Source organism: Podarcis raffonei, chromosome 6, assembly GCF_027172205.1.
Source record: "Podarcis raffonei isolate rPodRaf1 chromosome 6, rPodRaf1.pri, whole genome shotgun sequence".
NCBI classification, from domain to species: Eukaryota; Metazoa; Chordata; class Lepidosauria; order Squamata; family Lacertidae; genus Podarcis; species Podarcis raffonei.
In genome coordinates this window covers 93,114,577-93,186,665 of record NC_070607.1, presented here as the reverse complement: position 1 = coordinate 93,186,665, position 72,089 = coordinate 93,114,577, and the positions used below count along the sequence as shown (strand labels likewise).

General features: G+C 45.8%; 1 protein-coding gene across 1 annotated transcript; it reads left to right on the top strand.

Annotated features, from left to right (window-relative positions):
* Positions 1-20,375: 20,375 nt before the first annotated feature.
* Positions 20,376-48,194, top strand: OPRL1 (opioid related nociceptin receptor 1). Its single transcript, XM_053394516.1, has 4 exons — positions 20,376-20,876; positions 21,457-21,709; positions 36,685-37,040; positions 42,972-48,194. Exons 2-4 carry the CDS (start codon positions 21,489-21,491, stop codon positions 43,493-43,495), a joined length of 1,101 nt encoding a protein of 366 aa, XP_053250491.1. The 5' UTR covers positions 20,376-20,876; positions 21,457-21,488; the 3' UTR covers positions 43,496-48,194.
* The last annotated feature ends 23,895 nt before the right edge of the window (positions 48,195-72,089 follow it).

Below are 72,089 nucleotides of genomic sequence, written 5' to 3'. Positions count from 1 at the left end.
TCTTTCAACCAGCAGAATGTTGCTGATTCATAGTAAAGTTTAAGATCCGGCAGGGCAAATCCACCTCTTTCCTTTACGTCAGTTAGTATTTTAAATTTTATTCTGGGCTTCTTGCCCTGCCAGACAAATCTAGAAATATCTTTCTGCCACTTCTTGAAACAGTCCATCTTGTCCAAAATTTGCAATGACTGAAACAAAAATAACATTTTTGGCAATACATTCATCTTTATAGCTGCAATTCGACCCAACAAGGAAAGCTTCAAATTTGACCATATTTCCAAATCTTTTTTCACCTCCATCCAACATTTCTCGTAGTTATCTTTAAATAAATTTAAATTCTTAGCAGTCATATTAACCCCCAAATATTTTACTTTCTTAACTAATGTTAAACCTGTCTCCTTCTGAAACCTCTCTTTCTCAATTGGTGTAAAATTTTTCTCAAGCACTTTAGTTTTTGACTTGTTCAGCTTAAATCCTGCCACATGACCAAATTCTTGAATCAATTCTAATACTCTTTTCGTACTAGATTCTGGCTCCTGTAACGTCAAAACTAGGTCATCTGCAAAAAATTTCAATTTGTATTGTTTGGCTCCGACCTGGATACCTTTAATCAGACTGTCCCTTCTAATCATATTCAGCAAAACCTCCAGAACCGAAATAAAAAGCAATGGGGAAATTGGGCAGCCTTGTCGTGTCCCTTTCTCTATCTTGAATTCCTCTGTCATCACATTATTGACTATTAACTTAGCCTTTTGTTTTGAGTAAATTGCACTTATACCATTTTCAAACCCTTGGCCCACCCCCATTCCCTGAAGATTTTTCTTCATAAAATTCCAAGAAATATTATCAAAGGCTTTTTCCGCATCTATAAAAATTAAAACTGCTTTGGTATTAATGTTCACTTGCAGCTTCTCCAAAATTTTAATTATATTCCTCGTATTGTCCGACAAATGTCTACGTGGGAGAAAGCCAGCTTGGTCTTTATGTATCTCTTCAACTAATACCTTTTTTAATCTGTTAGCCAAGATATCAGCAAAAATTTTGTAATCCACATTAAGCAGGGATATGGGGCGGTAGTTCTTGAGTTGTGTCTTTTCAGACTCAGTTTTCGGTATAAGTGTAATGTAAGCTTCCTTCCACGACTCTGGCGCCTTTCCCCCCTCCATAATTTCATTACAGACCTCCTTTAGTGGCTGAATTAACCAATCTTTCAAAGATCTATAGTATTTGGAGGTTAGACCATCCGGTCCTGGAGATATACCTAACTGCATATTCTGAATGGCACCTTCTACCTCCTGTTCTGTAATTTTGTAATTCAACATTATCTTATTTTCTTGAGAGATTTTTTGTAAACCATTTGTTCTTAAAAATTGGTCTAAATCAGTCTCTTTCTGTGGCCCTTGTGTATATAGTTGTTTAAAGTATCTCTGGAAGCACTTTCTAATCTCCAATGGATTCTGTATATTCTTTCCTTCCACCTCCAAATTTGTGATAGTGTTTAATTTTTGTCTTTTTTTCATCTGCCAAGCTAGCAGTTTCCCGCATTTATTAGCCGATTCAAATGTCTTTTGTCTCATCCGCTTAATTTTCCATTCTACTTCCTGATTTATCATTTTCATATATTGTACTTGATATAACTTTATTTCTCTCAGAATCTCTTGCGACTTTGGTTTCGCTCTTAACTTCTTCTCTCCTTCTTTTATTTTTTCCAAGATTTTATCTTTTTTCTCATTTTGAATTCTCTTCTTTATTGCATTCTGTTGTATCAGAAACCCTCTCATGACCGCTTTGCTTGCGTCCCAGATTACTCTTTTTTCAACCTTGGTGTTCAAATTTATCTCAAAGTAGTCTCTCAAGATTTTTTGGGCCTTCTTGGTAACCTCTTGATCTCTAAATAAGGTGTCATTCATCCTCCATCTGAAGGAACCAATTGGTGTTAGTTTCATCTCCATCTTCACTGCATTATGGTCGGAGCAAGTTTTGGGGCAAATTTCCACTTTTCGAGTCTTAGGTGCCAGTCCTCTAGTTATCCATATTTGGTCAATTCTTGTCCATGTCATTTTGGCTTCAGAGAAGAATGTTCCCTCTCTTTCAAGGGGGTTCTTAGTTCTCCAGATGTCAATCATGTCCATTTTGTCAGTCAATTCAAAAAAAGTTTTTGGTAGTCTGCCATCTTTAGTGACAACCTGTCTCTGCGACTTGTCCATATTTGTAAATACCACTCCATTCATATCTCCCATCATAATAATGTTGTAGTCCATATAATCTAATAATGTCTCATGCAATTTCTTGAAGAATTCAGATTTCCCCTCATTTGGTGCATACACTCCTACAATCAGAAATTTTTCTCCTTGTGATTGAATCTCAATTGCCACAAATCTTCCTTGTTCATCTTTAAAAACAAATTTCGGTGATAGGCTCTCTTTGGCATAAATAACAACTCCTCTCTTTTTAACCTTGTGCGATGAAATAAACTCTTGGCCCAATCTTTTATTAATCAGTACTTTCCTATGTAGCCTTATCACATGTGTTTCTTGTAAACAAATTAAGTCCAATTGTTCCTTTTTTAATAAATGAAAGACTTTCTTCCTCTTCTCCGGGGAGTTAAATCCATGGATGTTCCAACTTAATAATTGCAGAGACATGGTGTGGTTATTCTATTCTCCTCCAACTGCTCCCAAAAGTTCTTCTTGTTCTGACGGTGGTATCACTTTCTTTTGTTTGTCCAGTCCCAAAGGTGGTGGTACTATGTCTAGTACTCCTGATCTTAAAGCTCTTAGCTCTTCTAGAGCTTCTTTTTGCAGGTCTTCTTCGTGGTCTCTCAAAAATTTTCCCTTGTCTTCCACTGATTTTATTTTGAACTTTTTCCCTTTAAAGGTAAAAGATAGCCCCTGGGGGAATTCCCACCTAAAAACAATTCTGTTTCTTCTCAGTAGGGCCACCAGATCTCTGTAGTTGGTTCTAAGATCCAATAGATGTTTCGGAATATCCTTAAAAATCTCCACTCTCGAATCGTTGATCTCCAAAGTCTTCTGGAAGTGCGCACTCAATATTTTGTCTCTCTCTTCTTTCTTTCGGACCTCATGAGAAGAGAAGACTCCCTGGAAAAGACCCTGATGTTGGGAAAGATGGAGGGCACGAGGAGAAGGGGACAACAGAGGACGAGATGGTTGGACAGTGTTCTTGAAGCTACCAGCATGAGTCTGGCCAAACTGTGGGAGGCAGTGGAAGACAGGAGTGCCTGGCGTGCTCTGGTCCATGGGGTCACGAAGAGTTGGACACGGCTAAACGACTAAACAACAACAAGGCCTGCCACCAGATTTATTGCAATGTTGGCACCAGGCAGGTCTCTTTGGGGAGGGTGCTTCACAACCGCTGCCACAAAATAATAATAATAATAATAATAATAATAATAATAATAATAAATTTTATTTATATCCCACCCTCCCCAGCCGAAGCCGGGCTCAGGGCAGCTAACAACAATAATAAAAGCTCTTCCCTGCGTTGTTAAGTACTCTGTGGAAGCTCATTTACTAGGAGAAATTGCTCACTGCCCTGCCAAGGAGAACTGCAAGTGAAAAAATTAAAAGTTTTCATAAAAATCTCATGCCCAGAACTAGTGGCTAACATTTTGTTATGGATTGCAACTTTATTGCACTTTGGGGATTGGGGTGGTATACTGCCTCATTACCATTTATGAAAGGTGGTATGGAAATATTTTAATCAATAAAACAGAGCTTGACTATTTTGGAGCCTTAAAAAAAATGGGAGGGACAGATGATGAAATGCTAGTACAGTTGTACCTTGGTTTTCGAACAGCTTAGTTCATGAACAACTCAGAGCTTGAATGTTGCAAACCCGGAAGTAGGTGTTCCGGTTTGTGAACTTTGCCTCAGAAGCTGTGAACGTTTCGGAAGTCGTACGGACTTCAGAACGCATTCTATTTGAAAACCAAGGTACAACTGTATTTTGAATTCTTGATGGGCAGGCAAATGGTTGAATTCTGCCATTTATACATTGTAAGAAATGACAAACAAACCCTGGAGTAGAATTGGCAAGTTTTACTGATGGTCTGAAAAACATTTCACTCTTCCTTCGATTCCAGGTGAAAAATCGCCAGTTTACAAAATTCAAAATGACAACTAGTCCTGTTTAAAAAAAGATGAAAAAGAAAATGCGATTGATATTTTGTTTCCTTACAGTTATTGGGAGCTTGATTTATAGATGAAAACTAATAGCACCAATGAACAGAGGCATGTTGGTCATTAAAACTGAGCAAGATGCCAGCATTTAAATATAATTGGCTCTGGTGTCATAAGCAGCAGACACATTTTATCCATTACCCAAATCTCTCTGGATATTGTTAAGGGCCCAGACATCATAATTAATGTATATTACAAGCTTCCTAAGAAATAAAATCCAAATGATTTCTTACTGAATTATTTTGTTCCCATTTAGGAGGTACAACAAGCAAGGGTTTCTGTCTAGCTTCCGTAGTTCGGATCATTTCAATTAAAACTGAAAACAAACAATCCATAAACAGAATGCTTTCCTTTCCCATAGCAACGTGAGCATACAGTCTGAGGAGCCAAATTTCTGCAGTCAAGAAAAACCCAGATGTGAAGCTACCATTTCCATCAGCTGCAGTCAACATGGCCAATCATCAAGAATGATGGGTGTTGTAGCAACATAGGAAGCTGTCTTCTACTGAGCTGAACCTGCAATCTTCTGCATGGAAGTGGATGTTCTGCCACAGAGCTACAGCCCTTTCCCATAGTTATAATAATAATATAATAATAATTTATTATTTATACCCCACCCATCTGGCTGAGTTTCCCCAGCCACTCTGGGTGGCCTCCAATCGAGTGTTAAAAACAATACAGCGTTAAATATTAAAAACTTCCCTAAACAGGGCTGCCTTCAGATGTCTTTTAAAGAGAAGATAGCTGCTTATTTCCATCACATCTGAAGGGAGGGCGTTCCACTGGGCGGGTGCCACTACCAAGAAGGCCCTCTGTCTGGTTCCCTGTAGCCTCACTTCTCGCAATGAGGGAACTGCCAGAAGGCCCTTGGCGCTGGATCTCAGTGTCCGGGCAGAACGATGGGAGTGGAGACGCTCCTTCAGGTATACAGGACCGAGGCCGTTTAGGGCTTTAAAGGTCAGCACCAACACTTTGAATTGTGCTTGGAAATGTACTGGAACCAGTGCAGATCTCTCAGGACTGGTGTTATGTGGTCCCGGCGGCTACTCCCAGTCACCAGTCTAGCTGCCGCATTCTGGATTAATTGCAGTTTCTGGTTCACCTTCAAAGGTAGCCCCACATAGAGCGCATTGCAGTAGTCCAAGTGGGAGATAACTAAAGCATGCACCACTCTGGCAAGACTGTCCGCAGGCAGGTAGGGTCTCAGCCTGCATACCAGGTGGAGCTGGTAGACAGCCGCCCTGGACACAGAATTGACCTGTGCCTCCATGGACAGCTGTGAGTCCAGAATGACTCCCAGGCTGCGCACCTGGTCCTTCAGGGGCACAGTTACCCCATTCAGGACCAGGGAGTCCCCCACACCTGCCTGCCTCCGTCCCCCCAAAACAGTACTTCTGTCTTGTCAGGATTCAACCTCAATCTGTTAGCCGCCATCCATCCTCCAACCGCCTCCAGGCACTCACACAGGACCTTCACCGCCTTCACTGGTTCACTAGTTGCAGTCTGAAATGTCTTAGGCATACCACTTAGGGGTTTTTGACAGCAACAGTGGCCATACCCCAAGAACAGCTTCAACTGCTGGAAAAACCATGTGAAGGTCACTGATGGGTCTCAAACCCTCAATGAGTTTTGGACTGCATGAAAAAACAGGTTCTGACTGATTAAGCAGATAAGACCAAGGCTGGATCTACACAGATCAAAAAAGCCTTCAGGAAAACATTCTGTAAACCTCATATTGGGAAATCACATTGGCGAAAGAAGGGACTCCACAGCGCCATCTGGTGTCACAGTGTTATAAGGCAAATAAAACACTTTTTCTTTACTAATGTAGCTGAGCCCCAAAAGTGGGTCTAGCAGTCAAGAAAGTGGTTCCTGCACATTCTGTAGAGGGAAGTGAGGGGCAGATGGGGCTCACCCACCTGGGAAGGTAGCCAAACAAGGAGAAGGAAAACTCTGATCCTAAACCTCCACTGCTTTGCAGAGTAAGCCCTACACAAATCTGGAGTGGAGTCCCTAAGTCGGTTGGGTGGAGTCTTGTATGCCTCCTTCTGGTAACTCCTGCAGCCAAGGTGATGCCAGACATATTGCTCTGCTTCCTTTGGACCACATCAGTGAGGTCTAGAGGGGGGGGCTTGTTGTCTGGCGAGCTCAGCAGCTCCATACACACAGCCCAGACTTGAGCCTCGGAGAGGTCACTTCACTGCTGCTAACACAGCAGTTTGGCTTCACCCCCAGAGGCATACTCCATTGTCTCTAGAGACAGATGGATGCTATCAGGTGACAAATTCTCCTGAATAAGAAGTGACAGAAGGGAAGGTAAAACTGCTGAAAGGTGCTTACAATATTTTGTTAGAATGGGAGACTAAAGATGAAGAGGTGAAAGCAGTTATGATTAAATGGGCACAAGATATAGGCCACAATATTATGTTGGAAGATTGGGAAAGGTTATGGAAAATTGACTTAAAATTTACAGCCTGTTCTTTACTGAAAGAAAACTACATGAAAATGATGTACAGATGGTACATAACACCAGTATAATTAGGGGAAATGTTCAAAACAGGTTCAAACTTATGTTGGAAATGCAAGGGAAAAGAAGGGACTTTTTATCATATGTGGTGGGATTGCAGTAAAATTAAAATGTTTTGGGAAATGATATATAATGAGTTAAAGAAAATGTTTTATTTAACATTTGTGAAAAACCCCAAAGTTTTCTTGTTAGGGACTATGGGGAAAGACCTGCCAAAGAAATTTAAAAACATTTTTATCTATGCGAGAACGGCAGCAAGAGTCTTAATAGCACAAGGATGGAAGAACGAAGAAACCCTGACGAAAGAACTGTTGCAAGAAAAACTGATGGACTATGCGGAACTGGCAAAACTGACACACAAACTACATGACAAGGATAACTGTGACTTTAAATATGAATGGGAATCTTTTTTTAAATATTTGAAGAAACAACAAAACGAACTTGACTCTTTGGCAGGTTTTGAAGAAACATTCACAAAATCTTTATTGGTAATATACAGACAGATAAATTGAGGATCTTTACAAATTCTCCCTTATAAAATAAATAAAAGTAAAGTCTGGTTTAGATGAATGTGGGGTGATTTGCATGGGGCCATGATTTAGGGGGCAATCCTAACTCTTACCACCTGCCAGTGGAGCCTTGCAGAGCAATGCAGCCATTGCTGGGGGACAGGATGATCAGGTCTGGATTCGGCCTGTAACAACCACACAATGACTATGAGACGAGCTCGGGTTCAAGCAGGCCAGCTCAGCCTCGGTCCCTCTCTGCCCTCTGAACACCCTATTTTGGGTCTTGTGTAAGGGGAGGTTCGGATTGCTTATATTTTCTTTATTTATTGCCTTATCAGCTCACCTGTCCTCCAAGGGGCTTTGAGGTGGCATGCGGAGCTCTCCCTTCTCTTTTATCCCCACACTAACCCTGTGAGGTAGGTCAGGCTGAGAGCAAGTGGCTGGCCCAAGCTCACCCCATGAGCTTCATAGCTAAGCAGGAATCCAACTCTAACCATTGCACCACACTGCCTTAGCCTTGGTTCAGTGTGCGCTTTGCAAAACCAACACCCAGCTTCCCTAGTTATAGGATTTCAGGCAGTAGGATGGTCTCAGCTGGGCTGCCATTGACAGCGGTGGATCCCAAACTACCCCCAAACTATGCATCGGATCATTTAGCGGGAGTGAGTATTGGAAGTTCTCATTGAATTCCTTGCGACTCTCGCTCTGCTGGTCTAGACATGTTTTTTTCTAGCCTGCATCTGCAGATTTATTTATTTTTTTCCTCAAAGGAGAAGGGAAAAAAAGTAAAGACAAAATTGCAGGCAAGACATGTGCAAATGGCCAGGTTGATTTACTGCCCTGCAAAGGGGGCAGAACCAAGAATCAATTGAGGTTGAGCGCTGCTGTCAAGTCCTGCCTTGCTACCAGCTGGGTCTCTGTAATAAATTGTTTGATTGTCTAATAACCGTGGCTGCTTCTGCAAACCCACAAGATGTTTGCACGAGGGGAGCAAGGAAGCAGGGCGGGTGGAGATGGGCACCCATCTGGCAGGGACATCTGAACATCCATCAGATTATTGCGTTCTCAACCTCAGGAGAGCAGGTGTGAGAAAAAGCTTATGAAGGTGTTGGAGAGGCAGTGGGTTGGAGGGGGAGTGTGGATAATTAATTTAGCCTCTCTCTTTTTTTCCAGGCTCCTTTTCTTACGCTCTTCCCTTTTCCTTCTGGGCAGGTGGCAAGAGCCCCACTTCCCATTTCCAGCCCCAAAAGGCACCCTTTGCCCATAGATTCATTCCCATTCAAGAGAATAACAATAATAATAATGAAAATTATTTATACTCCGCCCTCCCCAGCCAAGACCGGGCTCAGGGCGGCTAACACCAAATATAAAAACAATTGGTTGAAATACAGCTTTAAAAACAAGATTAAAATACAACATTAAAACATTAAAATGCAGCTTCATTTCAGTAGAAACTCAAATCAAAAACTTTTTGGGGGGTGAAAACGTCAAATCTTCACCAAGGCCAACTACCCAGACTGGTCCTAGGTGAGCCAGTAAAAAGCTAGGGAAGTCCCCAAATAGGTGTTCCAACACAGAAGAAGAAAGGAAAAAAGAAAGAGGGGAGGGGATCAAGTAGATTCCAAGCCAAAGGCCAGGTGGAACAACTCTGTCTTACAGGCCCTGCGGAAAGAAATCAGATCCTGCAGGGCCCTGGTCTCATGAGACAGAGCATTCCATCTCTATATGGTTATTTTAGTCAGGGTAAGACTAATGAAATTAGTGGACCTAGCGTCAGGGCCATTCATGGGTCTACAGAAGTAATGTTTTGGGGGGACAAAGAGGGCAGGTGTGGGGGACTCCCTGGTCCTGAATGGGGTAATTGTGCCCCTGAAGGACCAGGTTCGCAGCCTGGGAGTCATTCTGGACTCACAGCTGTCCGTGGAGGCACAGGTCAAATCTGTGTCCAGGGCAGCTGTCTACCGGGATGAGACCCTACGTGTCCGCTGTCTCACCAGAGTAAAAAAAAAAAGCTCACATTGCTACTGCAAGCTCTTGCAGGAGGAAATGGAGTGTGTTGCTGCAAATATTTCTCACCTGCAAAAGCTCTGAATGGGTGATAATAATAATGATGATTAATAACACCCTTTATCAAGAGGCTATTACAGGAGTGCAGGATTCTTTAATTGCAAGCCTGAAAAGGGATTGCGTCTGGCTGTCATCGTACCGGCGCTGCCTTTACATCCTGACCTTTTCCTTGAAATGACTTCGGTGGCTGAGGAGCTGATTGGATTGCTCTTCTGCAAGACCAGCTGGGGGGAAAAATGACCTATTGGAGATTAATTCTCCCCTCATGATCCCCTTGATTAAACATCTCAGCAAAGGATACTAAATATGACGAGGAAGGCTGTGCTCTGGTGACATCTTTGCCTCTGTGGAAGAAAAACCAGACGCAAGCCTGTAAAAAATGCTCGTCAGCTCAACACGGAAATGCGCAATGTGCCCAATTATTAGCCGCGTTCGTCCCACAGGGCAAGTAATGCCTTTCATTTGGAATGAAATATTTATTCCTTATAGGGCGCAAGCAATATCCAGCTGCTAATATGGCTTATTACTTATACCGTGCCATCAAAAGAGAAGAAACCCCACCAGCAAAAATCCAGCCCTGAAGCTTGATGGCGGAGAACAGAGGGATGCCATGGGGGGGGGGCGTGAGGATAAAAAGAGATAAATGTCAATATGAAGCCACATTGAGTTAGGCTGTCCATTTTTATTCTCCTTATTTATTTCTCATCATTTGTAGACCGCTTTCCACGCCAGCTGTCTCCAACGCGACAAACGAAATATGTAGCTCAGCAGTAGAGCATCTGCTTTCATAGAATTATAGAATCGTAGAGTTGGAAAGGTCACAAAATTAAAAGACACCTGCTCCTTGGAAGAAAGGCGATGGCAAACCTAGACAGCATCTTAAAAAGCAGAGACATCACCTTGCCAACAAAGGTCCGTATAGTTAAAGCCATGGTTTTCCCAGTAGTGATGTATGGAAGTGAGAGCTGGACCATAAAGAAGGCTGATCGCCGAAGAATCGATGCTTTTGAATTATGGTGCTGGAGGAGACTCTTGAGAGTCCCATGGACTGCAAGAAGATCAAACCTCTCCATTCTGAAGGAAATCAGCCCTGAGTGCTCACTGGAAGGACAGATCCTGAATCTGAGGCTCCAATACTTTGGCCACCTCATGAGAAGAGAAGACTCCCTGGAAAAGACCCTGATGTTGGGAAAGATGGAGGGCACAAGGAGAAGGGGACGACAGAGGACGAGATGGTTGGACAGTGTTCTCGAAGCTGCCAGCATGAGTCTGACCAAACTGCGGGAGACAGTGGAAGACAGAAGTGCCTGGCGTGCTCTGGTCCATGGGGTCACGAAGAGTCGGACACGACTAAACAACAACAACAGAGTTGGAAGGGACCACCAAAGGTCATCTACTCCAACCCTCTGCAATGCAGGAATCTCAGCAAAAGAATCTGTGACTGATGGCCATCCAAGGAGGGAGAGTCTACCACCTCCCTAGGGAGACGGTTCCACTGTTGAACAGCTCTTACTGCCAGAAAGTTCTTCGTGTTGCTCCATCTAAAAGGTAATGGGCTCTATCTCTCTTTCAAATCAGAACCAGTGAAGGCGGTGAAGGTCCTGTGCAAGTACCTGGAGGCGGCTGGAGGATGGATGGCAGCTAACAGATTGAGGTTGAATCCTGACAAGACAGAAGTACTGTTTTGGGGGGTCAGGAGGCGGGCCAGTGTGGAGGACTGCCTGGTCCTGAATGGGGTAACTGTGCCCTGAAGGACCAGGTGCGCAGCCTAGGAGTCATTCTGGACTCACAGCTGTCCATGGAGGCACAGGTCAAATCTGTATCCAGGGCAGCTGTTTACCAGCTCCATCTGGTACGTAGGCTGAGACCCTACCTGTGTCTCGCCAGAGTGGTGCATGCTCTAGTTATCTCTTGCTTGGACTACTGCAATGCGCTCTATGTGGGGCTACCTTTGAAGGTGACCCAGAAACTACAACTAATCCAGAATGTGGCAGCCAGACTGGTGACTGGGGGCGGCTGCCGAGACCACATAACACTGGTCTTGAAAGACCTACACTGGCTCCCAGTATGTTTCCGAGCACAATTCAAAGTGTTGGTGCTGACCTTTAAAGCCCTAACCGGCCTTGGCCCAGTATACCTGAAGGAGCGTCTCCACCCCCACTGTTCAGCCTGGACACTGAGGTCCAGCGCCAAGGGCCTCCTGGTGCTTCCCTTGCTGTGAGAAGCCAAGTTACAGGGAACCAGGCAGAGGGCCTTCTCGGTCGTGGCACCCGCCCTGTGGAACACCCTCCCACCAGATGTCAAAGAGAAAAACAAATACCAGACTTTTAGAAGACACCTGAAGGCAGCCCTGTTTAGGAAGCTTTTAATGTTTAATAGAGTATTGTATTTTAATATTCTGTTGGAAGCCGCCCAGAGTGGCTGGGGAAACCCAGCCAGATGGGCGTGGTATATATAATAAATTATTATTATTATTGTTGTTGTTGTTGTTGTTGTTGTTTAGTCGTTTAGTCGTGTCCGACTCTTCGTGATCCCATGGACCAGAGCACGCCAGGCACTTCTGTCTTTATTATTATTATTATTATTATTATTATTATTATTATTATTATATCAGTCTCCAGTATCTGCAGGCAGCCCAGGAAGGATTTCTCTCCAGGCCCCTGGAGCTCTGCTGCCAGTCAGTGTCTGCTTTGCTGGGGTTTGGGCCCTCAGCAGATACCCAGTGATGCTGAGCCTTGGCACTTGCTTTGGGCCCCCTACTTGATCATGGGCCTTGGCAGGTCACCACTGACTCTGGACCTGCTCTGAATTAACCTTGAACTTGAGCTGCAGCAATTCTAGTTAAAAGTACATTTTACGTTGGCTTTCTCGGCATGAGAAAGAGAAATCACCTGCTGCAATCTAAGCTGGTTGGACTCCGCAGCAGGCAACGATTCCGCTTCTGCAATCATTGTCCTTGCAGGCAGCTGTTCCTTATGCCTTCATTCTTTCCCAAAGCACCTTGGAAATAGGCAGATCATTAGAAGTGCACTGTTGCGAACAATCCTGTTCTGTTACACAAGTGCTCTCTTTGAGGCCTTTGGTTGTTGGTTGCGGGCCGTGCTATTCATCTAGATTAAAAGAGGAGCCCGAACTCACCACGAATGCCTCCCTCGGTCTCTTAGAATGGCAATGGCGCCAACCTGAGAGGAGCTGGAACTGACTGCCGGCAGGTTCCCGCTGGATAAAAAGCCCTGATTGCGGGGATGGCAGGAATTTGGGACTTTCTGCTGTTCTGAGCACCTGGAGTGTGAAACAAAGGTCCCAGAAATGCTCTTCGCAGTAGCTCAGAGCTGGCCTTTTAGTGTGGCTGCCTCTGTTCTGTGGAATAGCCATTGGGTTGAGATATGACAGGTGCCCAGGAACAATTGAAGACATTTAAAAGTGAAAAAACAATGCACAGTATTATTCAATATTGTCAGAATTAATCCACGTCCAACTAGCAATATTGTACAGTGGTACTCGGGTTAAGAACTTAATTCGTTCCAGAGGTCCATTCTTAACCTGAAACTGTTCTTAACCTAAAGCATCACTTTAGCTAATGGGGCCTCCCGCTGCTGCTACTGCGCCGCCGCTGCACAATTTCTGTTCTCATCCTGAAGCTAAGTTCTTAACCCAAGGTACTATTTCTGGGTTAGCGGAGTCTGTAACCTGAAGCGTCTGTAACCTGAAGCATCTGTAACCTGAGGTACCACTGTATAATGCATCCATCCATCCATCCATATATTTAATAACTACAAAGCATAATGCAATATGCTCCAGCTGACCGAAGAGCTTTATTGCAGGAATGAAAAATATATCTAAACAATTCATATTGTTAGCTGCTTTGATTTCTTTCCTACCTCTTCTGCATCCAGTAAATCAGTCTGACGGATTGACGGCACAATTCAAATCCAAGATCTGCTGAGAAAAGGGAGCTCAGGATGTTCCCGGAATTGCAGAAGCCATCCCGGATTCTGATTTGATCCCGGAATGTCCCGTTTCCTCGCTCCAGTGCTGCAAAGCTCAGGGAAGAAGATGAGCTGGCTCTTGCAGTGCTGCCATGCTCTCTTGTGAGTCAGCTAACTCAAGCAGCAACACAGCACTAAAATACACATGTCCCGATTTTCATCAGAGGAATCTTGGAGGGTATGATTGTGGAACAGGTGAATCTTCAGCTGTTCCAAGCCGAATTTAAGTTGGCAGAATTTATACCGGCCTAATCCCCCCCACAAAAATGGTTGTTTCAGGGGCAGGCCAGGGGCAGGACGGGACAAGGAGTGCTGTACACCTGTTCCAAACCTCTTTCTGCTCAGTCATGTGACCTGGCGACCCAGCAGAATTTACGCTGACCAAAAGGGCTGTGCAAGTCAAAGTCTGCTTTAAAGGTTTTGTTTGCTTCAAGTTTGTGTCTTCCTTTGGGAAAGGTGCATTAGGTAAAGGTAAAGGTAAAGGGAACCCTGACCATTAGGTCCAGTTGTGACCGACTCTGGGGTTGCGGCGCTCACCTCGCTTTACTGGCCGAGAGAGCCGGCATACAGCTTCTGGGTCATGTGGCCAGCATGACTAAGCTACTTCTGGCAAACCAGAGCAGCGCACGGAAATGCCGTTTACCTTCCCGCTGGAGTGGTACCTATTTATCTACTTGCACTTTGATGTGCTTTTGAACTGCTAGGTTGGCAGGAGCAGGGACCGAGCAACGGGAGCTCACCCCATCGTGGGGATTCGAACCGCCGACCTTCTGATCGGCACGTCCTAGGCTCTGTGGTTTAATCCACAGCGCCACCCGCGTCCTGTGCATTAGGTAGTTTTGCATTAAAATGAAGCAAATTTTCATCCATCGTCCCTCTCCTTTGGGTCAGGAGGCTCTTCGAATCTGGGGGAACCTCTTGCAGATCCCAGTTAGTTGCATCTTGCACCCAGCCCTTTCTGTTCCAGGACCCATTTGCAACCTCGTGTATCAGCGCAAGTCAGAACAGACAAGTGCCACAAAACAAATAGCCTCTGCAGCAGCGACTCTGCTGCATAAATTTGCATGCAATGAATATCCAAAAAGCTGGTGGTGTATGTCAGATCAGGAAGTGGCCAAGAAGTACAGAAATAACTATCAGTGAGCATTTTTCATCTTCTCCACTCAGCCTGTCACTATTATTGGTTCCCCCATTCTGCAATGCTCCTTTCTCTGCCCTGCCAATTGCTGTCCACATCCTTCTTGGAGATGCTGCCTGCCGATAAAGAAAGTCTTAGCCGACCTGCTTGTTACTTGACACATCGGCTTACGCAGAGCTTTGTGACACAACTTCAAGCTGAGTGCATTCAAAATAGGGCAGGTGGTGTGTGCTTTAGCATCATGCAGTGGCATAGCATGGGTTGTCAGCACCCGGGGCAAGGCAAGTAATTTGCGCCCCCTAACCCGTGGATTTTAGCACTCGAGTCTCTTCCACTAGATTAGCGCCCCCCCCCAGATGCTGCACCCGGTGCGGCCGGCCCCCCCTGCACCCCCCACGCTACGCCACTGGCATCATGAAACATTTCTTGGCTTTGCATGGTTATTATTTGGTGGGGGGCAATCTCAAGACCGCTTGCTGCAAACTGCAGGTTGGCACTGGGGTGTGTGGACATACTAAAAGGGTCCCCTCTGCTGATCTTAACACCATCCAGACTTAATTTTGAGCTGTGTTTCTAGGCCCAGGAATGCACTTTAAAGCTCCATTTCCAAGAACTGTTTCCCTCGCCCCAGTGCTTTCCCCATGAAAACCTGCTCTTTAGTGCCAAATCGGAGCAGACAGCAATCCACAGAAAACCTGAAGTACCATTTGTTCCGATTCAGGGTGAAAGAGTGAGTTTTCCTACAGAAAGCAATGGAGCAAAAGGTAAGTGTGGATGAGCCCAGAATTTCTCTCTCTGTGTATCCTTCAAGTGTCTGCTCCTTTTTGCAGTGAACTTCTCCTGAAGTATGATGTCATTCATGCATCATGGGTGATGGAGGGAATTCACCCCCGAAAGCACATTCTTCAGTTGACTCCCAAAACCGAGGGATGCCAACCAGATAAGGAAGGAAAAGGAACTTGAGATGGGAGCAGTCTCTCCCCACCCTAAATATAGGGTGTCTACCCCTTATGGGTGCATCTAAGGTCTAGGGGAAAGGTAGAGACATCACCTTGCCAACAAAGGTCCATATAGTTAAAGCCATGGTTTCCCCAGTAATGAGGTATGGAAGTGAGAGCTGGACCATAAAGAAGGCTGATGGCCGAAGAATTGATGCTTTTGAATTATGGTGCTGGAGGAGACTCTTGCATGGACTGCAAGAAGATCCAACCTCTCCATTCTGAAGGAAATCAGCCCTGAGTGCTCACTGGAAGGACAGATCCTGAAGCTGAGGCTCCAATACTTTGGCCACCTCATGAGAAGAGAAGACTCCCTGGAAAAGACCCTGATGCTGGGAAAGATGGAGGGCACAAGGAGAAAGGAATGACAGAGGATGAGATGGTTGGACAGTGTTCTCGAAGCTACCAGCATGAGTTTGACCAAACTGTGGGAGGCAGTGGAAGACAGGAGGGCCAGGCGTGCTCTGGTCCATGGGGTCATGAAGAGTCGGACATGACTAAATGACTAAACAACAACAAGGTCTAGGGCAAAGTGTGTGGGGTCTCCCCATACTTTGGACATCAAAGACAGTGTTTCATTTGTCTTGAAGGCCACAGAAGGTTTATCAGGCCTTGGAAGCTGCTGTACAGGTGCAGAGCACCTGCATGAGTTGAGAATCATGGGAAGCTGATTTCGCTTAACTCGATCCCACTACTCCTGATTATTTCCATAGCAGATTTCTGTTATGTATGTAGGAAGCACACCTGGTCATCCCTGGTCAAAATAACATACACTTAGCCTAGTTAATGAGTTGTAGGGATGCCAACCGACCAGGAAAACCTATTTCATCTGCTCTTGTCCTTTAATGCCAGTTGATGTACAGCCAAAATCTAGTAGGCATTATCTGCTAATGTCTTTGTCTGAAGGCAGTTGAGCAGGGACCAGTAAAAGGGAGAGGAGAGCTCTGGCATTATAAAAAGTGAGTCCATTGCCACTGGATATCAGGGGCAGGCCAGGGAATTCTGATGTTCCAGCTGGGGAAGGGGAAGAGTGGAGTGGAAACAAGCAGTCCACCAGCAAACGTATCAGGTGGGATACAGAATAATAATAACAATACTAATTTATTATTTATACCCCACCCATCTGGCTGGGCTTCCCCAGCCACTCCGGGTGGCGTCCAACAGAATATTAAAAACACGATAAAACATCAAACATTAAAAACTTCCCTAAACAGGGCTGCCTTCAGATATCTTCTAAAAGTCAAATAGTTGTTTATTTCCTGGACATCTAATGGGAGGGTGTTCCACAGTGCGGGCGCCACCACTGAGAAGGCCCTGTGCCTGGTTCACTGTAACCTCACTTCTTGTGCAGTGAGGGAACCACCAGAAGACCCTCGGAGCTGGACCTCAGTGTCTGGGCTGAACGATGGGGGTGGAGACCCTCCTTCAGGTATACTGAAGAGGCATGGAATCAAGAAGGCACTTTCAGAAGCGGCTGGTGGGATGAGTTGAAGATGGAGTGCTAGCCCCTCAACAGGTGGTAAAGGTAAAGGTACTCCTGACCATTAAGTCTAGTCACGGATGATTCTGGGGTTGCGTGCTCATCTCACTCTATCAGCTGAGGGAGCCGGCTTTTGTCTGCAGACAGCTTCTGGGTCATGTGGTCACCATGACTAAGCCACTTCTGGCAAAACCAGAGCAGCCCACGGAAACACTGTTTCCCTTCCCGCCGGAGCAGGGAGGTTGGTACAGTACAAACACATGGGTGGAGCCAGGGTAGGGTTACCTGTAGGGGTCAGATGGGATTACCATGAGGAATTATAAAATATACATCAAGCCATCGTGTCCACGATGAAGACATTGTGTTGACTGGGTTTGATATATTGACGATAATTTCTGATTAAATCCCATAAGATTCTACATTCATGCCCTTTTCATGCCCTTTTGCCCCTGCTGCCCATCTCTCTTGCCTGAAGTCACGTACACAGCCCAGTTGTTGCCAGGCAGGCTCCTGGGTCATCAAAGACAGTGGGCAAGTTTATTTGATGTAAGATCTTAATCTTAGGGCCAGGAAACAGATCTCACATTAAGGGGATAATGGTCACTGTCCTCCTGGCCATCCTCCTTATCATATGTGTATTGCTTGTTTATTACCTCCGGGGTTGCCAGATACTCTTCTTTGTAGTTCTCAACTTATTTACCCCAGAAATATTTGTGCTTAATTAGTTTTAGTGGTTTAACTTTCTCCCCACGTGGGTTTGTGGAAATGCTCAGAAGAAATCTGATTGGTTCTTTCGAACACTCTGTAAAAAGCTATTTTGTGAATAAAAACGGCCTGGGCCAGGGGCTGCACATTCGGACAAGCACAGAGAGACACAATTATACGCACCCCTCCCAGAGTCTTGCTGGTTCAAGTCTCTGTGTGTATTCTTATTAATCAGAGTTCAATCCTTCCTTTACTCCAATAGGCAGACCATGGGTGCCAACTTGTATGAAATATGGTGGGGGCCCAGGTAAGCCCTGCCCCTATAAATCAACCACATGACACAGTGCACGCAAACCATTTGAATGGCAATGCCCGTCAACTTTGCGAGGACATGGCCCCCTCAAATATTTTATTGCAGGGGCTGGAGCTTCCATGGCCCCAAGGTAACTGTTAGATGGATTTGTAGCTGTTTGACTAACGAAGCCTAAAGAGTGCTCACTAATGGTTTCTCATCATCCTGGAGAAATGTAGGGGTGCTGCAGAGTTCTGTCCTGGTTGCTCAATGCCTTTATAAACAACTTGGATGAAGGTACTGAGGGGATGCTCATCATAATTTGCAGATGTCACCAAGTTGGGAGAGGCAGCCAAGGCCACGTGAGACAGAATCAGGATCCGGGTTGACCTTAACAGTTTGGGCCCAAACTAACAGGGTGAATTTCAATGGGGACAAATGTAAGGTTCTTCACCCCTGGGGTCCCTTCTGTAAAATTCTATGGTTCTGTAGAAAGAGCTTACTGAGCCAAGCAGGTAATGTCATTGAAGACAGTGGAGGTTGCGCTCTTGCATCATGGGTTTGGGCCCTGGGAAAAGCCATAGCTCACTGACAGAGCATCTCCAGGTATGGCTGGGAAAGATACCCCAGAGAGCCTGGCAGTGTACAGGCCACACTGAGCTTGCCAGATCCATGGCATGACTCAGTAGGAGGCAGCTACCTATGCGCATAGACAGCTCTCCTTCGTATGTGCATTTCCACCTGGTGGACTGAGGCATGCGCGTACACGCAGAAGACACCCACGCGTAATGATCAGTGTGCGGCTGGTGCATAGCCTCCCGCACGCAGAGTTTTGTTATGCTTAGAGTGACCCTTGCGATAGGGGGGAGGAGAGAGCTCAGTGGGAAGGCGCATGAAGAACATTCCCAGGTTCTCCAGGTAGACCTGAGAAAGATGGACACTCCCTCCCCCCCAAAAAAACCCTGCTTCCAGTCATTCTGTGCTAAATTGGGCAGTGCAGCACCAGGCAACTGCCTCTTTTATTTTGCCGGACTGTATTCAGAAGGCTCAAATTCTGCTGTAGTTCTTCCAAAGTGGTGACTTTACTCTGTTCTGCTTCGGCAGGGCTGCCTTTATGTGTCAAAAGAAAGAAAATATGTTTTTGTTTTTTAGAGGTTCCTAGTTTTCGGTGCATCTTCCTAACACTTCCAATATTGGAATGTGTAGATATTTTCATTTCTTTGCTATGCATTTTCTTGCACCTTTTTGTATCCGCATTTCCTGTCGTCCCATAATGCAGGCGATTGTGTATTTGGAAGAGCCAGTGTGGTGTAGTGGTTAAGAGCGGTAGTCTCGTAATCTGGGGAACCGGGTTCGTGTCTCCGCTCCTCCACATGCAGCTGCTGGGTGACCTTGGGCTAGTCACACTTCTCTGAAGTCTCTCAGCCCCACTCACCTCACAGAGTGTTTGTTGTGGGGGAGGAAGGGAAAGGAGAATGTTAGCCGCTTTGAGACACCTTAAAGGGAGTGAAAGGCGGGATATCAAATCCAAACTCTTCTTCTTCTTCTTGTCTGGTCCAGACAACTGTAGCTTGGAGATCTGTGCCTTCCTGGGACACTCAGCTGAATACTGGGCAGACATGCTTAAGGCTCCAGAAAAGCAGGGGCACCACCAAAAGAGAGAGGGGTTTGGGATTTTTTTGGAAAGAATTTGACATTTGATATTTCAGGGAAAGCATCAAAGTAGTAATCATGGGGGAAATCAGGACTTTGTTAGGCTTCTTACACTCCACTACATACTCTTCCCTGATTCCCCAGGTAATGCGGAGCAGTGGTTAGAGTGTTGGACTACAACCTGGGAGACCAGGGTTCAAATCCTCACTCAGCCATGAAGCTGGCTGGGAGACCTTGGACCAGTCACTGCCTCTCAACCTAACCTACCTCACAGGGGGAGAACAAGGCGACCAACCTGAGCTCCTGGGATAGAAATGTAATAAAATGGCATATTTCTCTTCTCTCTTTATTGCTTAACCCCACCTAAACCAGGGGCTCATCCTGCTGACGCAGATCAAAATAATGCAAGGGAATCAGATCTTGAAATGCGTTGCAATGTATCCATTTTTTATTTCTTATTTTAAAAAACAGTTTGTGGTTTAGTATTGTTCTTTTTTAAAAAAACCACATCATTTTGGGGGGGGGGAGGTGTGTGTGCTTAGGGCCTCTAAAGGTCTCCTTTATCCAGCCCTGCCCTGAGGCACTGCCAAGCAGGTGTGCAGCAGGTTACCTGCACGACTTGGCAAAAGGAGATCACGTCCTCTGCCTCCGCCATCGCTACTCCCCCAACTTTGCTGGGCGATACTGGTCCAGAGATACGACGGGTGATGCCACAGCGGTCGGGAGAGAAGAGGTGAAGGAGAAAGCAGCAGACAAATGCCCCCCCGCCCCGCGCGCCCCGCTCCCCTTCCCCCCACCCCCCCACAGGTGTTCCACGCTTTGATCGAAGCCTCTCTCCTCCGATTCTCCTCTCTCCAACAGCAAGCCAGACAGGTCTGCGTTGGAACGAGCTTCTCGCCCGCCCCAGTGGCTGGACCAACCTTCCCTCCTGATGACTAGCAAAAGCAAGTCTGCTCTCTCCCCGCCTCGCCAGCTCCCTTCCTCCACTCCCACTTAGGTTAGAAACCTCGGAGTGTGTGTGTGTTGCGCTTCTTGGCATAACCCGCTCCCCTTCCCCACCCCCTCTCCAAGTTGGATTTTTCTTCCGCATCACATCCAGATCGCTGCTGAAGCCTCAGCTCCTCAGAGCCGTGGGGGGAAAGGCAGCCTGCGAGAAAGAGAGGAAGGAGAGAGAGGGAGTTCTCTCTTTTAGGTCGGCTTTGTCTCGCTCGACTCCCTTCTCGGGGACGTCATGCCTGGGCCACGGCGCTGCTGAAAAGCAAAGACCACCCATCCCCAAAGACCTGCGTTCCAGGAAAGAAGACGTGTTCCCCAAGGTAAGCGGGAAGGTGTCCTTTGAAGTTAACCTGGTGTTGGGTTCTTTTTTGCTTGGGGTTCGGGGGACCGGAGTTGAGGCAGCTTTCGCAACAAAACCGTGCATGATGCTTTCTCCCAGATAATTGCTTTTAAGAAAAGCCGCCCGCTTTTCAGCCCTCAGCCTTGCATTCTGCGATCATTCACCTGCCAGCGTTGCGAGGTGCACTTTGAAGGGAAGGTCTCTCTGCAGCAGAAAGCAAGTGCAGGCGATGGATTATTCCCTGCATCCACGGAAAAGGGGGCGGGCGGGTATCTTGCCCATCTGCAGCCTCTTTCTTTGTGCAAAGGGCCGTGCGGCGGCGGCAGCGGCTGTCTTAAATCCAGCTGCAAGTCTCTTTCAAAGTCTCCCTGGCAGACCTCCTTCTTCAAGCGGGTTGGAAAGGCGTGATGTGATTAGCACGCATGCAGCGCCTTTGCAGGGATGCTGCATTCCCTCCTCACGCCAAAATAATCTTGCCCCCTGTGCGTAGCTGTGCCAGAAATCTGGGTTATCGTGATTAAGCCTGTGTCGTCTCCTCCCCACCCTCTCTGCACCTCCAGAGCTTCGCTGCTCCCACCTTGCGGCATCCAGCATGGACCCCCTCCTGCACATCCAAGCGGAGGATGTCTACTATATGAGGAAGCTGGTCAACGACTCGTCCCTCTGGAACCTCAGCTTGGGCGAGTGGTTCCACAATGGGACAGCGGATGGCTTCCTGCCCATGGGCATCAAGGTCACAATTGTCATCGTCTACTCCATCGTCTGCATCGTGGGGCTGGTGGGGAACTGCTCCGTCATGTATGTGATCATCAGGTAAGCCAAGCATGCAGGTGGGTTAATCCAGGAATGCGCAGCCTTCTGCGCAGAGAAGGGCTCTCTTTGACGGAGAGCTCATGGCCGCTTACCTCTGAGGATCTCTTCTCTGGCCTTCGAGAAACGGCAATAAAGGCAAGGGTTTCTCTGAGCATGTGCTAGATTCCTTTCTCTCGCTGTCTCCTAGCAGAGAATGGAGGTTTTTCTAGGCCATCAACTTGAAGCAGTCGCTTTTATGAGGTGTGTGCAGACTGTCCAGAACCCACCCATTAGCATTGCCTTCTTCTAATCCTTACAGCAACCCTGCAAAGTAGGCCAGCGTTATTAAATCCATATTGCAAACAGCGGCTGACCACATGGGAGAAGGGTGGCTTGCTGAAGCCCTCCTCATAAGCAAATGGGTTCTTCATTTATTAGGATGCTTGCTATGGATTTGAACTGAGGACTAAGTCACAAGTGGCTTAGATCTGCAAAACAGGGCAGAAGGTCGAGGCAGGTTGGAGTGACTTTCTGGAAGGCAATTTGTCTGCATCGGAATGGCTTGGAATGATCCAATGTGGGGTCCCCAATGGTGTGATCATTGTGGGGAGATGGGGTGCTTTGTCTGAACATGGGAAACTCGGGTACCAATCCCTGCTTATGCATGTGCGTCATAGGCTGGCCCTGGATGAGATAGTGTTATCTCAGGGCTCAACCAGAGCTTGCTCCAGAACCTGCCCCCCAGGAAAACTCCCCGTTTACTGCTGGATCAGAGCAAACATCCACCAGGTTTTCTCTGGATTGATGCTTGCTCTCACTTAATACTAAAGAGTGGGTTTTCTAGGGGGTGGGTGGGGGACACAGTGGGGCAAGGGCAAAACTGCTCAGACTCATGACTAGAAAACCCAAGACAAGTGGAAAACTGCTTGGACCCATGTTTTCACATTGCCATCACTGCTACAGTCATATACAAGAGAATGAACTTGGATTTGCTTTCTTATTCCATGCACACGGCTGCATTTTCAAATACTCTTGTTGCTATTTTCAATTATGTATGTTTAAGTACTATCAACATATGGTCACCCTCATGTAAACAGGTTATTTTTCCCCCTTAGTAATGATATGTTGCCACAATAGTGCACAGCCCATTACAAAAACCTTTAAGAAGAAAATTCTTAACTGGAGTTTGCTGCAGGTGTCCATTCCATCATTTCAATTGCATCAAATTTTCATTACTGATGCATTCATAAAACACTGCAAAAAAGAAAGAAAAGGGACTCTTGATGCAACTATACACACTGTTGCCTCAAAATTCTTGCTGTGGGGTGTTTGATATATATACAATGATGTCCTGTGCATGGGTAAAACACAGAGCGCAAAATGGAACATGATGCAAAGATATATACACAGTCAGTTCAAGACTGGGTTTTCTGTGGGGTGTTGGTGGCCGACAGTGGGTTTTTTTCCATGTTGGGAACGGGGGAAGCATAAATGTACCGAAGGAACTGAAAATGCATTCTTCATTTGAGTTTTTTAATCACTATTTATATGCCACCTGATTAAAAATGGTCTCTGGGCAGCTTGCAAACAATAAAACAATTCTAGACAACCCCAGTACAATAAAATAGTACTCAAATCCAGGGGAAACATTAAATGTAAACATTTTACAGCAAGGTGTAAGACGGTATAGAGAAATGCACAGTATCTTCGAAAGCAGGCACCAGATCTAAACGTCTGCGGATTTAAAGGTTCACAATCTAAAAAGATGCTGAAAAGGCCACAAATAAGGTGCCAGGAGGGACTCTTTGGGGAGGGCATTCCTATAACCGAGGGGCCACCACTTAGGAGCCCTTTCTCCTGTAGACACCTGTTGTACCTCACTTGGTGGGGGGGAGCTTGGAAAAGGGCCTTTGAAGTTAATCTCAGGATCCAGGCAGCTACGTGTGGGAGGAGATGATCCTTCAGGTCACCTGGTCCCAAGTCATTTAGGGCTTTCCTTTGAATTAGGCCCAGAAGTGTGCTGGACATCAGTGTGTATGTAAGCCATAGAATCAAAGAACTGAAGAGTTGGAAGGGACCATGAGGGTCTTTGAGTTTGACCTCCTGCAATGCAGGGATCTTTCGCCCAATGTGGGGCTCGACCCCACAACCCCACGACCCTGAGATTAAGAGTCTCATGGTCTGCTGACTGAGCTTTCTCAACAGAGTTGGGTTAGAGATCGGAGCTGGTTGCTGGTTTGCTACTAAGACAAGTTCAAAGTGTTACTATGAGCAAACGAAGTGCATAACTGCTTCAGACCAGCTTGTTTGAAGGATCTCCTTAGCTACTCGACCACTTTTATCTGTGGAAGTGGCACAGTTTCAGGTGTTACTTTAGAACTCCCTGCTTATTGAATCAGGTGTGTGTGCTCATTATTCACTTTTCGGCACCTGCTGAAAAGATTTTTGTTTAGGTAAGCCCATGGGTAGGCAAACTAAGACCCGGGGGCCAGATCCGGCCCAATCACCTTCTAAATCCAGCTTGCAGACGGTCCAGGAATCAGCGTGTTTTTACATGAGTAGAATGTGTGCTTTTATTTAAAACACATCTCTGGGTTATTTGTGGGGCATAGGAATTTGTTCATGCCCCCCCAATAGTCTGCCCCCCCCAAAGGTCTGAGGGACAGTGGACCAGCCCCCTGCTGAAAAAGTTTGCTGACCCCTAAGCCTATACAGTCATGTAGAAGTTGAGATTAAAACACTTTTAAAAATAATAATCCTGTTGTTGACTTTAATTATCTTTTGGATGATTTAAAAAAACATAATAAAAAATTCCTTCCAGTAGCTCCTTAAAAAGGTAAAGGGACCCCTGACCATTAGGTCCAGTCGCAGACGACTCTGGGGTTGCGGCGCTCATCTCGCTTTATTGGCCGAGGGAGCCGGCGTACAGCTTCCAGGTCATGTGGCCAGCATGACTAAGCCGCTTCTGGCAAACCAGAGCAGTGCACAGAAGCGCCGTTTACCTTCCCGCTGGAGCGGTACCTATTTATCTACTTGCACTTTGACGTGCTTTCGAACTGCTAGGTTGAGACCAACTAAGTTTGTTATTGGTATGAGCTTTTGTGCACACACAAAAGCTCATACCAATAACAAACTTAGTTGGTCTCTAAGGTGCTACTGGAAGGAATTTTTTTATTCTGTTTCGACTACGGCTGACCAACATGGCTACTTACCTGTATTTAAAATACCTGTTTTTAAACTGTGTTTTATTGATCATTTCATTTTTTTTATTTTGGTAAACTGCTTAGGAGTTTCATTACAATCAAGTAGTACATAGTAAAGGTAAAGGTACCCCTGCCCGTTCGGGCCAGTCTTGCCAGACTCTAGGGTTGTGCGCTCATCTCACTCTAGAGGCCGGGGGCCAGCGCTGTCCGCAGACACTTCCGGGTCACGTGGCCAGCGTGACAAGCTGCATCTAGCGAGCCAGCACAGCACACGGAACGCCGTTTACCTTCCCGCTGGTAAGCGGTCCCTATTTATCTACTTGCACCCAGGGGTGCTTTCGAACTGCTAGGTTGGCAGGCGCTGGGACCGAATGACGGGAGCGCACCTCGTTGCGGGGATTCGAACCGCCGACCATGCGATCGGCAAGTCCTAGGCGCTGAGGTTTTACCCACAGTGCCACCCGCGTCCCCTCAAGTAGTATATAAATTATGTTAAATAATAATACAATCATGTCATCCATACCTTATTTACATCTTCCCCCATTCTATTTTAGGCTAACTGGATTTTCCAATTCAGTATTCAGTTTTTCTACACCTTGTGGAATTAGACTTTCATGAGTAGGAAAGGAAGACTCATCTGCCTCACTGCTGCCCATCTGACAGAGAAGAAGCAGGAAATAGAAGCGCAGTCTCTGAGTGGTAGGGCTGCCATACGTCTAGATTTTTTTGGCGTTTTGAGGTATTCCTGCAAAAAAAAAAGCTCATCAACAATTTTTTGAAATATATATGGCAACTCTACTGAGAGGTCCTAGGTCACCTGCAAATGGACTCAACCCTAACTTAAATTCAGTCCACTAGGGCCACAACCATTGGGCAGTGAAGTTAGATGATTAAAATCATAGAATCATAGAATTGTAGAGTTGGAAGGGAACTCAAATGTCATCTGGTCTAACCTTCTGCAATGCGAGAATCGCAGCTGAAGAATCCTTAACAGAAGGCCAGCCAACCTTCAATGAAGGAGAGCCCACCAAGGGAGTCTATTCCATTGGTTCTTACCAGAAAAAACATTATTCCTAATGTTTAGTTGGAATCTCCTTTCTTGCAATTTGAATCCATTAGTTTGGGTCCTCTGGAGCAGCAGAAAACATACTTGCTCCATCTTCTTCATGGTTTGGAACCAGGCGCAATCAACATGCATGGACTCTCCTTAGCTAGAGCAGATCTTCTCCTCAGTTGTGTGGATGCCGGTGGGGCTGGGTAACAGGAAAGTATCACAGGGGCTCATGAGCTGACCAAGCCATCCTAGGGACGGGTATGTCTGTCAACATTGGTTTCCTCTCCGGGATGCGGGTGGCGCTGTGGTCTAAACCACTGAGCCTCTTGGGCTTGCTGATCAGAAGGTCGGCAGTTCGAATCCTCGTGACGGGGTGAGCTCCTGTTGCTCTGTCCCAGCTCCTGCTAACCTAGCAATTTGAAAGCACACCAGTGCAAGTAGATAAATAGGTAACGCTGTGGCGGGAAGGTAAATGGTGTTTCTGTGCGCTCTGGCACTCATCACGGTCCTCCGTGCACCAGTAGTGGTTTAGTCCTGTTGGTCACATGACCCGGAAAACTGTCTGTGGGCAAACGCTGGCTCCTTTGGCCTGAAAGTGAGATGAGCGCCGCAACCCCAGAGTTGCCTTTGACTGGACTTAACCATCCAGGGTTCTTTTACCTTTACCTTTACCTCTCTCAGTTTCTGCTTTTTCCAATTAAATTCGGTTCTCCACATTTCTGCATCAGTTTGTGATCATTATTTTTCAAACCCTTTTCTTGCAAAGGGGCTGATTAGGTTATTGAGAATTTATCATGTATTTATAGTGGTACCTTGGCTTAAGTACTTAATTCGTTCCGGAGGTCCATTCTTAACCTGAAACTGTTCTTAACCTGAAGCACCACTTTAGCTAATGGGGTCTCCTGCTGCTGCTGTGCCGCTGGAGCATGGTTTCTGTTCTCATGCTGAAGCAAAGTTCTTAACCTGAAGCACTATTTCTGGGTTAGTGGAGTCTGTAACTTGAAGCGTATGTAACCTGAAGTGTATGTAACTCGAGGTACCACTGTATTTACTTGTTGAAATTCTCATTGCTGTTTTATGATGGCCAACGAATGGCAGAGTCGTCCTCTGAAGACCCTTTGCTGGAGAGTGCTGCTGGTGAGAAAGCTGCTGCGTTCAGGTCGTTCTCGTGCATTTCCCACAGATACCTGGTTGGCCACTGTGAGAACAGGATGCTGGGCCAGGTGGCCCATTGGCCTGATGTAGCTGGAATTGTCTTCTAAGGCGGGGGGGTTGGGGCTGGTTCTATGGACATTGGAGAGGACAGTTGAGAAGTGATTTATAGAAAGAGGATTAGCACTTAAGACAGTTTTCCACTGTCAAACGGCTCTTACCGTCAGAAAGTTTCTCCAGATGTTTAGTCGGAAACACCTTTCTTGTAACTTGAAGCCATTGGTTTGGGTTCTAACCTTTGGAGCAGGAGAAACGAGCTTGTTCCATCTTCCATGTGACAGCCTTTTACATATTGGAAGGTGGCTATCATATCTCTTCTCCATCTCGTCTTTTCGAAAGCTCTTTTTAAAAAAATTAAAGCTTTAAAAAAATGTAACAAAAAGCAATATACAAGAATTAACATAAAAATTGAAAGAAAGAAAAGAAAGAAAAGAAAAAGAAAATACTTCCAATTGTCTGTCTATCAGCTTTCTGGACTTATGCAAACTCCTTGCTCCTTTTTTCAGTCTTCAAACCCAGATACCACAAGCTCATTATCCTCATTATCAAAAAGTCCCTAAGTGGTTTCCAATCATTAATAAAAGTCAACAATGATTTTTCTCCAATTAAACACATCAATTTTGCTATCTCAGCCAAATCCATTAATTTCAATAACCATTCTTCCACAGTAGCTATCAGATCTCCTCTCAGTCTCCTCTTTTAGCCTAAACATACCCAGCTCCTTCAACCATTCCTCATAAGTCTTGGTTTCCAGACCTTTGATCATTTTGAACTGGACACAGTATTCCAGGTGTGGTCTGACCAAGGCAGAATAGAGTGGTACTGTTACTTCCCTTGATCTTGATACTATACCGCTGTTGATGCAGCATAGAATAGCATTAGCTTCTTTTTGCTGCTGCATCACATTGTTGACTCATGTCCACCAAGACCCCGTTATCCTTTTCACGTGTACTGCTAGTAAGCCTGGCGTCTTATATTTGTGCAGAACCTACTGAAATCAATTTTGTTAGCTTGGGCCCAGTTCTCCAATCTGTCAAACTCGTCTTAAATCCCAATTCTATCTTCTGTGGCATTAGCTACCACACACAGTTTGGTGTCCTGAGGTCACCCAATGAGCTTCATGGCCAAATCGGGTTTTGAACTCTGGTCTCCCATGTTTGGATTTGATATCCTGCTTTATCACTACCCGAAGGAGTCTCAAAGTGGCTAACATTCTCCTTTCCCTTCCTCCCCCACAACAAACACTCTGTGAGGTGAGTGGGGCTGAGAGACTTCAGAGAAGTGTGACTAGCCCAAGGTCACCCAGCAGCTGCATGTGGAAGAGAGGAGACATGAATCCGGTTCACCAGATTATGAGTCTACTGCTCTTAACCACTACACCACACTGGCTCTCCACTGGCTCTCCATGTTGTTGTTCGACGCTCTAACCACTATCTATGCTAAACCAGCTCACTGCAGCGTTGGGTTCCATCAGTTCATTTGTGTCTTTCCTCTTCTCCTATCTTACCACCATGCTTGCGTGCACTGACAAAACACTGCAAGAAAGGCAACCTTTGGTGCAATCAGTTGAATGAGTGATTACTAGGTCTGTGCACAGCTCCTCTCCATCCATCCCATATCTTCAATATGGTGCTCCTGAATCAGGCTAACTTTCTCTGGGACCATCCAGAGACCCCCTGACCCACCCCAGATTCAGCCACAAAGCCATTTGGGAGGGGGGTATTTTAGAGTTTTTAAAAATAAAATAAAATAAAATATCCATGCGGAACCCTAATCCTGCAGAAAGCCATCTAATTAGATTTTAATTTGATCCTGACTTGTTTTTAGGAGGTAATTTAAGTATTGTTTCATTTTATACCAATGTTATATATTTTATGTTAGCTGCCCTGAGCCCAGTTTCGGCCGGGGAGAGCGGGATACAAATAAAAGTTTATTATTATTGTTGTTATCATTATTATTAAAATAAAATAAACGTACAATCAAGATGAGTGAAGGAGACATTGCAAAATGTATTTGAAGGCAAATTGGCTGCAAGGGAAAAGTGCATTCAAATGCCGGCAGATTTCTGAGAGGATTTTTTCTCCTTTCCAATCTCAAACTGATGCGGAGATGTGGGGGAACTGAATTTAAGATGGACAAAATGTGAAATTGAAACTGACAGTTCTGTCCATTCCTTCATATTCCTCCTCCTCCGCCTCCTCCTCCTCCTCCTCCTCCTCCTCCTCCTCCTCCTCCTTCTTCTTCTTCTTCTTCTTCTTTGGCTAAGAAGATGTCTATTTTTAATAGTCCAGTCAATCATCCGCACAATTCATACTTCTGAGAAGTAATTAAATGGAAGCACTCAGGGAGTCTTGATCCCTGTTCACTACCTGTTAATCTTCCTTTGGTAGCAGGCAGCAGGCGATTCTTCCAGTCTTCTGTCTTTCCTTCTTCTCATCATTTAGCCTCCTGGGGGGGTTCTTAAAAATAAAAAAATATCCTGAGACTTGTCTGTAGTTATGCACTGTGGGGGGGTTACATTCTCCAAGAACCTTACATGCTTTCTTAAACCGAGAGGGTAAATTTCAGATGTGTGTATGTGTGTGCATTTCATCTCCAAATCAACCCGTTCATCCATTCGTCTGCATTTCCAAATCTGTTGGCTTCGTTCTCCTCTCCCTGCCTTCCATTTAATATCCTTATTTGAGAGCAGCAATAAAAGGAGCTCGCCGGCTGATGAATGCTCCTGCTGAGAAGCATTGCTCAAAATTATTCTGCAATGACGTGCTGGGTAGCTGTGTGATTGTTTGCGTCTCTCTTGCCACTCGCCTTTCTCAGCCCTGCGTGCGTTTAGAATCAAACGGAACACATTCGTGAAAGGTTTTCTCGCTTCGCCCTCTGTGGAGATACTTAGGCTCATGTACGCCTGGTCCAACTTAAAGCACACCAGACTGAAAAACAATAGGGTAGCTTTAAATATCCAGTGAGGGTCTCTCTAAGTTTTCTTCAGAGAACGGCAGTACTGCCAAGGCTTGTTGGACCTCTGTGCTAACCCTCCACACTAATTTCCCTGAATTTGCCAGGGCAAAGAAGAGGGGCTGCAGCAGGGAGGACTGAAAAAGAGAGCAGTGAGCCCCATCTTTAGAGTCTGGGTGCAATGGGAAGTGTGAGAAATGGAGTTTCCCATGCCTCCCAACCATAGCTGTCAACTTTGCCCTTTTTTTAAGGGAAACTCCCTTATTCCAAATAGGATTCCTCGCAAGAAAAGGGAAAAGTTGACAGCTATGCTCCCAACAGAGGCGGATTTAGGGCAGCATGTCTGGATCCGTTGCACTGGGCATCAATTCTTTGGGGGCGCTGCAGGGTGTCGTAACTATGACATAGTGAATTGAACTGAATAGAAGGCGAGAGCCGGGAGTGATCAGATTCTGGCCAAGGTGCCACTGAAATTTGAAAGGCCCAAATCCTCCCCTGTTCCCAACCCTTTCATTGCAATGTTCATTTATTTATTTTTTGCCTGCCCTTCACCCTAAGGTCCCAAGGTGGATTACAACATTAGAACACAATACAGTGGTACCTCAGTTCTCAAACACCTTGGTGCTCAAACAACTTGGAACCCAAACACTGCAAACCCAGAAGTAAGTGTTCTGGTTTGCGAACTCTTTTCGGAAGCCGAACGTGCTCCGTTTTGAGTGTTACGCTTCTGATTTGAGTGTTCCGTTTTGAGTGTTACACTGAGGTCTGTCAGTTTTTGCTATTTACTTTGCTTTTCTTGCGGCTTTTTTGTTTTGTTTTTGTGACTGTGTGGAACCCAGTTCAACTACTGATTGATTGATTGTGTGACAGCAGTACGTTGTTTATTGCTTTCATTTTATGGATCAATGTTCTTGTTAGATAGTAAAATTCATGTTAAATTGCTGGAACGGATTAATCCCCTTTGCATTACTTTCTATGGGAAAGCGTGCCTTGGTTTTGGAACGCTTTGGTTTTGGAATGGACTTCTAGAACGGATTAAGTTTGAGAACCAAGGTACCACTGTATTAAAACAGTTAAAAACAACCTAAAAATCACAAAAGCAGGGTGGGTCCTATAAATATATATCTACCCCACTGGGGTATCTCACTAAAATCTCACCAGAACCACTGTCTCCACTGCTTCATGGGCTCTACCACATGACACAGGCAAGGGAAGCATCCATTGGGATGAGGGTAAAGGTAAAGGTAAAGGGACCCCTGACCATTAGGTGCAGTCGTGGCCGACTCTGGGGTTGCAGCGCTCATCTTGCTTTATTGGCCGAGGGAGCCGGCGTACAGCTTCCGGGTCATGTGGCCAGCATGACTAAGCTGCTTCTGGCAAACCAGAGCAGCACACGGAAATGCTGTTTACCTTCCCGCCGGAGTGGTACCTATTTATCTACTTGCACTTTGACGTGCTTATGAACTGCTAGGTTGGCAGGAGCAGGGACCGAGCAACGGGAGCTCACCCCATTGCGGGGATTCGAACCACCGACCTTCTGATCGGCAAGTCCTAGGCTCTGTGGTTTCTATTTCACCTTTCTATTTCATCTCAGGTGGCAAACTGGGACCTGCTGCCCCTGGTGTGGGGTTTCTGGTCTACAAAGTATTTAGTGTAATCATGATTGTGTTCATGCCCCACCAAGGCAGCAGAGAACACTGGGCCATGGCCTCGTTCCTCTTTAGGAAGAATGGTTGTCTTGCCTCCTTATTAACTGACCTCCAAGGAAAGTAGGCAGCGGAGGAGGGAAGTGGGCAGCAGGAAAACAGAGACAAATGAAGTTAATATTCTTCCAATAATCTGATCTCTAATGATGACCAAAAAGAAATTCGCTGCACATAGGAGGGATAAAATTAAATTAAATTTGAGTGCAAGGCAAGGCAAATACATTATCAGAAGCCCATCAAAGTGCTCCCATGCCTTTCATTTTTCTTTGGATCTCAAGTCATTATGCAGAGACACATCGTTGCAACAGGCAACTGGAGCAAGTCAAATGCAAATGTAATTAGCACTGAGTCGATGTCTTCTGCAGAGTAATCAAAAGCCATGCTATATATAGGAGTATCGACAGGGCAGTGAAGCACACATCCACAAGTCAGGGAAGAGGCAAACTCCTTCTGCAAAAGATGTCCAACGGTGGATTCAGGTGGGAACGCCAGATTTAGGGTGGTACGGGCAGTTCCCCAACCCCACAAAGTGCAGAGCCAAGGGGGTGCAAAATTGAGCAGATCTTCTCAAACACACAACATGTGTTGGCACATTCTTAATGCAGCCCAAGTAGATTCTTCTAACCAGTGCTTCCCCTCCCCCCCCAAAAAAATGTTTAGGGGTACTCTCATTTTGACTCAAGAAAATCACTACTTTATAGTTCAAATTGGGAAAAATAAATACAGTAACTGGACAAAAGTACAAAGATTCACAAAATGTTTGAGGATATTTGTACCCCTGTATTCCCCCCGCCCCCAGAAAAAGCACTGCTTCTAACAGTTTTTACATCTCTTCACATCTCTAGCTATCAAAGCATATACTATAATTTCTACTACATGGGCCACTTTTGTTGTTGTTGGTGGTGTTATGTGTTTTTTGTTTCTATATTGTAAACCACCCTGTGGTCTTCAGATGAAGGGCTGTACATACATTTAATGAAAAAGAATAAAGCTGCTCACCAATTGTCCTAAAACTTCACAATCTCCTTCACCACCGGGGGGGGGGGGGGAATCCCTTCCATTCTGCTTTGCAATTAAGAGAGAGCTGCCTTATGACACCCAAACCAATGTTGAGACATGGTCAAACCATTTAGCTCTGTGAGCCATTACAGGTCAGCCTATTCAGCTTTCAAATACGTGTTGACGGGTGGTGATAAAGCGAGAGAAACCTAGATTAGCTTGCCCATATCTGGACGGATTGGTGCAAAAAGCCTCGCTTGTTTATTTAGATCAAGCACGGACAACATGTTCTGCAACGAACGGCGCATCTAAAGAATATCAGAAGCAAGCGAGCCTGTGCTAATTGGCATGTTTTAGTTGCATGTAATCAACACAATTTGTATATCTGTTACATGGATAGGGTGACAGGTGCTGGATAAAGTTGGACTTCTCAGTTCTTGGCCTCTGGGATTTTGCTGCAACAAGATTCAGTGCTGGTGCAGTGATTCTCATTTTTTTATTTTGCTATCTGGTCGCAGGGCTTACATGCAGAAGAAGATGCAGAAGATGGCATTTCAGCAGGTGCAGGTTGTCATGAAAGCAACACCTGCTGCAATCCTTTTCTTCCACACAATGCTGTCTTTTTCACACCTACTCTGGCTTTGTGTCACACTTATACAGAGGCTATGCAAATGTCAGGATAACCAAGGATAATTATGCATCCTCATCATTAAGAGAGCAGTGGTGGGGAGTTCAGGTGCATGGCCTGGATCCCCATTGAGCCATGCCATCGATGGGTCACCCCACCGAGCCACTTTCTGCTGCGGGCAGTCAGTCTGTGTGCCTGCTCACCTGGCAGCGGTGATGTGGTAGTTTGGCAATACCACTGATTCCAGCCCCAGGCAGCGTGCCTGACCTTACTGGCCCAACTGCTTCAAATATGCTGGACCTGATGTACACAGGGCTGGAGTAATTAGGAACCTAGGGGTCCATTAAGAACATGGGGTACACCTAACTCAGTCGTCAAGGAGCTGTCAGGCAAGCACAGGCCATCCACAGGGCAGGAAAGAACACGAGGCACAAAAAGCAATTAGCTTCTATTCACAGAAAGTAACGACACAGCAGAGTTCCTCTGGCTCATCTTATTCAACTGGAGACATTGCTGAGACTGACCACTGGGCCTGTCTTCCCCTTCTAGGCTCTCACTCTGGATCCGTCCCAAGCAGAAAATGCTGCCTCAAGGGGGGGAGGCTCCTCCTCTGGGCCTGTCTGGCCCATTGCTCAGCAACGTGCAGGACTCTCCTTGAGCAAAGTGTCAAAGGGCGAGGAAAACCAGCAGGACTGGGACTCTGAGAGCCAGCGTGGTGTAGTGATTAAGAGCGGTAGTCTCGTAATCTGGTGAACTGGGTTCGCATCTCCGCTCCTCCACATGCAGCTGCTGGGTGACCTTGGGCTAGTCACACGTCTTTGAAGTCTCTCAGCCTCACAGAATGTTTGTTGTGGGGAAGGAAGGGAAAGGAGAATGTTAGCTGCTTTGAGACTCCTTTGGGTAGTGATAAAGCGGGATATCAAATCCAAACTCCTCCTCCTCCTCCTCTTCTTCTTGCAATGGCAACCTCTGACTCCTTTCTGTCTGAGTCTGCACTCACACTGTGACTCTTTGCCTCTACACCTGTCCTGGAAGGGCCTCCTTCATCTGACCCACCTTGATCGCTCTACCCCCCAGCTTCTAGCACCTCCCAGCTCATCCTTTCCCCAGACTGCTCCCCAGTGTCCCACTGTCAGGAATGAGCCAGTTGCAAGCGAAGGTTTGAAGCCAACTGCAGAAAGCAGCTAGGAACAGAGAGACTTAGATGTTAGTCAGGCAAGGGAGAGCCGGCAGCTGCAGACTTCGGATCTTCCTAACCTTGACGGGCAGGCTGATAAGGCAGGAGCTGAGAGCAGGCTAGAACACAGAAGAAGCTCACAGGAAGCACAAAAAGGCACAAATAGACTCAGCCTCTCAGAACAGGAAGAGGTTGGAGCTGACCCACTAAGTCCAAAGAGTCAGTGAATGGGAGGGCTGCTAAATAGGAAGCAAAACAAGAGATGTAAAAGTCGTAAGTTCAATATCTTCTGTGGACACCGGAAGGAGTCTTCAGAAGGGTCATCTTGAGTAATGATGCTGGCGGCTTTGTCAGAGCCATTTGGAGCTATCTGTTTGTTTTTGCAATAAATCCGCCTTTTTAATTGCCTACACTTACTGTGTTATGAAGCTGGGAACCTGGACCCCTGACACCCACCACCGTGACTCGGGGTCTAAGCCATCGTCTTCTGTGTCACCCATGGGGGGCTCTTGGGAAGGTGTTACCCAGTACTCTTCATCATCCAGCCAGTCCCTAACATCAGTATTGCCTACCCTGATTGGCAGAAGCTCTCCAGGGTTTCTGGCAGAGCTTGTTCCTCACTTGACCTGGGGGTGCTGGGGATTGAACCCGGGACCTGCTGCATGCAAAGCAGATGCTGCGCCACTGAGCTATGGCTTTCCCCTGAATTAAAATGGCAAAGCCAGCTGGTTTAAGCATGGAGCCCGCAACTCCAGTCCCTGTTGGCTGTTGCTTTAGCAGCAGCAATGGGACCCAATGGTGGAGGATTTGGTTCTGGCAGCAGGGGGGCACTTCCCGCAGTCTCCGTACGTCATGCGGTGGCGGCAGACCTGCCATGGTGACTCAGCCCAGTTGGCTCAACCCTGCCACACGAAATCTTCTTAATTGGAGTTGCTGGGGATTGGAATTGGAACCTTCTACGTGCAAAACATGTCCTCTGTCACTGAACTATATACATGCTCTTTTCTCTGGACCAACACAACTACCGATTGAGTTTTTTTGCCTGATGACTCATGCAGTCCTCTGTGCTTAAATATATGGATGCAGTGATCTGTCCTTATTCTGGAGTCAATGAGCCCTTTCCCTTCACACACACACACACACACACACACACACACACACACACCTGGAAATATTTTTAGCTGTTTCCCCCAACAAGGATAAAGATTAACTTAATAGTAAATAACTGGCTGTGTGCTTGTATTATTTTAGCAACATGCACACCTAGATTCATCTGGTAGCTACACGCATAAACCACCATCAGGAAGCTGAAGAGGAACGAGAGCATTTGCGATCGTAGACAGGACAGTGTAATCCTGAAATCCCTGCATCTTAAAATAAATAAATGAATCTTTAAATACTGAAGCTTGAAAGACATTTTTTCAGGTATCGTCGAACAATGGCAAATTAGCACAGTTGTGGAGATTACCTAAAAGGAAAGTATAATACTTTAAAATCGGGACGTGGACATGGTTAAGTATAATTATTTAATTGTACATTGAAATGGAAAATGGCTCTGCATGTGTGAAAGGAACATGGAAATTTCCACTGGAGCTAAGTAAGATCTCTCTGGGTGTCTAATAGGTTGATAATGAACCGAGGATGTGTCTCTGCTGCTTTCCCAACCCATCCTAGTTGGAATCTGTTTGCAACAATCTGAAACAGATTTTGCTTCCAGCATTCCTAATTGTGGAGGCTGTTGGATTTTAAAAGGCGGCGGGAGCTTAGCAAATTACTCTCCAGGTGGTGCAGTGGGTCAATGTATCTGGCTGTTAACCAGAAGGTTGGTGGTTCAAAGCCTTGGGCCAGGATTCCTGCATTGCAGGGGGTTGGACTAGATGACTCTTGGGGTCCCTTCCAACTCTACAATTCCATGATTCTATGCATTGAACTTGGCCAATACATAATGCAATGGTTTTACAATTCCTTGAAACAAGATTTATTTTAAAAAGTAGACTTTTAAAATGTCGCACTGAAAATCAGACCCGTTCAGCTGTTCATTTTTGGGTCTTCCTTGCACTAGGTTCACCAAGATGAAGACGGCAACCAACATCTACATCTTTAACCTGGCCCTGGCTGATACCTTGTGCCTGATAACTTTACCTTTCCAAGGCACCGATACCTTCCTAGGTTCTTGGCCGTTTGGAAACGCTCTCTGCAAGATTGCCATCTCCATCGACTACTACAACATGTTCACCAGTACCTTCACTCTGACGATGATGAGCGTGGACCGATATATTGCCATCTGCCACCCCATCAAGGCCCTGGATATCCGCACACCCCACAAGGCGAAAGTCGTCAACGTCTGCATTTGGGCTTTGGCCTCTGTCTTTGGTATTCCTGTGATGGTGATGGGATCGACCGAGAACGAAAATGACGGTGAGTGATATAAAATATGTTAAGAATGCAAGATGGGCTGTCTGTTTTAAAAGGCAATTATTAAAATCTATGGGTTGGCGGGTGGCACTGTGGTCTAAACCGCTGAGCCTCTTGGGCTTGCCAATCAGAAGGTTGGTGGTTCGAATCCTCACGACGGGGTGAGCTCCCGTTGCTTGGTCCCAGTTCCTGCCAACCTAGCAGTTCGAAAGCACGCCAAAAAGTGCAAGTAGATAAATAGGTACCGCTCTGGCAGGACGGTAAATGGCATTTCCATGTGCTGCTCTGGTTTCAGTGTTCCGTTGCATCAGAAGCGGCTTAGTCATGCTGGCCGCATGACCCGGAAACCTGTCTGTGGACAAATGCTGGCTCCCTTGGCCTGTAAAGCGAGATGAGTGCCACAACCCTAGAGTCGTCTGCGACTGGACTTAACTGTCAGGGGTCCTTTACCCTTACCTTTTTATTAAAATCTATAAACTTGCTTCTTCATTCATGCTGCAACCTAAATGCCACTTTCCCCAGGAGTAAGCCTCATTGTATTCAAGGGGACTTATGCATGAGTAGACATGGCTAGGATTGCACTGGTAGCAAACAAGTTGGATTCAATCCAACTTTGGTTCATCAGTTTCAACAGCTCTACTCTGAGTAAAATGCAGTTGAATGCTCCCCAATGTTTCCCTAAAATGCATAACTGCCACATGGACCTTTAACTTATGCCAGCCTTTGCCAACCTGGTAAAAATATAGACCCAGCGTGCAGCAGGTTTGAAAAAGGTATGTTTTCATGTTGGGGTCATTAGGAAATGCAAGGTGGTTCAAACCACTCAATATTGGGCTGGAAAAAAAGACTAGAACATCATTTCCAGATGATCTGGACTACAATACCCATCATCCTTGACCATTGGCCATGTTGACTAGGCTGATGGGAATTAAAATCCAGAACATCCAGAAGGCACCAAATAGCCAAAAACTGTTGGCAGCAAGGCCTTCAGCCGTGGTTCAAAGACTAATTCTCATGACCCGGATATGCCTTAATTTATTGGTGATTAAGCCAAATAAATGACTTCCTACCCAAGGAATGAGACATCTACCACAAATAATAGAAGATGATGCACTTGTAGGGATATAGGTTCTTTCTGGAGTGCTTTGAAGATAAGAAAGTCACAAGAAAGGGCATTTCTTTCTTTCATTGTTTCCTCAACCTTCTGTGACTTTCAGCTTTGCTTTTCAGACTATACAAACACTTCAAATTCATCTATCTGTAGATAAATATTACTTTGTTGTAAAATGGTTCTGATGGGGTTGGCTGGTAAACTTAGGTGCAGCAATATATTTTTGTAGTGATTCACTATGTAGAATCAGCTGCCGGCAATATATATACCACTCACTACACACACACACACACACACACACACACACACACACGGCAAAATGCCTCCATCCAGTTTTGCAATGCATATCACTCAGAAGGTGTGTGTATGTGTGCATTTGGATCAAAATGCCCTCTCCCCCATTTGGCAATCTTCAAAGGTGTGTGTGATGGTAGTGGGGTGTTTGGGCAATTTTTTGAGGGCCAACTCCTGCCACCCCACTGCCATACATAAATATCATGGCCTCGATCTAAGGGGCATTTGGGGAAAATAAAAATCTCAGCTGCCAGCCTTTGGCAAGAGTCCTGGCACAACTGCAAATCACATTGGACTTACAGAGATCGACTTAGTTGGGACTGAACCCTTGAATTCCACAGACCAAATCCAAAAAATTATGTTAACCTTTTCCTCTACTAGACTGCCCTCACTGATTCACAAGCTGAAATTCAGATTGTCAAGCAGAGGAGTTTTTCCAACCTGGGTATTTTGCAGTTCTATTATTGCACCCTTATGTAAGATGAGGACTGGTGCTTCAGAGGGGCCCACAAAAACCAAACCCTGAATCCCCAATGGAAGTAATGACATCACAAAAAAACTTGACAGGTGGGGAGGAAACAGACATGCCTGAGTTGAATTCGCAGGATCATGCCCAGCATCAAAATAACCAGGTGAGCCAAAAGGAACAGCCGATTCCTCTAGACAATCATCTTCAGGAATCTGAGCACTCTGTAAATCCTTTGGAAGAGGATTTTCTCAGCTCCTTTAGGATTCTCCCTCAGGAAGACCAACAAACAGTCATCAAGAGGCTTGATCTTATGAGCCAGACATTGAAAGAGATTAAAGAATCGGAGGCAGAGACTGAAAATAGACCCAATGGCCACAACAGAATGATAACTATAGATCTGCAAATCAGGGAATGAAAGCAGCGTCAGGCAAACTTGGGGGAAGCCCTGCCACCCTCCAATTTTTCAAGCTGAAATGTCTTAGCAGAGAACTTCCCCAGTCTTCCAATGTTATCATGCAGTGTTAGGGTTTTTGTTTGTTTTTGTTTGCGTCAACTGAATTTTGGATCAATTCCCTCACTGTATAATTAATTTTGTGTTTTGTTTTAAATGGCGATGCTTAAAAGCAATGCCTAACAGGCTGGAAGGGAAAGGTCAGGAAAGACTAGGGATGTCTAGGGATGAGCAACAACCACCTGTTCATCTAGGATGATGGATGAATCTGCCAGTTTCATTTTCTCTCAGTTTATCATTTTCCCAGTCTTAAACAATTCCATTTCAGCTTGCGTCTAGGGTGAGTTATCATGAAAATTCATGTGAATTTCTGTGGATATACACCTTTTGTTTGCAAACACGTTTCCCTAGAAAGCATTTTTCTTCGTATTTTCCATAAATATAGGCACATTTCAGTTCGTGTTATTCAGCTGGAGAACTGAATCCCATTATTTCGAAAAGGGCTAATTTTGAAAGATAAATGTGTTTCAGCTCATGTGTTTGTTTCGGGAACTGCAAAATAGGGGGCTTGGCATTCAAATGCAAAGCAAACTGAATTTCTCCCCCACCTGGTACATTCATCCCAGGTACATTTCCATATATCAGCCTCCTCCAACCTGGTCCCTTCCAGATGTTTTGGACTACAAGTCCTATCATCTCCATCCAGTGCAGCTGACTGGGACTGCTGGGACCTGTAATCCTGAAATTCTGGAGGGCATCAGGTTGGGGGTGGCTGCCCCACACCTTGGCATTGTCTGGGGGGCATTTTGCTTGGAGATGGTAAAAATCCATTTCAGCTTTGCTTCAGATGCATGGAGCTGGAATCGCTCTTTAAATGCAGCAGTGGAAATCTCTATGCAAAGCACGGCATCCTCAGAAGAACCCCGAAGCAGAGCGCCGTGAAGTTATTAGTCCACCTGTCAGCAAATTTAGCAAAGAGACGTAACTCCAACCCAGCCAGCCAGCACTCCCTCCCAATTCTGGGCATGACAACAAGTTACAAAACCAAAAGAATCTTCCGGGCTCACTAGTAAGACTCGAGGGGCCCATGTTTCCGTTCCTGACTGCTTGCCAAGTGTGAAATAACTCTGAGTAATCTTGAGCTTACATGGGCTTGGCTGGGGTTTTAATGCCAACCATGACATATCGCCCGAGCTCCCAGAACAATTTGGGGAATTAAGGTGGAAGGGAAGACTTGTTCAAGCGCTTATGAAGCTCAAAACATCAGATGCTCCACTTGCCTGTGGATTAGACCTCTTGCTGCTCATTGGCTAAATTTCATCCCTGGGTATGCCTGTGTGTCTACCTAGCTCCCTAAAAATTATTGATAACATTCATATCCTTCCACAGACATCTGAAGGCAGCCCTGCATCGGGATGATTTTAATGTGTGGCGTTCAATTGTGTTGTTGTTGTTGTTGTGTTTTTGTATACTGTACTATGTTGGAAGGGATGCGGGTGGCGCTGTGGGTAAAACCTCAGTGCCTAGGACTTGCCGATCGTATGGTCGGCGGTTCAAATCCCCATGGCGGGGTGAGCTCCCATCTTTCGGTCCCAGCTCCTGCCCACCTAGCAGTTCAAAAGCACCCCTAAGTGCAAGTAGATAAATAGGTACCGCTTTATAGCGGGAAGGTAAACGGCGTTTCCGTGTGCTGCGCTCGTGCCGGCTCGCCAGAGCAGCTTCGTCACGCTGGCCACGTGACCCGGAAGTGTCTGCGGACAGCGCTGGCTCCCGGCCTCTTAAGTGAGATGAGCGCACAACCCTAGAGTCGGACACGACTGGCCCGTACGGGCAGGAGTACCTTTACCTTTACCTTTTACTATGTTGGAAGCTGCCCAGAGTAACTGGGGCAACCCAGTCGGATGGGTGGGGTATTATTATTGTTATTGTTATTGTTATTATTGCTATTGTTATTGTTATATCCCAGCACTCCTCCGTGGAGCTCAGCGTGGAATATGTAGCTTTCTTTCCCTCTCCCCTTTTGTTCTCTCAACAACCCTGTGAAGTAAGTTAAAGTGAGAGAAAGTGACTGGTCAAGAACCACTACAACACAGTGATTATCCAGTGTCTTTTACGGCAAATGTTCCAGATTTGGTGGATGTCAGTCATATTATGGAACTGCTGAGAGTCGCTTGGGGTTGGGGGGAAGATAATAGTTCAAAGGAAGAGGTTCTGCTTTGCATGCAGAAGGTCCCAGTTCCAATCCCTGGCATCTTCAGGTAGGACTGGAAGAAACTCCTGCCTGAAACCACGGAGAACTGTCACCAGTCGGTGTGAGGAATACTGAGCTAGATGGACCAATGACTTAACTTGGTATAAGGCAACTTCAAGGGAGAGTTGGGGATTTTCAACACTGGTCTCCTAGGTACTGGTCCAGCACTCTAACCACTGGCTGTCAGGCATTAGAATAATAGAATTGTAGAGTTGGAAGGGATGCCAAGGGTCATCTACTCCAACGCCCTGCAATGCAGGAATAATAATAATAGTAATTTATTTATACCCTGCCCATCTGGCTGGGTTTCTCCAGCCACTCAGGGCAGCTTCCAACAGACTATTAAAATACAATAACCTATTAAACATTAAAAGCTTCCTTAAATAGGGCTGCCTTCAGATGCCTTCTAAAAGTCTGGTAGTTGTTTTTCTCTTTGACATCTGGTGGGAGGGCGTTCCAGAGGGCAGGCACCACTACCGAGAAGGCCCTCTGCCTGGTTCTCTGTAACTTGGCTTCTTGCAGCGAGGGAACTGCCAGAAGGCCCTCGGCACTGGACCTCAGTGTCCAGGCTGAACGATGGGGGTGGAGATGCTCCTTCAAGTATACTGGACTGAGGCCGTTTAGGGCTTTAAAGGTCAGCACCAACACTTTGAATTGTGCTCGGAAACGTACTGGGAATCTCAGCTAAAGCATCTGTGACAGATGCCCATCCAACCTCTGCTTAAAAACCTCCAAGGAAGAAGAGTCCATTACCTTCTGAGGGAGTCGGTTTCACTGTTGAATAGCTCTTCCTGTCAGAAAGTTCTTCCTGATGTTTAGTCAGAATCTCCTTTCTGACTAAATCTATTGATTTGGGTGAATTCTCCAGAGCAGGAGGAAACAAGCTTGCTTCATCTTCCATGTGACAGCCCTTGAGGTATTTGAAGATGGCTATCATATCTCCTCTCAGTCTCCTCTTTTCCAGGCCAAACATACCCAACTCCCTCAACCATTCCTCATAAGGCTTGATCACCTTGGTCACCCTCCTCTGCACACATTCTAGCTTGTCAATATCCTCCTTAAATTGTGGTGTCCACAAAATGGCCACAGGACTCCATGTATGGTCTGACCAAGGCAGATGAGAGGTGTAATATTACTTCCCTTTATCTGGCCAGACATCCTCACACTGAAAGCTGAGACCCCAAAGAACTCCTAGTAGATTCAGTTCTTTACACTCAGATGGTATCATTGCAGATGGTAATACTCTTCCACCCCAAGATTATAAATGCCCCTATTGTCACAGTGAGTTTTGAATCTCTCTCCCTATAACAAATCTTCTTTTCATGGCCAAACATTTCTTTCCTTTTTTGCCTCTGCAGAGATCGACTGCCTGATCAGACTCCCCGAACCTGTGAATTATTGGGATCCAATATTTGGGATATGCATATTCCTCTTCTCCTTTATGATCCCCGTCATGGTGATCACCATTTGCTACAGCCTCATGATCAGGCGCCTGAAGAACGTCCGCGTTCTCTCCGGATCAAAGGAGAAGGACAGGAACCTCCGCCGCATCGCTCGGCTGGTCCTGGTGGTGGTGGCCGTTTTCATCATCTGCTGGACCCCTGTCCACATCTTCGTCCTGGTCCGGTGCCTTGGGGCCAAGGCTGACAACGAGTTCAAGCTGGCCATCTTGTACTTTTGCACCGCCCTGGGCTACACCAACAGCTGCCTGAACCCAGTGCTCTACGCTTTCTTGGACGAGAACTTTAAGACCTGCTTCAAGAAGTTCTGCTTCCCGTCTGCCTTCAGGAAGGAGTTGCAGATGTCCAACCGCATGTGCAGTATTGCCAAGGATGTGGCTTATGCCTGCAAGAACTCAGATGGGACTAACAACCCCGCATGACTAGGCGTGGAAATACCTATGGTACCTGTCAGCCAGCAAAGCCCGACGACCCCCACGTCGGAGTTGACTCAGATAACAGCTCTTTGAAGTACAAGTGTTTTGGCCCACAGGCAGCAAGGAGGAAGAACGTATGAGTGCACCAATTTCACCATGATATAGAAAAGTGACCTCAGATTGACACTCTTCTTTCTCTCTAAAGGCCGCATTTGGTTATGCCTCTTGGATTCTGTAAGGCTACAGGTCCTGTAGACTTTGCTTGCTTGCACGCACACAGAGAGAGAGAGACAATTTGCTTTGAAACGAAGGAGGCAATGCCGAAACGTGGGCAAGGAACATTTCACCACTATGTACAGCTTGAGTGACTTCAACAGATCATCAGGCAGGGAATCAATTGAGAAAGCGTTGCCTGGAGATTTCCTATGTGCTCTAAAAATCAAGCTTCATTGGAGCTACAGGCCAGAATGGCGTTGGGAGGGAACAATTTCCCCAAAATGATCATGAGAACACGATGGTGCACCTTGCACCATTCATTTCTGCCTCGAGCAAGGGAGATCCAGAAGGATCTCTTCATGCAGCCTTCAGTGGATGGGTGCATGGATACAGGATAAAGACCTACTTGGTGTTGGAGAATGCAATCTCTTTTGCGTTTGTTTGTTTTTAATATATATATAAAGTGCACCCTCACTTCATCTGCAAAATCTCTCTAGTGAGCAACCTGAGAGGCTGCGATGATAAATATTAATCACTTTGATTAATGTACCCAGGGAGGTTTTTTCGCAATGCAGCAGCAGCAGCAGAAGCCACGGACGGGCATGGCTAGAATGAAATCAAGGGACATCATTGAGATGCAAAGCATCCGTTCGATCAGTGACGACTAAAGGGGTGAAAAATGAAGAGATGAGCTCACTCCCCTCCCCACAACCGCTCCATGTACTCCCTGTACAATAAACTGCAGCAGCTGCTGTACTTATGCCTAGCGAGTACCTAAGGAGAAGCATACAGCCGAGGGCTGCTTAAATCTAATTATCCTTTCATATTGCAATGTGGATTCCAGGCAGGTTTCCTGATGGAAACCCGAGATGAAGCATTTAGTCAATTAAACCAATTCAAGTGTCTTAATGTGGAAAGAACAAATGTTTCAGGTTCATTATGGGCGTGAAAACAGGGAATCCAAAGTGCTGCGTTGTCGACTCTTAGGAACTCGTGGCGATCGCTGTCTTGGTGGATCACAGCCAAGGAACTGTTGGATGGCTTGGAAAGCTGGATCAAGGCTATGATGGCTGTATTGCCAGTGGCAGAGGCAACATGCCTCTAACAGTTGCTGGGAGAGTGTCATTACACCTGTGGCCTGTTTGTGGACTTCCCATAGGCATCTAGTTGGCCACTGTGGGAAAAGAATATTGGATCTGCTCCATAATGCTGCTCTCATTTCCCCCCAAGTAGATGGCTGGTGGTGGACTTGCCCAGTAATTTATTCCTAGTATTTGGTAGTCAGAGACATAATGGGTGGTTGATCAACCAGCTTTTACGCCGAGTAGATCTATTGAAATTAATGGACCTAATTTAGTCATGTTCATTCATTTCAACTGGATTTACTCTGGGTAATTGCTGAGGTTGAATACCACCCTAGAGGTTCCCCCCCCATCTCAACGGCTTCCTGCTAGAAAAAGGACCCATTCTGCAAAAGGAACAGTGAGGGTAGGAGTTTGCTTTCCCCCTGAAATGCTCAGGGAACAATCTGACCGACAAAGAGCCACAAACGCTCTGCAGATATATATCGATTTAGCATTTGCAGAGGCTCCAAAGAACCTCAAGATCATCGTTTAGAACTAGAAAACAAAAGAGTTTCATATGACCCTCTTTATTCCCTCGACTTTTGCTACATGCAAAATCTCATGTGGAGTTTTGTTGGTTTTTTTTGCCTGGAGAAAAGCAGGTTTGGAAGGAGGAAGCTTTGAGCAGAGACGTGAGGAGGTGGGGTTGCACTTTGTGGAGGCCAGAATGAGGGAGAGCTGTCAGAAAGCGATAAACAGCTGCTGAGCAGGAAGAGCGAGGAGAGCCCACCACCCTCACCAGGTGATGGCTTGCACAGGTGTGCTACACCTGTGCAGATGTAGGCTGGTGCTGATGACGTCCTCCAGGAACTCACCTTTACCTGCTAGTGTGAGATGGCAGGCCCTGGGTAATGTGAGAGTTGGGGAGGATGTGAGAATTGGGGAGAGGGATAGGTACGGGTGTAGCTTTCGGGAACAAATGGGTGTGGTTTCGGGAACAAATTTTGCATGTTTTTGCTTGAAATTCGTCTTTCCTAGTAGCCCTATCACACCAGCCTCCTCTGAGCCAACCCATGGCCTGGCTGCCCCCAGCAGATGCCCATGCATTCCTCCTCAGCAGCAAGGCCATCTGAAGCATATCCTGCGCTGTGGTGCAGAGATCCCTCCGGCGTGGCCTCCTGTTTCCCAGAATTGCCCACCTTTTCTAGGGAGGACGGCGCTTCCGGCGACGCGCCCAGCTTTGCGGTGCTGGAGGAGGCGAGCGGCAGCTGGAGGGCAGCTCCTCCGGTGGGGAAGAGGCAGAGGCTGGCCGCGGCGGCTCCCAGCTCAGCTGGCCGCTTTGTGCCACGGTGGCCACGGCAGGCAGAGGCTCTGGGTGCGGCGCTGCTTCGGCGTGGCATGGCGGAGGCAGGTGAGGACGGCGAGCTGATGCTGGGAGGCGCCGCATCCAGCCTCCGTCTCTTCCCTGGCGCCCTCCAGAACTTGGCGCCCTGGCGCCCTGCACCACTAGTCTCTATGGGTAAGACGTCCCTGCTCAGCAGCCTCATACATTTACTGCCTTCTATCCAATCTCTGGACGCAGGTGGCGCTGTGGGTTAAACCACAGAGCCTAGGACTTGCCGATCAGAAGGTCGGTGGTTCGAATCCCCGTGACGGGGTGAGCTCCCGTTGTTCGGTCCCTGCTCCTGCCAACCTAGCAGTTCAAAAGCACGTCAAAGTGCAAGTAGATAAATAGGTACCACTCCGGTGGGAAGGTAAACGGTGTTTCCATGTGCTGCTCTGGTTCGCCAGAAGTGGCTTAGTCATGCTGGCCACATGACCCGGAAGCTGTACGCTGGCTCCCTCGGCCAGTAAAGCGAGATGAGCGCCGCAACCCCAGAGTCGGTCACGACTGGTCAGGGGTCTCTTTACCTATCCAATCTCCACTGTGCTTGATCCTTCCCCCACCACCTATTGTTCCACCCCAAAACACCCCCCACCTGTTAATACCCCAGGGTGCTTCACATTTCTTTTGCAATGTGAAATACACGTAGAACTCTGTGGGGAGGGGAAATCAGCTCAGGGGGAGACTGAGGAGGAAAGCAGAAGGTAGGGAAAGGGTGAAGCTCTCCCCTCTTGCTTCTCTGCTCAGAGCCTCTCCTTGCTGCTTTGCTTTACCAAAACTGCCCATCAAGGCACCATTAATGCATGTACAGTGGTGCCCCGCAAGACGAATGCCTCGCAAGACGAAAAACTCGCTAGACGAAAGAGTTTTCCGTTTTTTGAGTCGTTCCGCAAGACGAATTTCCCTACGGGCTTGCTTCGCAAGACGGAAATGTCTTGCGAGTTCTTGCGAGTTTGTTTCCTTTTTCTTAAAGCTGCTAAGCCGTTAATAGCCGCTAAGCCACTAATGGCCGCTAAGCCGCTAATAGCCGTGCTTCGCAAGACGAAAAAACCGCAAGACGAAGAGACTCACGGAACAGATTAATTTCGTCTTGCGAGGCACCACTGTAATGTGTTGGGAAAGAAATGGAATCTTTCCTTGCTGTGCCTGAGAAAAATGATTTCTATTTTTATTCTTGCAAAAGCATAAAAAGGAGACTTTGGACAAGCACTAACCCCACCAGAACCCTGCAGAAGTTGATCAGAACAGAAGGAAATGTGTGACGCTTTCCCTCTTACCATTGACTGTACAGACTCCTTGTGGAAATACTTCTTTGTAACCGGTTTGATGAGATGATGTATTTTTTCATGTGTTGGTCCGCTGGATGTTGGAACGCTTCCTATGTATGCTCTATATGCTTCTGCGCTTCTATGTTTTGTAGATTCTGGCTGCCGTTCTAACCCCACTTACCCGGGAGTTAAGCCCTGCTGGAATCCACAGAGCTTACTTCCGAGTAGACGCAGCTTAGGATTGCACTGTTTGTCTCTCACAGTGGGGTTTCAGAAACTCGGTGAGTAACTACTTGACATTCCTGCGAAATATGACTGGAGAAGCAGGAGGACGAAGAGATTCCAGGAACTCATTTTTGGGGAATGGCTGGAAACAACCGTTTGGCAAACAGCCAGCAAGCTGCTCATATTTCTTGTCAATGTTTTAAAGCAAAAGGCGGGCGTAGCAAGCATGTTGCAATGAAGAGCTATTCCGGTTCTGAATCTCCACCGGAGGGCAGACGCCGCAAACGATAACCGTGCATGCCGTAACCCCCAACCCCACCCCGACTAAGTTAGTTGATATTTCGGTCCTATTGAAACCAATTGGTCACCATTTATTTATTTATTTATTTATTTAGTTAGTTTCACAACATTTTCACACCTCTTGCTTCTGTCAAACAGAAACAACAAAAACCCGAAAAACCCTGTAAGAAGTATTACAAAGAGAAGAAAGCAATGAAATGATCAGTAAAGACAGTTAAGAAAAAACAAGTATTTGAAGCATTATTATTTTTTTTTTAAAAAAAGGAAATAGGAACAAAAAAATCAGCACTAAACTAAAAACAGATTGAGAACACATACGTCAACATTCTGCATGCCTTGGTTTGGCTTGTCTAAACAGAAACATTCTTAGCGGACACCGAAAAGTGGTACAGTGATGGCGTCTGCCTGATGTCAACAGACAGTGAGTTCCAAAGTTCCAATGGGACTGAAGTTCAGCTACCTTAGTCTGGAATTTGAATCCAGCCTGATATCTGTATTTTTTAAAAAAAATATTATGTTTGTGTATCACTGTTGCACCAAGGACCTAAAGGATCAACATTATTAATTTATTCTTCTTCTTCTACTACTACTACTGCTACTACTACAATGCCTAAAACAACTAAGCATTCTACAAAGATTTAAAAAACAAAACTGGCTTTGCAGTCTAATCAGCATTTAGCATAGCTTGGACTTTCATAACCACCCTGTCTGGTAGCTTTGGCTGAGAGATAGTGGCTAGCTTCCAGGCATTTATTTAGCTTTGTGGTTGAGCCTTCATTTGAGCTCATCTCCCCAGACCTATGCTTCAGGGCTACACCACATTGACTTATTATTATTAACTTTATCTCATTCATCTTCCTGAAAACCATGTGAACCAAGTCATTGATTCAGGTAATTCACAAGTATATTGCTTCAAGTCTAACACCCCCTTTAGCATACTTAAAACTGTTGGTGCAAGTTTAAAAAATGGGTATATTACAAGGAGAATTCCTGGATGCCAAGATCCAGATTTGGGGCAAGTACTCTTTGGTGAGAGAACCCCATCAGAAATTTAAAATCATGGCAATGTAAAGCATGGAAACATAGGCCCCTGTGAGTTCCCAAACTCCTCTCGTCCCTTGCCTTAGAAAAAGACCACGTTTTGTAAGTTTAAAATGGTTTACTTACAAACTCTCCAAAGGTCAGATTCATGTGCCTTTCCATGCAGCATTCAGAAAAAGTTGCACAGGCAGTAAAATGTGGCTCCGTTACAGTGGTGAAATTCTCCAAATTATTGGTATAGAAACTCAAGAGTGGCTTTTAAGAGCCATGTGGTCTGAGCTGCAGCGACCAGCTCAGCCCTCCTCACAAGTTGAGCTCCTCTAGTAGACTAGGAAAGAACAATTACCTACTTCCTTCCAAGACTTCCTTCCTGGTAGGGTTCACATGCTGGAATGAAAAGAACAAAAGCTTGATAACCCTTCTTCCTCAGGTGAGGAGGAGTGACCCAGATAAGCCTGGCAGGACAGCTTTCTCTATGGTCTTAACCCCTTCATGCGTTAATTAGACTTAAGCATGTTGGTTATATGAGGTTGGTTATCCCATTAAAACATTGAAAATAAATAGGCAAAACCTCTCCAGCTCCCTGGGAACTCCTCACTTGCTTTAAAGTTCTCTGGACTGGTACACTGAAGTTTGCATTAAGTGTTTTGATCTGTCAGAGGAAGACATAATGAATGCTTGCAGAATCACCCACCAGCCAAGGTTAGAGATATTTTCCTAAGAACCTGACAGTTTTCTGCTGGGCTGGTGGGCGGGAAGATGGGCATCTAATCTTGCTCCATTACGAACACCATTTCACAGCAATGGCAACAAATTCTAACTGTCTTTCAAGCAGACAGAGCAAAGACCCATCAAAATTATCCACCCACGAGCACACTTGGTAGATTATTAAAAAAATTACTATTATTATATCAGTCAGGTTGTTACCCACCAGCCTAGCACTGTCTTGAGGAATTTTAAATGTAAGTAGGATCAGCAACAGAATTTTATAGTGTACCAATTTGGTGTTCCAGCCATGGTCTCCAGGATACTTAAACCCATCCCCCTTCTCCCCTCCATTTTCTAATATACCCAGCAATCCATCAGTATTCTATGGGCACTCTCTGTTCCCACTGGGATAGCCCCCCCCTTTAGAGTTTTGTTTCCACCGGATGTTTTGCACCTTGGGGAGTCTGATAAATCTGTTTCTACCTCCCTTGTGAATGTGGGTACTGGCTGTTTTGGCTACATAAGCATTCACATGCACACACATGCAAATATATATCCTCTCTTCATTATTTATTGCCAAAACGTCTATAGCCCCATAGTGATAAGCTGAAATAAATCACTGATTATAACAGAAGAAAGCAATATGCAAATTTTAAATTCCCATGTGGGCTGCTTCCAGAATGTTGCTAATTTGCGGGTGGGATTCAGTCACCTACCAGCCAATTAAATAGGCTCTGGTGGGTTTGCGCAACAAGTCCGCTTTTTGCAGGAAGGAAAGTGATGGGGAAATGCAAAGTGTGGTAGAATAATTGCTTGGTGCAAACGGATCAGAACAAGTGCTCAATATAAACAGTAGTTGTTGGGGAACTGCAAATAAATCAAGATGAAAGCTCAGTAAAAGGGTCATCTGTAATCAACCCTGAGCATTCTCATTTTCAATATGATTCCTGTGCACTGTTCTAATTAGCATTCTCATTTTCGGTATGAAGGTCAAAGGAATTGAGATCGGAGGCTCAGAGATAAGGTCATGTCTAGGAGAACAAGGCTGCTTAGGAGCAGGGATTTTCAACCTGTCTCTAGCAGCAAAGCAAACCTGTAATGCATGAACACAATGAAAGGGGCTAGCTAGGTGCTGGCAGGGAGAAAGTTTAATGTTAACTCTGGAGGTGCAACATAATCGAAATGGTGGCTGCTGTAGGTCCCAGCCAGCCCTTAGAAGATATCCTCAAGAACTGCTTCCCCAAACAGAAATAACCAATGGAAAACTTGGGGAATGTACATTCACGATCCCTTCAGTCTCAGTATTCCTGGTAGACTGCACTGAAGTCTTTTGTGCCACAGAATTACCAGCCCAAGGATTAAATAAATCCCTCCTCCTAATAGCAAACTCAGGGGTGAGTGTTGATGGGAATGGAGCCACAATGTGTCCACTTGGGGAAGAGTTGTGGCTCAGAGGTAGAGCATCTGCCTTGCATGCAGGAAGTCGCAGGTTCAGTCCCTCCAGGTAGGGCTGGGAGAGAAGTCTACCTGAAACCACAGAGAGCTGCTGCCGGTCAGTGTAGGCAAGGCTGAACTAGATGGCTCCACTGTCTGACTTGATAGAAGGTAGTTTCCTACCAGCATGCTCAGAGGGAGCTTGAGGCTTCCAGAAGTACAAATAAAAGTTTATATAAAAAAAGAATCAAGGTGGCAAAAGATAAATAAGCCCCAAAAGAACTCAAGAGGTTTTTTCATTATCTCCCTCTCTCTGGAACAGAGTACAGTCATACCTCGGGTTAGATGTGCTTTAGATCGAGCGTTTTCAAGTTACGCTCCGTGGCGACCTGGAGGTAACGGAGCACGTTATTTCTGGGTTTCACCGCTCGCGCATGCGCAGACGCTCAAAATGACGTCACACACATGTGCGGAAGCGGCAAAACATGACCCATGCACGCGCAGACATGCAGTCGCGTCTTACGTTTTACTCAGGATGCGAACGGGGCTCCAGAACGGATCCCGTTCGCATCCAGAGGTACCACTGTATCCAGGAAATGGCACAACTGCTGGCTAGATCTGTAAACAGGAGAATTTTTGCTAGAATGAAAAGATACACAATAGATCATTCTATTGCAGGTCCTGCACGTAATGAATTAATCAATTTGATTGCCCTCTTTCTATGCCCAATGCTTTATGGACACAGCCCCCCCCCCCCAATTAGGCACTCAAGTCCTTCAGTTTGTGTAGGAGAAAAGTAACAGTTGTATTATCCACCACCACAAAAAAACCCCAAAACCCAATGTGCTTGGTTTTTTCATTTCCATAAAGCACCTCTGATTGTTCCTCTGCTTTTGGCTACCCTGTTTTTCATCCAAGTTCTGGCAATTGGAAGGAAATGTGCAGGGGTGAAAACTGCCAAAGGGCAGCTTTTAATGGCTCCAGGGATCTGTGTAGTCCTTTAGCCTCAGGAGCAAAGAGAGAGCCAGGGTTGGTCTAGCGGTCAGAGCGTTGGACTAGGACCTGGGAGAACAGGGTCGGCCATGAAGCTCACTGGCCGACATAAGGGGCCATTCACTGCCTCTCAGCCTAGCCTACCTCACAGGGATATTGTGAGGACAAAATGGGTAGGAGGAGAAGTATGAAAGCCACCTCCAGTTCCTTGGAGGAAAATGTGGGATGGAAATGCAATAGATGGATGGATGGATAAAGGCAGGGTATCTCTGAGCCTTGTAAGCAAAGGGGGCGTGGAATGCTCAGAAAACTTCCCCCATCTGACGGAGCTAAGGCAGACATACTTCTGCATGGTCCCTGTAAGCTGTGCCCCTTGCCAATATGATCAGTCCATATAACCCCAGACCATGAAATTAACAAAACTAGCAACCCCCTAGTGATTGGATTGATGTGAGAATAGAGTAGGGCTGTTTCGAGCTTAGATTTTAAAACCCGGCTGATCCATTCAATCATGCAAGCATTGATGTGTGTGTTCTCCTGAGGACTTGAAAGTACTTAAGTCTGACTGATCGTGGTCAACATTTCTCACAAGTTAAAATTTTTGGAGCAAGTTTGAGAATTATGCCTGCCTGTTTCAAAATCTGCTGAATTTGAATTTTATATATTTTTTTATTTCCCCCACCATCCATCAAATTCTAGGTAGGGAAATTTGATTGTACTCCCCTCTGCTCCATATTTTCCAGGTCTATGAAAGACATCTATGCTTGAAACAAGCTTTTCTGTTCTGTTTCAAGCATTTAGATAGCTGTTTCAAGCTTTCAGAGGGTTGGGCCGGATACAAGGTTAGGTTTTTTTGGACAATGAAGATCCAGGTTGTCCAATTCTTTTTTCCAGCCTGTGAAACTCACTTGTTGAGCTTGGAGTGGTCCCCATCTCTCAGCCTCACCTACTTTGCAGGGGTGTTGTGAAAGTAAACTCGCATGCTCTTCCCTGAGCCCTTTGAGAAGAACAGGGTGCAAATCTGGTACAAATGAAAAATAATAATAATTAATGCTTATTTGCTTAATACACTTATCATGGAACTCAAGGTGGCATACATTGTGATTCCAGACCAGACCCAGACCTGCTTAGCTTTAGCGAGGTGGCGGCAATATGTATCCCTGGACCACATTTAGGAAAGCTGAAATTCAAAACTAAACAAAGGCAGAGGGCATTTGGGGGGGGTTAACTACAATGCTCCAACATTTAAGCATTCCATTTTAATCTCAGTCTGTAAACCTCTGCCAAGCTGGTGTCCTTCCAGATGTTCTGAACTACAACTCCCATCATCTCCAGTAAACCTCAGTAGCACTTGTTATTCACAGAGAACATGCCCAGAGTTATGACTCCTGAAGAAGATCCTCTTTTAATTTAAAGAAGAATTAAGAATATAGCTTTATTGCTCTGTGCCTATGGAATTATATGGACCGTGATTGGCTGACTGGCTGGTTGAAATGCAGTCTTCTTAATTATCTGCAGAATTATCTGCAGAACTATCTTAATTGTCTGCTGTTGATATGAGTGAGCTTTGTAACTATTGCTGTGCAAATGACCATTTTTCTAGGCAGCTATGTGTGCTTGAAGAGAAACTAATAAAACAACCCAGCACTTGGAAATCTGTGGCAGTGATTATCAACATCATCACCATCATCATCCGGCTATCAAAGCCATGATGGAGAGGTTCCCATGCTGTTATGCCTCTGAATACCTGTTACTAGAAACCCCAAGTGGGGAGGGTTTCTGGTTGGCCACTGGGAGAAAAGGATAAGACCAGTCAAATGGGGGCCCCAAATCTCATTGCGGGAAAGCGGCATGCACAACCTTAACTGATATTCATTTCTACAATCAACATTTTATAGGTAAACCATTCAACACATACATACATGCAGTGCCGGACTGACGTATAAGCTAAACAAGCTGTAGCTTAGGGCCCCACTCTCTTGGGCGCCCCCCAAAAAAAATTTAAAGGAAAAGAAAACCTGGATGTACATTTCCAAAATATAAGATAAAAAACAAATAAAACAAAACCTACATACAGCAACAGTGTTTGTGTTGTGTAGGCTCCTGTGATGTAAGTCATGGGCCCTGCCTGCTAGCCTGCTCCCTAAAATATCACTGGTTTGCTCATTTCTCTATCAATTACTTTGATAAAATACATATTTTGTGATGTGCGAATGGCTTTAGATACCTATTAGGTCCATAAATTACCATATAGCATATATTCAACATAAAAAACAGTGACAATTTGTTGTTGACAAAGGACAGCTGGACATATAAAGGGCCCCATTACCTTCAGTAGCTTAGGGCCTCATCAGACCTAAATCCGGCCCTGCATACATGATACACTTGGCCGAAGCAAGCTGCTGCTGCTGCTGCTGCTGCTGCTGCTTCTTCTTCTTCTTCTTCTTCAAATTTTCAGCTCCACCAAACAAAGCCTGGGTGGCAACATGATTCCTGCACTTCCATGTGTATTATCAAACGGCAAGCTTTATATAAAAGCCAGCACCTCCCAGGGTTTTAGTAGAGCCTATTTGTCTCTCATTTTGAATAGCCTATAATCTTGCCTTTTCAAGCATATTTTCTTTGGCAAAATGCATAGCGGATTGAGAGAGATAATCACCTTCCCTTGGGGATTAAGAGGAAAAGAAGGTGAACGACCTGACCCCCAGGGTTTGGCCATTCCGCTGCATATACGTGTTGGAGAAAAAACACAGATGCTCAGCTTTATTCATGATATTTAGGGCCTGTACATACCACAGCTTCTTGAGGATTGTGAACCCCTTGTGCCTCCTTCAACGGTGGCTTTGCTCTGCAATGTTTCCACTCTCATGGGGGCTGCCTCCATTAAGGGAGCTGGGACCAGAAGCCAAAACGTAATTAACTAACTGTATTATTTGCATAAGTACAAAAGAGCCGAACTGCATAGCCCCATGTAACCTCTCTCATTACACAGAGAGTTGGCCTTATTAATTAGCAACCAGCGTTTTCCGTAGTTAATTAGAAAATGCACACACACTGGTGTGCATGATTAAATCCTTCTCTGTCTGTATTTTAGGCATCCTTGCCCAAGTTGTTGGAAACTGTTACGGAAAAATCTAGGTGTGAGGCTGCTCGGTCACCCAGCTTGTCAGGCAGAGCCCCCGGGTCCCTGCGGAATAAAGGAAGGAGTCCAGCCACCAGAGCAAATAGCTGTAGACCAAAGTTAATTGCGCAACAGGTTCAAAGAGGAATTTTGAACCCTGAGGATGGGGTGACAAGGACTTTTAAAGCTTTCCCACCATATCCCAGAATACAGTTCGTACAGCATCATTGATACATCATTGCTACATCACTTACATGTCACAAAAGGGGAGGGTTACACATGATTAGCATAGACAGATGTGTCAGGGCAATACACAAGTATAAGATTAGAATAGACAAATATGTCTTAAGTACCCACTGGAGCCTGAGGCGAGTCAGGTGATGAGATTTGGCTTCCCGTGGCTAACAATGAGCCCAGCAATTGTCACCTCTGGGAACTTCCTGGAGTCCCTTTTTCAAGGGGAAAATAGCTTTGGAATGGAGGAAAGTGGCAAAGGAGTTGATTTTATATTATTTTTAAAGCTAGGTAACTTCCCTGAGCTGTCAAGTTGAAAGGGTACATTCAGGCATAATATTTGTAACATTTAACAGCTTTAAAGATGTGCCCCCACCCCCGTAATTTCTGTAACAGAAACTAATTTGAGATGTCATAAAACAGCAGTGAGTTGGGCTGGTCTTGCCTTTACAAACATTCATCCTGCAGTGATTAACCGTCAGAACATTTGCCCCTGCTAGTGTTCCCAGGACTGATGATAAAATATGAGACATACTCTAGATTTTAAAGTCTCACATTTGCCTAAAGGGGCATCCTCAAGGAAGCACAGCAGTTAAGTTTCCATTATTAGGCAATTGCAGCTGGGAAATGCAGTTCTCCTTATTGATGTGCAAAGAAGATTCTCGGATAAGGAACATTACACTAGAACAGGGGACAGCAAGCTTTTTCAGCAGGGGGCAGGTCCACTGTCCCTCAGACCTTAGGGGGACGGACTATATTTTTTTGGGGGGGGGGGAGGATGGTGCAAGAGCACCATGAGCCCCGGTAGCTGCTTATCTGTGCCTTGCGAGCGACAGGGGCTGGCGGCGGCGGCAGGGGAGGAATGATGGGCGGCGCGCGAAAGGTCTCCGGACAGGGGCTGCTTAAAATGGGGGCCGCTTGAGTGCTGCTGCTGCTGCTGGCACCAATAAAGCCCAGCCCCCTTCCTCCTATAGGCAGGGCAGGGAGAATCCAGGAGGAGGGAGGGAGGAGGTGTAGGAGGGAGAAGGAGGGAGAGGGAAAGAATGTGCATGCTGGCGATCCACACGGCAATTCCCAGACCATCCGTGGGCCAGATCCAGAATGCAATTGGGCCTGATGCAGCCCATGGACCTTAGTTTGCCGACCCATGCACTAGAACAGGGATGTCCAACATATTGATTGTGATCTACTGGTTGATCCCTGCAAAGTTTTGGTAGATCGTGGTTGATTGCTGGCCCCCTTCCGTCCCCGCCCCCCTCTCCCTGTGCCGGCCTCTATTGTTACAGAAGGGAAGTGGGAGTTTAGAAACGGAGGCTGTTATCTGGCCAGCGATCGTAAGGTGATTAGTGGCTGCTTCTGTTCCTCCCTCCCTCAGAAGAGCTGCAAAATAGTCCCCCCCCATGGGACATTTCCCCTTCCCAACAATTTTGACCTGAACCCCTAAAAAACAGAGGTAGATCACTGCCAGATTTTAATTTTGTTTTTTAATCTATATACATTTTTATTGGTTTTTATAACATATCAATTCCAACAATCATATAACATAGCTTCTTATCTTATACAGTGTTTTAGACTTCCATCAACACCTCTGATGATTTTCCATTCTTTATCACTTATTCTGCATTTCTTAATTTCTCTATTACTCTTAATTATCATTAACTAATAATTCTCCTCATAGTCTTTCTTGCAATATTTCAAATAGTCCTCCTTACAGAACTTCTTGCAGTCCTACTAGCGTAATCTGTTCATTACTATTACTTTTCAAATAGTTCATATATTTATTCCGGCCTTCTAAGAATCTCTGGTCCCGCAGGTTTTGAATCCTTCCTGTTAATTTGTCTAATTCTGCATAGTCCATCAATTTCATCTGCCATTCTTCTTTCGTCTGTAAATCTTCTTGCTTCCATTTTTGTGCCAATAATATTCTTGCTGCGCCAGATTTTAATTTTGAAAGTAGATTGCAGTCTCTGCACTAGAATAACATAGACAGAGGATATCAGGTCCCATTTCCAGCATCTTCCATTAAGGGATTTCAGGTTTCAGGGCTGGGAAAGACTCTGGTCTGAGATCATGGAGGACAACTTCCAATCTGAGTAGACCGGGTAAAGATGTTTTGCTTTGGCCTGGGAAATTCAGTATGTAGTGTCAGTTGCAGGGGGTTGGACTAAATGACCCACAGGGTCCCTTCCAACTCTACAATTCTATTATTCTAGTTCAGAGTGTTCTGTTAAAATTTAAGTTTCTGTTTTCACTGCTGCTTGAAAGCAGAATTTGAAGGGTAATTTTGGGGATCAAAGAGCAAGGCAGCAAACAAATATCCTGTGGTACAGAGCTGTGTTTGCTGCATTGCTCTTTGATTCCCCCTCCCCATAAATATATATATATATATGTTTCAGCCTCTGGTGTATCAAAACAACTTCTTCACCACCTGACTGATTGCGTTTAGAGGATGGGGACTGGTTGACTTTTGGCAATGGCTGCCAAATCAATTTCATTTTAGTATACATAGCAGATTTATTTCTGCAGATTAATCTGCTTTCCCCAGGACAGAAGTAAATTCAATGCAGAAAGTGGGAGGGGGGAGAGAGAATATTTAAATTTATGCAGTACGACAGGCCTCTTGGTGAGCATTTTGAATTCCAAGAGGCTTCTGATTCTGGACAAAGTCTTCTCTTGCATAAAATGGCAACTGAATCATGCGATGTGGTTGGCTGATGGAGGGGAGATTATGGGAGATGTTTCCTGCATGCCTTTGAAATACAAATCTGCCCAGCAAGGGATGCCTTAGCAACAAAGACTTAAGCGATGAAGCATTCTTAGCAATAGTGTTTGTTAAGTTGCAGGTGAGCATATCAGACGACACAGCGATTCTTCAAACAGCTCTTGTTTATTTACAGGCCAGAACTGAACTGAAGGGTTCAGCCAGCCGGCTTATATAGAGTTCCACTAGAACGCAACAGTAACCATTTTCTGTAACTATCCAATCACTGAACCTCACTTTCAATCCCTTATTTGCATATGTGGACCTGAGTGAAAACTATCTACAATATCTCCCTGCTGGCCCAGGGTGAGAACTTCAGTACACAACAGTGTTGCCTTTCGCGTGCTGTGGTCTTAGTGCTGCTGTGTCAAGGCGAGAATCGGGCTCAGGTCAGCAATAACTCACAAGGTGCCAGTGAAGTTAACTCTTTAGTCAAAGAAACAAAACAGCTCAGGTCTAGTGGGCACAGCAAATCTTCCCAGTAGGTCTTGTCCCACTGCTCTCCAAGCTTCGTCCTCCCCAGAGGCCTCCCCAAGCAACCTGTCTATCTCGCCTTGTCTATCTTTGCTCTGCACTCCTTCATACCTCTTTGGAAGACCAGAAGGAAAGGGAGCTTGTCACAGCAGGAGGGGAAGACTCCCTGGCTTCTTCAGCAACCTGCCTCATCTCTGCCTCTTGACTCCTCTCCTCTCCAGCCTCTGCTTCTGCTCCTGAGTCTGGACTGCTTTCTGCTGCAGCCTCTCCCTGCTCACTAAACCTTGTTCCCTCTTCAGAAATCAGGCATTTTCTAGTGTGCAATTTGTTCATGATCAGTTTCAGCTGCAGTTATTTTGTATCACATCATCTTCTTCCCCCCCAAACTTTTTTTTATTGACTTTCCACATTTATCACAAAATGACATAACAAAAAACACAACAAAGAAAAACACACTACAATACAATAAAATTAAACACAGGAAAAAATTATTTCTTCAAATACCTAATTCTCATAACATTGATAACTGACTTCCTCGAATCCCCTCTAACTGAATTTCATTATATCACCTTTATAACAGTTCTGTTCTCCAAGTTCATATTTCTAATAATATTAACTCCTTTCATTTACTAACCTCTTATCCTTTATTAATATTCTAATCCTTAATATTTACTACCACTGTTAGGGCTGCCCTAGGTCCCAGCTCACAAAGGACCAACGCTGCTTCGTTGTTAAGTATAAAAGTCTTTATTGAAGTTCAGTTTCACTTCCAGAGCCGCAGCGCGCAGCCCCACGTCTAAAGTGTCAGACCACTGATGCTCCGTCTGAGTCTCCTCCCCCCTGACACCAATTTAAGATCCTAGCCTTGCTCCACCTTCTCCGCTGCTCCTTCCTCCTCTGGGTCCGCCTGCCCGCCGGGGTTCCGCCCTTTCTAGCCTCTTCTCCCGCTGATTCCCCTGAGCCTTCTCCCTCCCTCCGGCGGGCTTTAGGAGCTGGTTCCCCATCCGGGTCTCCTGCTGTTCCGCGCGCCTGCACATTTGAACTTGGCGCGCGCGCCCAGCCAGCAGCTTTCCTCCTGACCGTTTCACTGCTGCTGCCACTGCTTCCCCCTTCGGGGGGGCTAGCTGCAACTGACCTCCCTTCCGTTCCCCCACTCTCCGATGGAGGCGTGGTCAGCCCTGACTCCCTCTCTGGAGGAAACGCTGGCCCTGACACATGTGACTCCTCCCCCCCACTATGCTCTGGTGGGGAAACTGGTCCCGATCCTCCACTGCTGCTTTGGGGTTCCCCTCTGGCTCCTTGTTTCTGGTGCGTCCCCCCTGGGACCCCCCTTGCCCTGACCATCGGCGCCCCCTTCTGGGAATCTTCTGATTCGCTGGAGAAGCTCATGGAATCTCTCGGGCCACTGTCATACTCCCCTACGCTGCCCTCAGATTCTTCCCCTTCGCTCTCCCAATCCTCTCTCCCCAGTGCTCCTGCTCCTGATTCCCTGACAACCACGTATCCTTATTCTACCCCTAAGCCTATTTGTTATTTCCAAGGATTTTCTATTTATCTTATATTACAATATTTAGCTAAATATTCTTTGAATTTCTTCCAATCTTCTTGTGTCTCCTCTTCTTTCTGGTTGCGGATTCTTCCAGTCAGTTTGGCCAGCTCCAAGAAGTCCAACACCTTCATCTGCCATTCTTCTATTGTTGGTATTTCTTGCAGTTTCCAGTTTTTGTTGTATCACATCATCTTCTTGCGCTTATGTCAGGTTTTCATTTTTTCTTCATTTCCCCCCCTACGCGGCCTCAAGACTGATGGTGACATAAAAATATCTTAATAAAGAAAAGACATAAATTGTAAGAAAGCTCTCTGTTGTGGCTGTTATAACCACAAGAACAGGCCCGGAATGTGGAAGATCTGTTTGGTGGCAGCAAACCTCCATCCTCTGCATACATAACAACATTTTGCACATCCTGAAAAATTTACTAGGGAATTTCAGTGTGGTAGAAATTCTACAAAACCGATTATCAGCATAGCCATTGTCACGTATGCAAGAGTGTGGCCTGACCACAAAACTGATAAGAACCAGTTAAGAGAAAACCTAATGCTGACTGTTGGAGATATATCTCCAGTAGCACCTTAGAGACCAACTAGGTTTGTTCTGGGTATAAGCTTTCATGTGCATCTGAAGAAGTGTGCATGCACATGAAAGCTTATACCCAGAACAAACTTAGTTTGTCTCTAAGGTGCTACTGGACATCATCATCATCATCATCATCATTATTATTATTATTTTGGCAGCATCAGACCAACACGGCTACCCACCTGAATCTAGAACTCTGGGTTAGGTGCAAGGAGGGCTTCCCATCCCATAATGCACTACTGACTTGTAATGGTTATAGGGGTTGCTCGTGCGTAAGTTACTGCCTCTCTGGCCTAGGTTGCCTCGTTAAACCTTTCTTGTCTGGACAGCCATTCGCTTCGTGGCTGCTCAGTCACTAGCAGAATCCGTCAGTGGGCGTTTCTTGAACTTCTTCCAACACAGAAGTTCTTTGACGCCAAGTCTCCTCCTACTCTCCCTGCACGAAAGTCTTCTGCGCAGGGTGGGTGTGGGCAGCGGAGGATCCGTGCTCTCCCCGCTGGTCTCCGGCGAGGAGTCCTGGAGCCTCTTCGCCGATTCCCCCATCAGCCCCCTTTCACCCCTGGTGTTACGCTGATTACCTTCCCCAGCAGATGGGCTGCCTCTCCCCCTGCTGGGCCCCTCTCCAGCATCGCTCAGGAGCCTTGCCTCCGCCTCTGGCTCCAATGGCAGTTCCCTGACATGACTAATTGGGAATCTGGTTTGAGTCTCTGTATTGAACCCACCAAGGGAATTTTCTCCCACAACAGAAAAGTTTTCCTCCCTCCCCCCTACTCTGAACTTTGAGGTAAGGTGGTAACAGCTTTCTGGGAAATGATATATAATGAACTGGAGGGGAAAATGTTGAAAATAACCTTTTCTAAGAAACCAGAAGCTTTTCTTTTAGGAATTCTAGGTGGAGAGATCCCGAAGGACCAGAAGAAATTGTTCATGTATGTGCCACAGCTGCCCAAACTTTCTTAGCCCAGAGATGGAAAGAATATATCCTTCCGACCAAGGAAGAGAGGCAGGTAAAATTAATGAACTATGCTGAATTGGCAAAACTTACAGGAAGAATCAAGAGCCAGGAAGAACCAAATTTTAATAAAGAATGGGGAAAATTTTGTATGCATTTGAAAAATTAAACAACTACATTCATTAGTAGGTTTGACCTGTAGTAAGAATTTAAATAATGGCTTGATTAAGGATTTACAATAATTGGAGTTAGTGATGAGATGCAGAATGAAAATTATAACATAAGGATCCACAAAGGGGGGGGGGAGGCGGAGAGGAAAGACAATGGGGATAGGATGTTTGTATTTTGTTGTTGTTGTTGTTGTTTGTAAAATTTAAAATGCAAAAAAATTTTTTTAAAAAGAAACAACAACAAAAACCCTCTGAACTTTGAGTGACACACTCTTGTGGTGATCCTAAGGCTGGTGGAGGCTGCTGATGGAGGTTGGGAAAATCTGGTACTTGATAAACTGCTAGAATAGTTTTTTGATCAAATTATTATTATTATTATTGTTATTATTATTATTATTAATACCCCGTCCATCTGGCTGGGTTTCCCCAGCCACTCTGGGCAGCTCCCAACAAGTTGTTTATATATTTACAAATTTTCTAAATAAAATGAATGAATGAATACTATCTGGGCTCTGATTTGTTTTTATGTCCAAATTGCAACCTTGCAAGGAAATTTCAAAGAGGCAAGAGCTCTTTACAAAAACCTAGTGAGCTAATAAACACTAAATTCCAGAGTGCATTTTTGAGGGTGGTATTTCCCCCCAAGGCCTTTACATGCCCCAAATGCTGATGATTAAAAGATGTTGAAAGATGTTCACAGACATCTTGGATCTTTTCCTCATCAGGGTTGGAGCAAACGCTGGAAAGATGCAGGCTTGATTTTCATCCATCTTGAAATGTGGATTTACAATTAAGATTAACTTCTGCTTTGCCCTTCAGGTTGGGAAAGATGGGGGGGAGGGGAGCAGTGAAATAGCTCTTGCCTTCTCATAAACATTCATTAAGGCAGGTTCCAATAGAAACCTTGTTTCTCACTCAAAAGAAATAGGGCTTATCGGCAGATCCAACTAACAAGGTTGCACAGGGAGAAAGTGTTTGGTATAAGCAACCTTGCATCCCTCCGGCCAGTAGAGGGCAGGGAAAATACACTTTGTGGTTTCCTGTTGTTGTTTAGTTGTTTAGTCATGTCCGGCTATTTGTGACCCCATGGACCAGAGCACACCAGGCACTTCTGTCCTCCACTGCCTCCTGCAGTTTGCTCATGTTGGTAGCTTTGAGAACACTGTCCAACCATCTCGTTCTCTGTCGTCCCCTTCTCCTTGTGCCCTCCATCTTTCCCAACATCAGGGTCTTTTCCAGGGAGTGTAATAATGGAGGGATACAATCTATTTCAGAGAAACAGACCAGACAAGAAAGGAGGAGGAGTGGCGTTATATGTCAGGGATGTGTATACCTGTGAAATAAATAAATAAATAAAATTTAGAACCTCAAAGCCAAAGTGAGAGCATTTGGGTCAAAATTAAGGGAGAGAAGAATAACAGGGACCTAATTGTGGGAGTTTACTATAGATCCCCAAGCCAAACGGAGGACATAGATGATGCCTTCCTGGAACAGATGGCCAAGCAAACGGAAGGGAGATAGTAGTAACGGGGGACTTCAATTACCCGGATATTTGTTGGATGTCAAACTCAGCCAAGAGCATAAGGTCAAACAGATTCCTCATTGGCCTTGCAGACAACTTCATTGTCCAGAAAGTGGGAGAAGCAACAAGAGGAACAGCCATTTTAGATCTGGTCCTAACCAATGTTGATGACCTGGTTAGTGGGGTAGAAGTGGAAGGATCATTAGGCGCGAGTGATCATGCTCTTCTGAAGTTTACTATACAGCGGAAAGGAGCAGCCAAGCATACTAGGACTCAAATTCTTGACTTTAAGAAAGCCGACTTCATAAAACTTAGGGAAGTGCTGGGTGAGATCCCATGGACAGTAATACTAAAAGGAAAGGGAGTTCATGATAGCTGGGAGTTTGTTAAGAGGGAGATAGTAAAAGCACAACTCCAGGCAATACCAATGAGACTGAAACATGGAAGGTGCCTAAAGAAGCCAGGGTGGCTATCTAAAGAACTTTTAACTGAGTTAAGATTAAAAAAGGATGTGTACAAAAAATGGAAAAGGGGGGAAACCACCAAAGAGGAATTCAAGCAAATAGCCAGCACGTGTAGACACAAAGTCAGAAAAGCTAAAGCACAGAATGAACTCAGGCTTGCTAGAGAGGTTAAAAGCAACAAGAAAAGCTTTTATGGGTATGTTTGTAGCAAAAGGAAGAACAAAGAAACAGTGGGGTCACTCAGAGGAGAAGATGGTGAAATGCAAACAGGGGACACAGAAAGGGCTGAACTCCTCAATGCCTTCTTTGCCTCAGTCTTCTCCGATAAAGAAAACAATGCCCGACCTGAAGAATTTGGAGCAAAGGATTCAGCAGAGGAAACACAGCCCAGAATAACTAAGGAGATAGTACAAGAATACTTGGCTAGTCTAGATGTATTCAAGTCTCCAGGGCCAGATGAACTGCATCCAAGAGTATTAAAAGAACTGGCAGATGTGATCTCAGAACCACTGGCAGTCATCTTTGAGAATTCCTGGAGAACAGGCGAAGTCCCGGCAGACTGGAGGAGGGCAAATGTTGTCCCTATTTTCAAAAAGGGGAAAAGAGAGGACCCAAATAATTACCGCCCAGTCAGTCTGACATCAATACCAGGGAAGATTCTGGAGAAGATCATTAAGCAAACAGTCTGTGAGCACCTAGAAAGGAATGCTGTGATCACCAATAGTCAGCATGGATTTCTGAAAAATAAGTCACGTCAGACTAACTTGATCTCGTTTTTTGACAGAATTACAAGCCTGGTAGATGAAGGGAACGCAGTGGATGTAGCCTACCTTGATTTCAGCAAGGCATTTGACAAGGTGCCCCATGTTATTCTTGTAAATAAGCTGGTAAAATGCAGTCTTGACTATGCTACCACTCAGTGGATTTGTAACTGGCTGACTGACCGAACCCAAAGGGTGCTCATCAATGGTTCCTCTTCATCCTGGAGAAGAGTGACTAGTGGGGTGCCACAGGGTTCTGTCTTGGGCCCGGTCTTATTCAACATCTTTATCAACGACTTGGATGATGGACTCAAGGGCATCCTGATCAAATTTGCAGATGACACCAAACTGGGAGGGGTGGCTAACACCCCAGAGGACAGGATCACACTTCAAAACGACCTTGACAGATTAGAGAACTGGGCCAAAACAAACAAGATGAATTTTAACAGGGAGAAATGTAAAGTATTGCACTTGGGCAAAAAAAAATGAGAGGCAGAAATACAAGATGGGTGACACCTGGCTTGAGAGCAGTACATGTGAAAAGGATCTAGGAGTCTTGGTTGACCACAAGCTTGACATGAGCCAACAGTGTGACGCAGCAGCTAAAAAAGCCAATGCAATTCTGGGCTGCATCAATAGGAGTATAGCATCTAGATCAAGGGAAGTAATAGTGCCAGTGTATTCTGCTCTGGTCAGACCTCACCTGGAGTACTGTGTCCAGTTCTGGGCACCACAGTTCAAGAAGGACACTGACAATCTGGAACGTGTCCAGAGGAGGGCAACCAAAATGGTCAAAGGCCTGGAAACGATGCCTTATGAGGAATGGCTAAGGGAGCTGGGCATGTTTAGCCTGGAGAAGAGGAGGTTAAGGAGTGATATGATAGCCATGTTCAAATATATAAAATGATGTCACATAGAGGAGGGAGAAAGGTTGTTTTCTGCTGCTCCAGAGAAGCGGACACGGAGCAATGGATCCAAACTACAAGAAAGAAGATTCCACCTAAACATTAGGAAGAACTTCCTGACAGTAAGAGCTGTTTGACAGTGGAATTTGCTGCCAAGGAGTGTGGTGGAGTCTCCTTCTTTGGAGGTCTTTAAGCAGAGGCTTGACAACCATATGTCAGGAGTGCTCTGATGGTGTTTCCTGCTTGGCAGGGGGTTGGACTCGATGGCCCTTGTGGTCTCTTCCAACTCTATGATTCTATGATTCTCTTCTCATGAGGTGGCCAAAGTATTGGAGCCTCAGCTTCAGGATCTATTCTTCCAGTGAGCACTCAGGGCTGATTTCCTTCAGAATGGATCGGTTTGATCTTCTTGCAGTCCAGGGGACTCTCAAGAGTCTCCTCCAGCACCATCATTCAAAAGCATCAATTCTTCGGCGATCAGCCTTCTTTATGGTCCAGCTCTCACTTCCATACGTCACTACTGGGAAAACCAGAGCTTTAACTATATGGGCCTTTGTTGGCAAGGTGATGTCTCTGCTTTTTAAGATGCTGTCTAGGTTTGTCATTGTGTGGTTTCCTACTAAACATCTAAGCCCCACACAGTAGGTCCCAAGTTCAATCCTTGGTGTCTCCAGGTAGGGATGGGAGAGGCTCCTTGCTTGAAACCCTGGAGCGCCGCTGCCAGTCAGTGTAGACAGTATTGAGAAAGATGAGCCAATGGTCTGGCTCAGCAGAAGGCTGCTTCCCAGGTTCCTATGTAATGAGTGAATGAAGGGAAACAGTCAATGCTGAGTTTGTTGCAATGCATACACAAGCCCTCCTCTATTTCTCCTCCCATTTTTTTAAAAAGCAAAATGATTAATTTAAAAAACAGATATTTATTGTAAAAACAGAGTCGTGTTGCTTGCTCACTCTCTGGCTCTCTATCAATGTAACAAAACAAAGGCCACACTGCACTAAACAAAACGAATAATAATATTCCCTTCGTTAGTTGGCTAATGAGAAGAATGAAAGGCAAAATGCAAGTACGTGGGAGGGGTGAGATTCTCTGAAAAGCTCAATGTTGAGTTTATCAACCCAGACCCTCCCCCCATTTCTAGCTCACTCTTTAATCTCAACGAAAAGCGAACCTCACACCCACTCCAATTCCACTCAAAAGGCAGACAAGTATTGCATGTCATATGCATGATTATACGTATAATATTAAAATATCCAGGTTTCCTTAATGAACCAGCACCTAAATAGAGTGTTCATATAACTCTACACAAATGTGCGTGCATTAATTTAAAATTATGACACAGAAACACAGCATGTATTATAGGTATCATTCTATGTCAGGAGCTGGAGTCAGGCATAGGTAAAGGTAAAGGGACCCCTGACCATTAGGTCCAGTCGTGGCCGACTCTGGGGTTGCGGCACTCATCTCAATTATTGGCCAAGGGAGCCAGCGTACGGCTTCCGGGTCATGAGGCCAGCATGACTAAGCCGCTTCTGGCGAACCAGAGCAGTACATGGAAACGCCGTTTACCTTCTCGCCAGAGCGGGACCTATTTATCTACTTGTACTTTGACGTGCTTTTGAACTGCTAGGTTGGCAGGAGTAGGGACCGAGCAACAGGAGTTCACCCCGTCACGGGATTCGAACCGCCAACCTTCTGATCGGCAAGTCCTAGGCTCTGTGGTTTAACCCACAGCGCCACCGGCATCCCTGGAGTCAGGCATAGGTCAGCAATAAAACCACCAAGCACCCGATGTCAAAGAAGTTAACTCTTTATTCCAGGAAACAAAACAGCGCAGGCCTAGTGAGCACAGCAACCCTTCCCAGTAGGTCTTGCCCAAATGAGGCAGTTGCGAGAACTGAAGGTCTGTGTCTTACCACTGCTCCCTAAGACTCCTTACCCCTCCCAGGTCCTTCCCAAGCAACCTTAGCTCCTTGATCTAGTCTCTCATTGCTCTGCTCTCTTCATTCCTCTACTTGTTCTGGGAGACCGGGGGGAGAGGAGCTGGTCGCAGATTCCCTAGATTCTTCAGCATCCTGTCTCATCTCTATCTCCTGGCCTTTCTTCTCTCCTGCCTCTGGGTCGAGACTACCCTCTGGCACAGCCTCTTCCTGTTCCCTAAACCCTATTACCTTTTCAGCTTCTGGCACTTCCTCCTCCAAGTCTGCTCCCTCTTCTCCCTTTGACCGCTCAATGTATGTCATCCCACCACAACCAATCCCCTGGCTCTGAGCCTTCTTCCCTTGGGGATTGGGTTCCCCAGCTCCCAGTATTCCTCTGCAGCCAGTCGATCCATGACAAGGGAGAGAGAGAGAGAGAGAGAGAGAGAGAGAGAGAGAGAGAGAGGGAGAGAGAGTTGGGCTTTCGTTTTTTTTTTAAAAAAGATGACAATGCACAAGTGGCTTTGGCATAAGCTTGATTGGATCAGAACCACCAGATTCTGTGCATATAGGGGTTCAAACTCTTTATCTGAAGGTATGCCTGGTTTTAATACAATGGGCGCTCGGGTTGCAAACATGATCCATGTGGGATGCACGTTCGCAACCCGCAGCGTTTGCAACCCGCAGCGGTGTGTCTGCGGGTTGCGATTTGGTGCTTCTGTGCATGCGCAAAGTGCGGTTTAGCGCTTCTGCACATGCGTGACCGCCGAAACCTGGAAGTAATCTATTCCGGTACTTCCGGGTTTCGGTGGGTCCGTAAGCCAAAAAAACGCAATGAAGCGTCTGTAACCCGAGGTATGACTGTAATCATTTTAACCGTGTGATATAGTTCACTCTGTTTTATGTATTTTGGTTTTTTTAGTGGCTTCAGCTACACACAAATAAGTAATATTCATACTTATGTGTACACAAACAGCCATAGAAATAAGCAAATGTGCAAGTCACTTGCACAGCTACTGATCAGAGTTTGCAGCCATTGATTCAGACTGACACCCCCCTGCAACACACACACACACCTGTTCAAGCAACTATTGTAAATCTTTAGCTGATTACTCTATAATACCTATAGCCACATTAGCAGCTATTGTTATTCCCTTAAAAAAATATTTAATACTATTACCCAAGGTAGCATTCGAAAACTGGGATAAGAGCACTCTCTGGTGTACAAAGAAGGTCATCACAACACATTTGGGCTGTGCTACCTACAGTACATGAAAAAGTTGCAGCTGTTCTTTGCCCTAAGAGATGTGCTCCTGTCCAGGGTTCCAAATTAAGTCCTATGCTCTGCGAAGAACGTTTGCAGGAGGTTCTTAAAACATTAAGGGGAAACAAAACGCCACTTGCACCGACATTCCTTCCTGGAATGATCCTTGTAGTTATCTACTTATTTATCTATACCCTACCTTTCCTCCAAACAGGGATGCGAGTGACGCTGTGGGTTAAACCACAGAGCCTAGGACTTGCCAATCAGAAGGGTGGCGGTTCGAATCCCCGTGACGGGGTGAGCTCCCGTTCTTCAGTCCCTGCTCCTGCCAACCTAGCAGTTCGAAAGCACGTCAAAGTACAAGTAGATAAATAGGTACCACTCTGGCGGAAAGGTAAACGGCGTTTCCGTGCGCTGCTCTGGTTCGCCCAAAGCAGCTTAGTCATGCTGGCCACATGACATGGAAGCTGTACGCCGGCTCCCTCAGCCAGTAAAGCGAGATGAGCACCGCAACTCCAGAGTCGGTCACGACTGGACCTAACGGTCAGGGGTCAATTTACCTTTACCTACCTTTCCTCCAAACAGCTCAAGGTGGTTATACGGTTTTCGGCCTCCCTGTTTAATTCTCACAACAACCCTGTGAGGCTGAGAGACGGAAACTAGTTCAAGGTCACCCAGTGAGCTTCATGCCTGAGTGGGAATTTGAACCCTGGTTTCCCAGCTCCTAGTTTAGCACCCTAAACCATGCATAGGCAAACTAAGGCCAGGGGGCCGGATCTGGCCAGATCGCCTTCTAAATCCAGCCCACGGACGGTCCGGAAATCAGCATGTTTTTACATGAGTAGAATGTGTCCTTTTATTTAAAATGCATCTCTGGGTTATTTGTGGGGCATAGGAATTCTTTCATTATTTTTTCAAAATATAGTCCGGCCCCTCACAAGGCCTGAGGGAGAGTGGACTGGCCTCCTGCTGAAAAAGTTTGCTGACCCCTGCCCTAAACAATGCCATTTTATCTCCAACCAAGGCCTACTCAGAGTTGAGACACTAAAATTAATGAGACTATGTTAGTCATGCCCATTCATTCCAATGGGTCTACTTTGAGTAGAACTAGCATTGAATGCAACCCAATGCTTATTAACCTTCGCCTTTACACGTTTCATAAAATGTGCTTTGGTGTGACATCTGTGCCCTCAAATTGCTTTCCAAGAGCAGGATTTGCCTAACCAGCCACATCAGCAGAAGTCTATGCAAGGACTTCTGCTTTTGCAACAGGGCTCACTCCCCTTCTTTCCCTGTGCTCCCCAAAATTGGTTGGGAGAACCCCCAGAACAGGGAGGGAGAGAGGAGGCATCCTTTTGTCTTGAAAGAACTTTGCTCCCCACCAGTGCTTTTTTTCTAAAATTTTTTTTTAAATTAGGGGTATTCTCATTTTCTTACTCATATTGAAATACGGCCCCTCAATGAGGCCAGCTTAGATTCACAAAATATTTAGGGGTATGTGTACCCCTGTGTACCCCCAGAAAAAAGCACTCCTCCCCATCATCATCTATGTGTGTCTGGAGTTGTGGGGGACTTAATCTGAAATACAGCATCCCTTTTGCCCTGTACTCTGAGTCCAATTCCTCCTTCCTCCCTTCCCCAACAATGACCCTGTTGAGCCACAAAGCCCCCACGTCTTCCTAAGGGGGCCCAGAGCCATGGTGAGGCTGCTCAGTCTTCTTCCATCAATAAGGCAACACTAGGTGGCGCTGGAGGGTTTTGCTCTAAGACCGGGTGGCCAACAAAAAAACCTACATGCATCGTCAACATTAAATAAAACTGCAAAAGATGACAGAGTTTTGCATAAAAACAATGTACAGTGGTACCTCGGGTTAAGAACTTAATTCTTTCCGGAGGTCCATTCTTAACCTGAAACTGTTCTTAACCTGAAGCACCACTTTAGCTAATGCGGCCTCCCGCTGCCGCTGGAGCACGATTTCTGTTCTCATCCTGAAGCAAAGTTCTTAACCCAAGGTACTATTTCTGGGTTAGCGGAGTCTGTAACCTGAAGTGTATGTAACCTGAAGTGTCTGTAACCCGAGGTACCACTGTATACTAATTCATATGAATGCAACAATTGAGAAATTGTTGCTCTAAAGCAGGGGTGCCCAAACTTTTTTCAAAGAGGGCCAGATCTGGTGAAGTGAACATGCCGACCAAAGTTGTTGAGCTTTTTTTAGGATTTGACTCCTAAACTGCCACAGGGGCTGGATTGAACTTTGGACATGCCTGGCATAGATAACTCTCTCCCCCAGTGGAAGGGCACAGCCAGAGGGCATAAGAGAAAGGGCTGTACAGCTGCCACCATTGGCCCCTCTTCTTTGCATGTGTCTATTGAGGCAATCAGCTATCTCTGCCTAAAAATACAGTCAGTTCTGTAGAGGAGCTTTGAGTCATTAGTTGCATTGTAAGAGTCAATAATGTTGCCACAGACTCTATAAGTCAAACAGTTCTGAAAGCCACCCACCTGCTTCAAACAGCAATCTGAAATAAACATGGGGGCGGGGGGCGGAAAATCACATCATTTTCTACAGATGCTAGGTGGACATCTTGCTACTTGTTTGCATGTGCTCAATATAAAAACAAGTGGAGGTTTCCTGAATGCATGTAAAGTGGAGGTTTCCTGTATAGAACGGCCGGCGCCGCTAGAGGGCAGACGTTCTCTGGCTTGTAGGCTGCTGCGCATGTGCTGAAGAGGTGGCTTTCTTGTGTCAAAAAAAAAAAAAGCGAGAATAAAAGGTGAAGGCTGGCGGCCGGTGGCGGCTACACAGGCCACATGACAAGGTCTGGCGGGCCGGATTCGGCCCGCGGACCTTGTGTTTGACACACAAGGGAAACACAATTGATCTCGTCATAGTGGGGAAGACTCAGAGTTGGTGATAGATTTGCCTGCTCAACTTTCCTGGACAACTTCAAGCCTTCCTCCTTCCCTATCTTAGGGTTCTAAGACGTGGACTGGACAGCCCTTCAGATAGGGGTCTCTTTCAAATGGAGGTCTATTCTCTGACAGTCATTCAGGCAGAGGACCAGCCTCTGTAAAGTAGGATGCAATCCCCCCCACATGATGAATGGTCTTTTGCTGTCCTCCTCCCTCCCTCCATCAATTTCATTGGAGTCATCACTTCTTAGGAATGTAGCACTCCGCTCTGAGCACAATTCAAAGTGCTGACCTTTAAAGCCCTAAACGGCTTTGGCCCTGTATACCTGAATGAGCATCTCCACCCACATCGTTGAGCCCAGACATTGAGG

Coding starts and splice junctions, on each gene's coding strand:
- OPRL1 (XM_053394516.1), top strand. CDS start 21,489: ATGGACCCCCTCCTGCACATCCAAGCGGAGGATGTCTACTATATGAGG. Junction 21,710..36,684: donor GTCATGTATGTGATCATCAG/GTAAGCCAAGCA, acceptor TCCTTGCACTAG/GTTCACCAAGATGAAGACGG. Junction 37,041..42,971: donor GACCGAGAACGAAAATGACG/GTGAGTGATATA, acceptor TTGCCTCTGCAG/AGATCGACTGCCTGATCAGA.